Source organism: Electrophorus electricus, chromosome 5 (genome assembly GCF_013358815.1).
Source record: "Electrophorus electricus isolate fEleEle1 chromosome 5, fEleEle1.pri, whole genome shotgun sequence".
Lineage (NCBI taxonomy): Eukaryota > Metazoa > Chordata > Actinopteri > Gymnotiformes > Gymnotidae > Electrophorus > Electrophorus electricus.
Genome location: NC_049539.1, coordinates 10,495,390 through 10,550,711, shown reverse-complemented (window position 1 = coordinate 10,550,711; position 55,322 = coordinate 10,495,390). Strand labels below are relative to the sequence as shown.

Sequence of the window (55,322 nt, the reverse complement as noted above, 5' to 3'; positions counted from 1 at the left end):
ATTACAATGATATTGAGTAATGATATCAAAAATCGTATTCAAGAGCCAAGTAGCAGAAACAAATGACCGAGTGTCTATTCTCCTACACTTTTTACAGGCGTTTTACTGACATCTAGTGGATTTCACGAGTGTTATAAATGCAGGAACACTTCCATGCCTTATAAATGTCAAAGTTTGTTTAGGAAACAAAGGTCGCCTTTTAAATGACTAATACAACAAGGCCCGGGAGATGTTAGTAAATTCTTGAAATGGACTCCTTGGGGAGCTCTTTTATAAAACCAGCAGATACTTATCAGGGATAATACCCAGTGGTTCATCAGGGACTCCATCTCAAATGAAATTAGCTTCCTGCGTGGGACTGAGATAGCTGTTCTAGGGTTCAGCTGTGACAGTAATGATTGCTGTGTTGGTGGCTCTTGCCTGGGTTAGTCCGGCACTACCCCTGCCTCTGAGCTCAGCCTCCACATGAAGTAATTTATTTCATTCCTCTCTCTCTCTCTCTCTCTCTCTCTCTCTCTCTCTCTCTCTCTCTGTATAGTTCTAATATTTCTTTTGCTCCTACTGTAGCTGATGGGGACTGAGATGTGGGGGGGGGGGGTTCAGAGGTGAATGAATTAGGTAAATATGGACATTTTGGTTTGTTTCTCTTTGCGACCCATAGAAATGTGGTAAAAATGTCATGTCTGTTTGGTAGTCCAGTGCTATGGAGCATCAGAGGGACATCGCTACATGGGATGGGCATGGCCATGTATCCAGAGGGGATCAAGCCAGAGGCATCATTTAGGCCTGCACTGTCCATGGGGAAGATATCTTTCCTACCTCCGAAGTACTCCAGACCAATTTACAGTGAGAAATACATTTAGGATCTCAGCTGGTTGGAGTGACCTGGTAGGCATGTGGAGGTGTGTGTGTGTGAGGGTAGGGGTGGAGGTTTGGGTGGGGGGTGGGGGGTAGGGAGGGGGCTCATGAAACTGTGCAATCTATATTGGATTTATTCCTGTTCTATCCCCAGGTGTTTAGTATCCCCAGGGTGAGGAAGCGGTATGAGGGATGGCAGAGAACATGCCAGTCACACACACATGGCCCCCGATGGAGGAGACTGGAGGTCCATCTTCCAGCTCACCTCCGACGTTCTTATTTCTTCTGTCTTGCCGCAGTCTCCCGTTTCCCTTCATGTCACTCCTTCACATTTTCTTTCCATTATGTGTCAATAAAACCATAGGATCACAGCTCTGGATGCATGTGGTGCCTGTAAATAACACAAGATGTTTTGGTATGAGTTCCGAGAGCGAATCACGGATCACCTTTGCATCCCTGCTGCTCCCTAATATTACCTATGAAGAGCGCTCAGCTCTATCACCGCACCACACCATTCCCACTGGAAAGTGCTCAGCTCCATCACCACACCGCTGCAGGGAAGACCTTCTGGCACTTCTGAAAAAGTCCAATGCAGTGGCAGAATTATGATGGATTGTGTTTGTTGTATTATCCTGGACTTAGGAAAGTAACACTGTGTACTCATACACATACTAACACACCCACATGTGTGCATACACTTGCACACACATTCCTACAAATTCCTCTAATGTAACTGATAAATCGTCAGAACAGCCAGCAGCCACAACTGACAGAGATTTCCAACTCAAGTAATTGTGTGTGTGGGTACGTGTGTATGTGTGTGCATTTGTGTTTATGCATGTGTGAATATGTGTGTTTATTCATCGCTTTTACAAAAGACATCTTTATAACCAAACGATTCCAAAGCAATTTTCTCTGTGGGAAAGGAGTGTAATTTTCTATTTTGTGACATTCTGATGTGTAAGAAACTAGGAGCCTGTGATAAGAACCAGCTCTGAAGTGTGTGTGTGTGTGTGTGTGTGTACAGTGCTTTAATGGCCAGAGTGGGCGACAGAGGAGGGCAATGTCAGTGAGGGCGCCTTTAACGACTCCCGAATAATGCCTTCCTCATTAGTACAAGCTCGGAGGATCCGGCAGGGCTTGAACCACTAGAGCACAGAACGCAGCAACAGTCTTTATCTGCGTATTATTGCATTTGCATAACATTATGGCTGCCGCAGGAGAGAATCCACTCTGAAGGCCGTCGGCACTTAATTTTAAAAGGCTATAGTGGATGTCTCCGCAAATCTAATCAGGAGTAAGTGGACGGAGCAGTGGAGCTGGTGAGGTAGGAGGCGAGCGAAGATTGGACCATGGTTTTGCGTGCAGAGGAGGAACGACAAAGAGTTATTAGAGTTATTGTACTATTAGTAACACCTCAAAGGCCGGGGGCTTCATACTGGATTGTGGTCCTTTGTGGTTCTGTCTATCTTAGGTTCAGCCCCAGGAAATCCACTGACCACTGAGCAGTGTCACCTGTGGTACTGACATTTTGAGTGCTATAGCAATGACCAAAGACATTTTGTGGGGACAACCTAAACACAGCCCATTAATTTGATCTGATGGTCTTGGATATTGAGCCCTGAGATGGGAAAGATGGGAAACAACGTATAAGAGAGACTTATTTCAGAGCAAATGAGGACGGGCTGCCAAAGTGTGTTGTATGGTCTGGCTATAAACAGTGCAGTACAGTCTAGAAATATATATATATATATATATATATATATATATATATATATATATATATATATATATATATATATATAAAGAAAAAGGAAAAAAGTCGGTGACGAGATTAAAAATCAGTCATTTTTCCCCCTGAGGAGTAGATCAATTTCCGCAGACTGGGTCGAGATATTTTCCGGCATTAGGCTTTTTCGTCTTGAGCACAGCACCTAAACCGCCTGCCAGCGGGAGTCGCGGCACAGCTGCACGCTTCGTTGGAGAACAGTTACTTCTGCCGCTCCGACTTTATTTGCGCCTCACTAAGAGAATTGCCATCATTTACCCCGCCAACCCAGTGCCTCCTAAAACAACAAGAGAAAAGCGATAGCATGTGGAATAAGAGAGGCAAATTGATTCTACGTGATCTTCTTTCTACTTCTTATTTTTCTCGTGACGCTTAGCAGTTTTCTGGGGGAAAAAAAACAAAAACAAAGGCATAAACAAAGAAGAGCGAAAATGTAAAAGAGGAGGCTTACTTAATCTACACGATAGACACGAAAACAATTACTATTTACAAATACATGTATTTTCATACATGATTTAGACGTTTTTCCAGCGCTGATCCCCGCTTTCAAGCGCTAGTCGATGTTATCATGAGACGTGACTCTAATCAAGCCCCTTCTCTTGCGAGCTTTGAAGTTTGTTTTGGCCATGGCAAGGCCATTTGTTTGCAAACCTCCGGAGTGGCCATCCAACTTCTCCTCCCCTCTCAAACGTAGCTCGAACATTTGGCTACGTCACGAAGTGTGAGCTTAATTAAACCCATATGAAACAAAATGCATAAATTGAGCCGAAGTCTTGTCCTCTCGCTCTCTGACCAGTGTTGGGGAAGAGCAGCCTCTGGCTTAACGAGAGCGTCCGAGTCGAGGTGTGCAAAGCTACATTACAACTTGTCCAAACTCAGGTAGAAACGCAGAATGGCTGGTCTGAAGGTAAGTGAGGCGCATGCATTTCGAATATGTCATTTATTTTATATGACTACAGTATAAATCGTTTTTATTCTGATGCTTTAAATATGACTGGGTATGTAGTCTATATATCTAGGTTTATTATACGTAATATTGCACTTCCAATTGTTCACACCATCCAAGTTGTTATTCTGTCAGCGATTTTATAAAGTTAGACTGGAATATGTTAGAATTAGGAAATATAAACCCAATTTTGAGGTCCTTTAGGATGTTTGATTAGACTGCGCTCCATGAAGGATGTGTGGGGCGTTCCTTTGAGACCAATCAGATTACTGGAAACAGCATCGCCCAAATGTTCCGAGCTCATGCTACTTTCGGAAGCAAAGCACAGCAAGAAACGCTATTAGACTAATTAAAATTTCAACAGTTACTTAAATTATTTACCAGGTTCTCCTGAGTTCACACAACAAATGAAATAAGTTGTTTTCGTATATTCAAATCTATAATGTAAGTAGACTGGTGTAGAAAACTGACGAAGGTAACTTGTCTTGTCTTATCAAGCAGCCTTATATTATTATCCCTCCGTTACTTCGTTCACGCTGTGTTGTCACCTCTCCTGTGCTCTCCACGATATCCACGATGTTCACTGGGAACAGCTTGTTGGAACTGCAGACTCTGGATGACTCAGCGCGAATTCAGACTATAGTGGCCCCCCCCCCCCAAAAAAAAGTTCATAGCTGAGATTGAGCTCAAGTATTTGTTGTTGGTTTTTAGTATCTGAGTGGCTTTGGCAATGAATTTACTTCTGAGGATCCTCGCTGTCCTGGCGCCCTGCCTGAAGGACAGGTAATGCTGACACCTTCATAGTCCTTGCAAGTGCTTACAAGTGCTACCATACATATTTATGTTCACTGTTGTCATGAGACATGCACTCATTGAAGATGATTTTATTTCAGAACAATCCCCAAATATGTCCATATGGACTGTATTCTGAACAACTCTCTGGCTCTGCCTTCACATGCCCAAGGGCAGCCAATAAGAGAAGGTATACCTAATTTATATAAGAGTACAATATATGCAGCACTCAGACACACATAAAATACCAACACAGTGTGTGGTAGAGTGTATTGCATATAGAATCACCTAGAAGTCTGTGATTTAGAATATATAATGTCTGAACCATTTCCTTGAATAGATATGGCATTTTTGTGATTTTAGCTGGCTGTACCGCATACTGCCTTCTGTCCGACACAAACCTTTCACTCCCCTGAGCTGTGGAAACCTTAGTGATAACTGGAATGAAGTAGAGCCTGACCCCAACCAGGTAATCGCCAAGTCTGTGCATCAACACTCTTATAATCAGAAGTTTCAGAGCACCACACAGCAATGTTGTCTGCCTGCACCTTCTCATGGTTTTATCTTTCCACCCAATTTTTAATAATCAATTTATCATTCCTTGACAAGCTTCGATGGAAGCCATTTACCATTACCAAAGCATCGGAGAAGAAGGTGGATTTTGTATCGGTAAGTTCAAGTGAAACACTTCTCTCTTGTGGTCCAGTCCCACAGCTGTCCGTCCTGTTATCTGAATTGCCAGTAGCTCTCAGCAGTCGGCCATCTGTTTGTTGCAGGGTTTGCGCACGCTCTGTGGTGCTGGGGATGCGAAATCCCGCAATGGGATAGCTGTGCACATCTACACCTGCAACGCTTCCATGCTGGATAAGTCTGTGTCCATTGCACCTGTACCATATGTCATCATGCACTGTGCAGCATGCCATAATCCTTAAGATAACACAAAAACCGGACTTGTCTCTTCCTAGGTGCTTCCAGAACTCAGATGGTGATTTTCTTATTGGTCAGTCCCCCAGCACACAGCCATTATTAAAGCTATCATCCTGCCAAAAGTGATGTTTACTTTATTACTGAATGCTGAAGTAGTGGTGGAGAGACACTGCGTGCATGCCGTGAATAAATTTGCCCGTATGTTTCAGTGCCGCAGCAAGGTGAAATCCTGATCACCACAGAGTTCGGAAAGATGATGGTGGAGCCAAATGAGATCTGTGTTCTTCAGGTGAGTGAATCACATATTACCCAGTATGTTATTCATCAGCAGACAACCACATACATCATTTTATTTGTATCGTGTGATGTTTCAGCAAGGTATGCGCTTCAGCGTGGATGTGTTTGGGGAGACCAGGGGTTATATACTGGAGGTGTATGGCACACATTTTGAGCTGCCTGACCTGGGACCCATAGGTAAGCCCAAGACTGCACTGTATTTCTTACTGTACTCTTTAAAAAGAAACACCTGGTTGAACATTTTCGATTTGAAATGTCCATTTTCTGAGAATTATTTCTTACGAATATGCTTCCTGTTTAGGCCCTTTGAAGCCATTATTACATAATTAGTATTTCTTTGCTTATAATAGGGGCTAATGGACTAGCAAATCCCCGGGACTTCCAGGTACCTGTGGCTTGGTTTGAAGACCGCACGGTTGGCACTACCTACACCGTCATCAACAAGTACCAGGGAAAGCTGTTCTCATGTCAACAGGTACATTATGATAACCATGCTTTATTTATTACATGTCCTGTGTGAACCCATGGTGTATTTACCATGTAGGTTTACTAGGTTTATTGGCCCTCCTTGATTAACTAGGTGGGTTTACTAGGTTTATTGGCCCTCCTTGATTAACTAGGTGGGTTTACTAGGTTTATTGGCCCTCCTTGATTAACTAGGTAGGTTTACTAGGTTAGCTGACCCTCTTTTACCATGCTAAGCCAAACCATATGAGAACCAGACCTTGCAGGCTGGCAGCAGAAACGCAGTTTGTCAGACTTGTTTGCTATGTACTGCTACTGTGCCCTTGATTCAGGCACTTCAGTCTCAAATGCTCAAGGGGGTATACACCCTCTCACCCCCATCCTTTTCCCCTCAGGGCATATTTGGAAATTCCCTGCTAAAACCTAGGTTCACTTACCATCTTAATTTCTGCTTGTCGTTCAAGTTTCCTGTTAGTGTCGCCAACAATTAAGCATCACTTGGTTTCACCTGAAGGCTCCCAGATCTTACTGCATAATTATTTTAATTTTGTTAATATACTCTTCATTTTTGCTGCATAAATCATTTAATCAGGTAAATATTTCCTAAGGTAAGCATGAAGTTCAGCATATTACTTTACAAAATTATATTTTTGTTGCATGTGTAATTGGATTTACTTGCAGGGAAAAATTTAGTCACAAGACCATCACATAGGAGCAACACACCATGTGGTGGTGTCATGCTTTATTCCAAGACATTGGTCATATAGGAAACCCTTTTTCCTGGCGGGCATGTCACTCCTTCCTCAGACATAAGAAGTTGACGGACCTCGCTGTCTCGAGTGAGAGAGTGCAGCTTTGTCCTGCTGTTCTGATCTCCAGCTGAGCACTGAAATTGCTCAAATTAACTTATTATTTGCCTGACTGGGCCAGTCTGTTTATATTTTGTTTGTATGGGTGTTTTTTTTTTTCCAATTTTTAATCAAGTCTGGTGGAGTTATCCTGAAAGCAGTAATGTGTGTAAGATTACAAACCTTGGGGTCCAGGAAACCACCCAGGGTGCTCAGAGTACATTTTTGTGTGAATGTATATAACTGTAAAAACATGCTGTTGTCTGGCTGCATTTATTATTTTAAGTTGGGACTGGGATGTGTTTCATGGATTGAGCTTTGTGTATCTGGGGAAACAGCGAGTGTGCGGCAGTGTGTGGCTGCAAGGGTGGGGGGTTTGAAGGTCAGAACTGCAGGCAGTCTCAGCTGTAATGAATTATATTGATTTTACAGCCACCATTCAATGACTGTTCACTGCAACATTATCAACAGAGGGCTATATAAAATTGCTGCATTTTTAACGATCAAGATAAAAAAAAATTCTCCACTTTATAACCACTTTACAATTTTGTTCTTTTCTGACTCTTGGCAGAATAATAGAAAAAGTTTGATAAGTTTTTCTTATTGAGAAATACTAATAAGAAATACTCAAGAATAAATTGATAAAACCAAATTAAAAGCTAAATTCAGATCAGTATAACATTCAACTCAGTATTTCTCTCTGCTGGCCTTTAAACTGGATCATTTTGGGGTGATCTGCAATGTCCTAGAATGCCTTCATCCTTTTCAATACACATCTGTCTTTACAGGAGTTCTCACCATTTAACGTGGTGGCATGGCATGGAAACTACACACCCTACAAATATAACTTGGAGAATTTCATGGTTATTAACTGTGTGGCGTTTGATCATGCAGTAAGTACTGCCTAATTGCATTTTCTGCTAGATATTATATGGCTAGGATGCATTTTTAATCAGTGAACTGTTTGTGTACATGAATCTCCATATCAGGATCCCTCCATTTTTACTGTGCTGACGGCAAAGTCCACACGGCCAGGGGTTGCCATTGCTGACTTTGTTATCTTTCCGCCTCGCTGGGGAGTTGCTGAACATACATTCCGACCCCCTTACTACCACAGTAAGTCGCAAATAATTTACCTGTACACCACGTCGCTTCTCCCGCGGTTGGACTGTTATGTTGGAGCACCCTCTGTCGGTATTTAAGGGAACTGCATGAGCGAGTTCATGGGCTTGATCAAAGGTCAATACGAGGCAAAGGAAGAGGGATTCCAGCCTGGAGGAGGGAGTCTCCACAGCATAATGACCCCACACGGCCCTGACGCTGACTGCTTTGACAAAAACAGCACAGCGAACCTCCAACCAGAGAGAGTTGCTGAAGGAACCATGGTATAAACCCAGACCCAAAGCCTTCATTCCCATTAAACATAATTATCCTGGGGTCAAGCCAGCCAGTATAACACTTTCTTTCTATGGTTGTCTTAGGCATTCATGTTCGAGTCATCCTTCAGCATGGCTGTCACCAAGTGGGGGCTTGAAACCTGCCAGCGTTTGGACAAGAACTACTACAAATGCTGGGAACCTCTCAGGAATCATTTCAATCCAAACTGGGCACCTGACAGAAAGTAGAAGAGGCCATGGCTCATGCCATGAGGAACTGCAGTTGAAAGATTTATAGCTTGTAGAGTACAGCTGAGCTTCAATAAATGAACAGTACACCAGGAATGCAAAACTAAACATGCTGCTGGAACTAGAAATTTACAATAATAAATTTTAAAAGCTTAACCCTTCTCCCCAGCTGCAGTAATACACACTGTTTCAACAATAAAGGATGTTTATTTATACAGGTACTTTTTGAGTTAAAGTGAAACATGACTTTCAGTACTCAGTAGGAGAGCTTGTAAGGACGCTTATAAGTCCCATCCTTTATCTTCTGCTCCTTCGCATCCTGAAAAATATGAGATGAATCTCTAGACAAGCACCAGCCAATTACTCTTGCATGGAAAACTACAAACATTTTAATGTTTTCTGCATAGATTTCATTAATTTGGGGTCGTAAATAGGCATTCCCTTCTGTTCCAAGTATCAATAAAAGAACAATCTGAAATATTCATAATCATATGACTATTTCCAATCGAAATATTCTGAAAAATTCCAATAGAACAGAAAGTTCCCTAAAGTGTCATTATTCTTGCACAAGCTCAGAATTACTGCTTGCAAACCACTGACTACAAATATATTCATATGAGGGGTGCACATATTTGACCAACTGCACATATTTGACCAAAATTGTTTACATATGTTGGATGACAAACGCCATAATTTGTCAAAAATAACTACATATACTGCGCTGAATATCTCAGATTGCACAGAAAGACAATTATGCACGCGATAAAAACGGCTCGTTTGAATATCGCAGCCTTCTGTGATATAACTTGCAAAGTACTGTTGAGTTCAGCATTTCACACTACTACTTAAACTTCGGGTTAAGATAACGCATGCACTCTACACAGACCTCACTTGGATTAAGTTAATGCACGACGTCTGTGTTAACCACACTCGATTCATGCCAAGACATACCCCAATACAATACATTAGTATTTCGCCCGCTTACCCGGTCAGACTTCACTAAAAAATAAATGATGAAGAGTGGTGCAACTCCAAACAAGCTACCAATCAGTGATGTTTTCGCCGTTGGTCTGAAGTTGGGATATACATTGCTCATTCGTGCATATGTCCACCGTGTAATAGCAGGATCCTCCTACAAGTACAACACCACACCCGACGTTAACGCCAGCTGGCTAAAAACAGGAAGTAATAACACCAATTTCCGTAACTATGTCAAATTCCTCAGATCTGTTAGCTAACTAGGTCACCCAATAGAACGTGTTTTAGCCAAGTATGTTAACAAGCCATCTAGTTAGTTACTGAAGTATATTCACTAAGTTAGCTAAATACCACACAGATAACTAGCTAGGTTAGCTCACTCGCTCCGTTATCGGATATTAGAAACCTAAGCATCAAGGTCACTAACAGGATGACTAGTTTATTTTACCATGTCCTTGCCACGAACCTAGTTAGCTACGTTTTACGTCGTGATTAGTAGTGATTCATAAAAGTAACGCTAATGTAGCTACACTAACAATAAAATTATGTTTATTTTATAGCTATGCATTTAAGACACGTAGTTAGCTAGCTAGCTAACCTATATCTTTGGATTAGCTAACTAGCCAGATGATTCATAGGCATTTTACCCCCCGTACTTACAATTATACCCTTTCTATGAGGATTGTTAAACTGCATCTGATACTGCCTTTTAAGTCGACTTCTTAGCGCAGCCCGTTCCTCTTGGGCCCGTCGATAATCAGGTGAAAGATTAAAGTACTCTGCTTGATCTAATGTTTTTGGCCTAGTAGCCAAAGGTGCCTCTTTGTAATCCGCCATGTCTATGGTGAATCACTAAGGAAAGCACGGACTGATTAAATTGTTACACACATTGCGCACATAATAAGAGTCCCGTCTTCTTCTCATTGGCTCTGAAAACGTAAGTTATATGAAGAAGATTCCACGGAGTGACTAAAGTGTACTGTTGTAAAATATGTAGAGGTCGTCAAAATTGCAGAGAAGCACACAAGGTTTCTAGAGAGACAGGACTGTTTAGACAGATGTACTTCATCAGCTGGGCAAGCAAAGTGCTTCTTAAATTCTAGGAGGTGAAATCAGTTTGTAAGAAAAAGTAACTATTTTAAGGAGCAATACGTCATTTTCACCACCAAAAAGTATCAAACAGTATTTAGGAAAGTATTTTTTATTAAACTTTTTTTTTCTATAAAGTGCAGCTCACATGAAATAGAATAAAAGAAAAAAAATGCTTTGTATTCCTCAAATGAACCAGTTTGTGCTCCATAGAGTGGGTCCCCCACATGCTAATGACCATGTTTAAAATATATTTAGTACATAATCTCTGAAATATCCAAGCCACTAAGTTTCAGTAAAATGCCTTTGGAGTCATTGGGAAAACTACGTATTGCTCCTTTAAATCGTAACACTAATTTCATGGAATTTGTAATTCAGACAGTGTAGATAAATTCATTGCTACCACAGCAACATCTGGCAATGCAAACAGATTGACAATGCATTGATGTCCTTTAGCATTATAATTCTTGCTGTTTTAAGAGTATTCTTGTCTTAAGAGTATATTGTTTATATTGCATATACTTCAGACTTCATTGAAACTTCCAAAAAATGTTAACCTTATTCCAGGATGTGCTATGATCCATGTATATTCCAGAACTGGGTGTAACGTGGAAAAAGTAGAAATAAACAGCTGTAACCCTTCAAATGTGCACGTTGTAGTACCAAAAATGTAATCGTCATCGTTGTATCAGAAATACTAAGGTATACCCAAGACGAATCCTGAACAAAATGAATCATAATGTAATCAGCTAAAATAAAAATGCTTGAAATAACAATATTTATAAAAAATATTATTAATAAAAAAATAATAAATAGCATGAAGTAGAAGTTTTACAATATAAGTTACATCTTGAAATAAGTAGGCCAAAAACGTCTCACTTGACGGCAAGCGAAACCTCACGTGTATAAGGAGTCTCATGACGCAATCGCTAGTTACTAGGCAACATTGCGTACACACAAGACGTTAATTATTCGAGGTATGCAAAATAAACATAACCAAGCTTATTAGCTAGCTAGATAGCCTATTTGTATATTTTCTTCAAAACGTAAATGTTAGCTACCTCATTTTGAATAACAAAATACAATTGTTTTTATGCTGAAAAAATTCCTTCCTTTTATAAGTTTGGTAAGTGTTAGACGTTAGATCTGCCTGTCTGTCTAACTTGGCTAGCTAGTTAGCGTTAGCCAGCGTGTGTCGTTAGACAGCTAATCATGACAAGATCTAATGATAATATCTAATATCTAACGGTTTCTATGGAAAAGAGGAGAAACGATAATAAACTTGGCGGTCTCAACAAAACCAGGTTTTTTTTTTTTTTAAGAAAGATGAATTCACGAAACCAATGGCTTAATCAATATGTGGACGGCGGATATCTAGGAAGACAGTTAACTGTTGAAATGGGTATGCTTACTGGGTTCCTTGCTCAGCCTGAGCTGTGAGTTAGCTGTACTGAGTTCACCCAGTGGCTTAAACAGTGTCGTTATTTCGCTTCGTTCGAATTTGTAATTTCATAAAACCTTTGACAAAAGACCAATCCCGACCAATCAATAAATTGACGTATGACTAAATTCTGTTTGCATTTTTATTACATAGATAATTTTACTATACGTATCTTTTCTCAAAGAAATTGCCTTCATAAGTTGTTGTGTATACTCAACTGCTGTCGTAATATAGAGAGTAAATCCGGATTTATATTAAAGGTTTACCCACAGGTTCACCATCCCCATGATCTAGTTTATTAAAGTAAACATAAACATAATAAATAAAGGGCAAAAAAACCAAACAAACAAACAAACCAGCACCCCCCCCCCCCCAAAAAAACCCCCCCAAAACAAACAGAAAAAAGCAACGCCTGAGGAGTTAAAGAAGCACTTTTCATTGCATGGGACGATTTTAAACAGCTTTGTAATTATGTGTTTGCTTGCAATTAAGCTATGTAAGAGTGGTTAGCATCTCTCTGATGTATTAATCTTTGTCCTTTTTATTAGTTGACTTCAAGACAGAAGGCATGCCTCCTCCAAATACAATGTACTGTGCCCAGCAGATCAACATTCCTCCAGAGCTACCCGATATTCTAAAACAATTCACTAAGGCTGCTATTAGAACACAGCCCCATGATGTGTTACAGTGGGCTGCTGCGTAAGTCTTATACACACCCAGGAAATGTGCTCATGCTGTTCCCACATCATCCAGTCTGTGTACATTGACCAACAAACATTTGGAAACTGAAGCTTGTAAAGTTTAGCATTTAAAGTCACAAGGATTTGGAATTCTTAAGGGTGCTTATTATGGAGATTATACCGAATGATTATGTGTTGGTCCACTGATTAATGTAGCTAATTAATGTAATTCATGTATCTAATTAGAACTCTAGTAAACAAGCCAATAAGACTGAAATGTAGGTGATAGTCGTGCTGATTATTGCTATTTGTATTTGATCCATGTGTAGCCATGCTATTTCACATGTATCCATGTTCTTTCAGCTATTTTGCAGCACTGTCAAAGGGTGAAGCTCTTCCTGTCAAACACAGGCTAGAAATTCCAGTAGCAACACAAAAGACAGACACTGGGCTCACTCCAGGCCTGCTTAAAGTCCTTCATAAACAGGTTGGTGTTAGAATAGTTTTGCTGGTTATACATCATGAGTACCATGAACATTGGCATCAGTGTCCCTTTCTTTTTCACTGTAGCTTTCATTTAAAGAAACTGTTATGAAAGGAGAGTTGCAGCAGAAGTGGAAAGGCCTGTGTTTACCAATGGAACAACTAGAAACACTCCTTGCACTTGGTAACTTCGACTTAGAAATGAAGTGGATGCATTTCTTTGCTCTGGGTTGCAGTGCTTTGGGTGGGGTGAGTAGAAATCTAGGGATACATCAATAGACTCATGTGATGTGTTTGAATATTTTAACCCTTCTGTAAATTATGACTTTTAATTATGCATTTAAAATTGCTCCAGCATAGTGGCAGGTGTGTTAGTGTGATCAGAACAGACATGGATTAATCCTTACAAAGGCCTCTTGGTGGCAGTGTTAGACAATAAATGCTATAAAAACCTACTCAATTCATGGAAAACAGATAATGCTTATAGTACAACAACAGCCAGAATATATGGATACACCAAGTTTGGTCAATATTTAAATAAGACATCTTTGTATGGTTTTGTCCATTGCAGTTATTATTACCAACAAGTCTATTACCAACATTTAAGCAGTGTATATCATAAATTATAACATGTACTGTAAAATAAAAGTCAACAGCTGTGAGACATAGCCTGTATTTTGTCACTGTGCCCACAGACAATTATCAGTGCTCTGAAGCATGCGTGTGAAATCCTCACAGAGGATCCAGAAGGTGGGGCAGCTTGTGTACCCTTTGACATATTCGTGAATCTGTACACATACCTGGCCCAGTTGGACGGAGACATCCCTCAGGACCAAATAGATAGCTTCTTGCTTAGTCTCCAGGAGCTTGTGTGAGTAAACAAACACACACACAGTTGCGTGCACACACAGACATGCATACAGATGTGCACACATCTAGATGATGACCTTACTCCAGTGACATAGGATTCATTTCAACTTTGCTCTCACCGCCCAACGAAACACATTATATGAATATTATGAGCAGGAATTACTGGGAGTAATGCATCCCCCTGCCTCCCCCAAAACTACACTGTCTTACACAGTGATTCCCTTTTCAAATCCTCAAGGCTCAATGCTTTGCACGTTATAACCAATTATCCAAATCTGAAACCGATAGTCGGTCATTTATCGCCTATTGGTGTTGACTGGGGATCTTGACACTTGTTTGTTACAAACACGAGGTCCAATAGAATTGACATTCCATAAACAAGACCTGTTTTACTGAAGGCTTGAGTTACAGCTGACATCCTTATGTAAGAAACATCTCGTGGATGCACTAGGATGCATCATCAGTGATGAAACCTGGAGTCATCGGATGTTTTGGGTCTCTCAACATCAGTACCCTCTCCCAGGGGACCCAGTAGGGGTTGATCAAGCCCTAAATTGCATCCCAGCAACTACCCTTGGATCAGCCCTTTTGAGCCAAAGCCATCTTGTGGCTTTCTCTGCGACTTCAGTTGGAGATTGTATAGCCCTCTTCTTATCCATTCCTGAGATGCATAGTCGACTAAGAGCTGTACAGAGGGAGCAACCTGCAAAGCCTCTACAGCCCACTTCTATGGGCTCATAGCTCATCCTCCAGCCTCTGCCTCTGCACATCTCCAACAGTACCTGGTACTTGGCACGCTTCCTATTGTTGGCTTCCTCCATGTGCTCTTCCCAGGACACTGTAAGTTCTAGCATGATCAGTTGTTTCGAAGCGGCAGAGATAATGACCATGTCTGGGTGGAGTGATGTTTCTGTTATATGCTGAGGAAACTTTAGCTTCCTTCCCAGATCAACCTGGAGTTGCCAGTCTGCGGCTGTATGGAGAAGGCCCGTTGTTGTTCTGGGTTGTGCCTGAGGTTTATCTCCCCGTTTAATAAAGGTGGTTACCTTCTTTTGGGCATGATTGTGTTTGCTGGTGCTAATGGCCAAGGCTATGCTCTCAGCAACTGCCTTAAGCACCTGGTCGTAGCGCCACCAATAGTGATCATCCGCAAGTGCCTTTGGGCAGCTGCTGAGGAGATGTTCCAAAGAGCCTCTTCCGGAGCAAAGGACGCAGGTAGGTGTCTTGTTCTTTCCCCAAGCATAGAGGTTTGCTGGACTTGGCAGGACATCGTAAACCGCCTGCACTAGGAACCGGACACGATGGAAGTCTGTCTGCATGAGGTTTAACTAGGACATCCTGCGATGCAGTGTGTTCTCCCACCTAGTCCACGCTCCCTGTTGCCGGAATCCCACCGCCCTGCTGACTTGCTCTTCCTCCACACCTGCTTGGATCTCTTCCTGAAGTAGATAGTGTCTCTCCTTGCCCTGGGCTTTGCTGACCTGGGTCTTTGGGAAGTAACCCAAGCCCGCTCTGCCCGTCGCCAAACTACCAACCAGTACCTTTTGTCTGACGTGAGACTCTGCCACCTCCACTTGCTTTTCAGCCTGCCATTTCCTTCCTGTCCTCACCTCAATACCGGCTGATGACACTTTACAGTCTCTGGAGTCCCTGTGCTGTAGGACTTCTCTTGTGTGTGCAACCTTAAATTGTAAGATGTTACTTGTCCCATACAGTGCTGCACTTTTGGAGGAAACTGCTGATCTTTCTTTCCAGGGACTCAACTGTTGTCGGTGGGACCCCGTAGACCAGCATAGGCCACAAGACTCTTGGTAAGATGGAATGCTGGTAGAGCCAAGCTTTAAACCTACCAGACAGGCCGGACTTGTCGACCTTGGTGAGCCAAGCTCCAAGCTCGTCGTTGGACCTCTGGATGGCAGCTGAATCTTTCAAGCTTGCATCAAATAGCTTCCCTAATCTCTTGACTGGTTGTTTTGAGATGGAAGGAATGACAATTCCAGAGATTAAAAAATGGTACTTGTCAGTCACTTTCCCCCTCTTCAGCACCATGGATTTTGACTTAAAGGGTTTAAAACGCATCCTTGCCCAGGTGATAAGTCTCTCAAGTCCTTGTATGATCCACCTGCTCCCTGGGACAGATGTAGTCGTGATGGTAATGGATGGCTGCTGTACACCAGACTTTGTTAGGGGCCCTCTGCATTCCACCTCAGCTGACTTGACCACCATGTTCATAGCAAGGGCAAAGAGAATAACAGAGACGGTACAGCCTGTTATTATTCCTTTCCCAAAATGATGCCAGTCTGATGCTATTGACTCAGAAGTGACCCTCAACCTGAAATTATTGTAGTAATCTCAGATCAGATTCTTGATTTTACCGGGAACATGGTGGCAGTGAAGTGCAAGCTCGACCAGTTTGTGTGGTATGGAACCATAAGCATTGGCCAGATCTAACCACAACACAACTAGGTCACCTGTGCTCATGGGCCTCTCTGATGAGCTGTGAAACTACCCCCGTGTGCCCCAAACATCCAGGAACTCCAGGAATCCTACCTTTCTGTACTGAGGTGTTGATAAAGTTGTATCTCTCTTCAGGGCTTTCCGTAGGTTGGTGGGGTCCTTTCTCACGAAAGATAAAGGCTGGGGTGCTAACCCGTCCTATCCCCTGTGCCGTCTTTCCATGCCGTCAACTGTCTTTCCAGTAGTCGCCAACCTGTTCTTGGTTGTCACCTAGACTATTTCTAGGAGTCACTGGCTGTGCTAGGCTGTATTATCTAAGAAACATCTCGTGGATGCACTAGGATGCATCATCAGTGATATAACCTGAAAAATAATAATAAATAAACAAAGCAAAAGAAATAAAGGTGATACAAGGTCAAAAGCCATGTGCTCCCAACCAGCCACGCCCTCTGACCCTTCTTCCACCTATTTATAGACCTGTGGCCTACAGAGGGCACATACTCACAAACCACTTACTACAAAACAAAAATAATCTGACAAACGGCTCCTACAGCACATTTAAATATTTTTCCTTAATCTAAAAAAACTCAACTTTTTTTCAACTCTTCCATTAGTTCTTGAACTCCTCACAGGGAAAACTCCAAAAAATGTGCTGAGCGTACCGTATCTCCAGGATGGACATTGGTTACTGCTGGTACAAGTGTTGCATGACAAATATACTGCTGAATATTAATGACCCAGTCAGAATGTTGGATAAGCACTAAAATAAATGTCAATTGATTAACTTTCTTAGTTTTAAAGGTCAAGCCTTGGAACAAAAAATAAGAGATGGAAAATCATGTCCTGGGTTAATAATGGTCATCCTGGTCACCGATGGTGATTTCTCTGCCCTAAGTACACAGTGAGATGTGAAAGATGTAATTTCCAGGCTTCCACTCTTGTTGAAGCTGCTCCACCAGAATTCACAAAAAATGTGAGGATGCATATCTTATTGAACTTAAGACCTAATTGTTTGTCACACTCATTACTGCCTGTGGATTTGGCAGCCCAGTTGAAATCTATTAAGTTCACTTACATGAAGTATTATGAATCTATTAAGTGACTCTATTAAGTTCGCTTGCAGAATTTGGCCTGATGCCTCCTCCTTACCCTGCCATTATTCCGGACTCCTGATTGAGTGATTAAGGGTGCCATTTCTTAACCACCAGATCCTGTAGTGAATGCTTATTTGTATTCCAGATATGTTCACTTGAGTAAATGTATGCTTTTATTTATAGCCCTTTTTTTGTTCACTTCATTTTTGGGTAGTTAATTAATCCTTGCAGTCATACTAGAATAAGAAAAGCTGGTTTCATGTAAGAATTATGCCGCAGTGACAACAGTGATAAAAAGTGTAATACAATGTCTTGTTAACAGTGTTAATCTCTGTCCTTGTTTCGTGTAACCCCCCCCCCCCCCCCCCCCCCCAGGGCAAAACAAAATGGCATGATTCAAGTGACCAATTTCTACAGTCAAAAAAGACTGACTTTGCAGCATTCTTGAAGAGACAGTGAATTGAAATAAAATTTCCTTTTAGGAATGATGGATTTCATGTTTTTTTTTTTTTTTTTGCATTCTCTGTCAGTCGGGGCCAGAGAAAATAATCATCACTGCATAGGAAACGAAATGTTGCAGTTCACTCAGTATTTGTTACAAATGACAGCACGTTATGTGAATGCTTTATTTGTTTATAAGTTAAAAAGTAACATATAAATTAGGTGCCAAAACACTGCTGAAGTCAAAACACTGGGTTTATACTGCAGTCTTCATTGATCCCAACATCAGGAGACCTCCCATCTTATCCTGTCTACTACTGGCTGGGGATGGCTGCTTTATTTGGTGCCATTCTGTACTTATTGAAAACAGAAAGCAGATGCTGATGTTGACATCGTGTCGTTGTTTAAAAGGATGTTGTTATGTAAACTTTGAGAAGCCCTCCAAATGGCCCAATATAGTGCGTCAGGTTTGCGTTTCGATCCAACAACACACGCCTACCACTGGAACTCAAACGCTCATCTCTCAGCATGCAGTTTAGCTAGGATAAATGAGAGAAACCCCACGGAATACATTTACCAGACGTTATGTTTTAAATAAGTTTTTATTTATGAAGATTCTTGTGTGGTTTCATCAAACTACTAGAGCCACTGGAATAAAGCATTGGTAATATTGTTATTAGATTGCTAGATGTTATAAAAGGAGAGCTAGAGGCACACTGTAAATCCTTCATCGATCCCATGATTCTTATCTCATCCACTCCATAATCCTGTGAAACACAGTAAGGCATTTGCACACCAATCTGTTCTTCAAATTTGTTTTAAAAAGCTCATGTTCTTAAGGTAATAAATAACTAGGGTTGTTTGATTGTTCAGGGTCTTCACTGAAGAATTTGTTTTTTCAACCCCATGAAACTCCCCATTTCCAAGAGTAACCAAATAATAGAAATTTTGATTATGGATTTGGTGTTCAGGCCAGTGCGAGTGGTAAATTTATACCAGGTTAACACTGTCAAGATGTCGTCAAAAAAATCTAACAAACAAAACCGGCAACATTAATTTCCAGGCAGTTAGTGCCAGCTCAAACACAAAGTCTTGCTTTATTTGCAGTTGCCTTTCTTCTCTGCATTGCTCTTGTGTATGCATGGCTGGAAGGGCACTTGTAGATGCCTTCCTCTATACACGGCTCTCAAAAAGCCCTTGGGGGGTGGGGGTCTCACTGGCAGAGCCGAGTGAGCTAACACTGCCTCAGGGGAGGTGCCTTAGAGAGCAATGCCAAACTCCAGAGTCTGGCTAAAGGGGCCAGGGCAGTCTGAATTAGGCTGGCGCTGATGCACATATGCAAATTGCACTATGAAAGAGCAAGAGCTGTGACATATAGACATATGGCACACATAAACAGGCAAGTTCACCAGACCTCCAGCTGTGTAAATGTACCAACGCAACCCCAGAGATTGACACATTTTAAGACAGTCAGACTCAAGGCCGCAACACCATGTTCTTTTTGGGCTTGTGTGCTGTGGCCGCACGTAAAAGCTAACTGGTGACAATGCTGTTGTTCTGTTTTCAGGGAGCGCCAAGGAGGTATGGTGCAGCCAGCTAATTTCACCTCAGCAGTATGTGAAGGGGCCAAGTAGATCTAAGGACAGACAGGTCTCAGATGCGCCCTTCTTGTTCGACTTTTTTTTTTGGTTGTTTTTTTGTATTTTGTACAACTGCGCTACAAAATACTGGAAGAATGGCATCATGTTTCCTCTACAAAATGTGGTTTCATTTGATTATATCCAATATTGTAAGAGCTTAATGAATTGAGACTTTTGTTTTATTTAAATAAGGGTTACTGGCATTGGTATTGATCTGTGAGTTATTTGGTGTGTTTATGAGCTGCTGAACGGCTCTCCTGTCTGTTTCTCCTGTTTGTGTTTGTGGTATGTAGCACTGCATCTCTAAACATGCTCACTGGAACTTTAGGTACTTATATGAGCTACTTTTGTTTTCAGGTTTGAGTGTGTGTGTGCTTTCTGAGAAGTTTCTCCTCTATGTGCTGAATCATTCACTCTGATGCTGTTGATGGCAATCATAAGTGATTCATTGTATTAAAATAAGTTTCCCAACACACACACACACACACACACACACACACACACACACTCACACACACACACACACGAACACACACACACACACACACACACAAACCAATAAGTTAACACAGCACTATTCCCATTTTTTAAAATAATGTTTATAGGAATAAAAGCTAACCTCCATTTGAGGCATTGTTTGTTGGATATCTTACAGCTGGAGGTAAACCCTGCCTGCAGCACATAACAGCACAATCAGTTACTAATTCATTAGCTCTTAATTGCAGCTCAGTGAAATGGAGAGCAGCTAGTGACTAATTGTAATCAAATAAGAGGTGCTCTCTATTTTCCTGGGCATGTTAGGAAGGTCATTCATAGTACCTCAAGCAATTACTAATTAACTGATTGACCTACAGTGTTCAATGAATAAGTGAATAATTAATGTTTTTTGTGTTATTATTTTAAAATAAAGAACCCTCTCCATTTTGAAAAGGTTGCTGATGCAATGAGGCCATGCTGCACAAAGTGTATCAAACCAGCAAATGTTCAGATTTCATAATTACTTATGAATTATAAATGAAAAATAAAACACCTCGATAAAAAAATTAATAAAATATCTGCAACAGCAACAACAACAAAATTCTTTATCGGTACTGTATTTTTCTGTGCAGTCCCATCAGAATAATATTTCTATATAGCATCTAGGCCCATTTAATTTGACTCAAGCGCCCCTGCCATCTATTCCTGATTTTCAAAGGTGCTTTATATGCCAAAACAGTGATTCAGTTCTGTAGTGGTGGTTTTGTTTAGACTGTTTATGAACAATACAAAAATAAATGCCTTTTAGGGCTTTTAGTTAGTAGGTTTCTAGGCATTGCTCCTTGCTTTGATATTTCTGGGTGTAAAATTGTTCATAGTTAAGCATTTGTTCTTTTTAGATATCATGTAAGGTGCTATCATGGCCTGTTGGGTCTTTTTCATTTGTGGACGTTGATGTGCTCACTTCTCTGCAAACCAGTAATAAGGGTCCATGATCCTGGAGTATCAGGGATTGTGGGAAGTTTTAGCTGGTTGAAAACAGGCTAGAAAATGAGCTTCATTTAAAAAAAACCCCTCTCCAACCATAACCCTCCCCTCCAAATAAAAAAACCCCCAAAATAGATCAGGTGCTAAGCACTGTGAAGCAGAAACACATTATACAATATCTTTGTGAATGCCCCAGTAAGGATGCACATTATGCAGAAGGATGCAGCATGCAAATGGAAACTATAACAAGTCACAAATTACTTTTTTTGTTGTGTGGTGTAAGCATCCCAATCAAACTTGGACCTTCCAGATGCTCCCACCTCAGGTGTTTTGATGAATTGCAGCATTCACAAGACTCAACAGAAACACTGCACAATATGCTGAAATATAATTGCAATACACTATACACAATAGTGTGTACTGTAATACACTATAACTTGGTTTGGTCCTTAAAGTGCAGCACCAGGAAACTGTGCTAACAAAATGGTTTTCTTCAGTGGAAGAACAATGGAGGAAACCTTATATTAAATATTAAATTCTCCTGAAAGTCTTTATTTTTTCAAAAGACATCTTTAAAGCACACTTAATCAATCTCTAAGAACTTTAAGAACGTACTAAACTAACTTACTAAACCAACAATCACAAAAACAAAGGCCTTTCTCCTCTCATCTTTTCTGTCAGTATACTGAATTCTGTTTACTTTAGCCACTACTTTAGAGGACTCTAGCCTTTGTACTTGGATAGATTTTCCAACAAGACCAGAAAGCACTTCAATAGGTCACTTTGGATAAAGGCCCCTGGCAAATGCTGTAAATTTAATTGTAAGTGGTTAGGACTTTTTGGAGTACTTGGTAGTATTATTAATACTATGATAAAATTTTACATATCACTACATAATTTTTGGAAACCCGTCTCTTGTTATATAGTTCCCATTTTGGGGGGAAATGCCTAGCACTGGATAACTTTATGTCTTACATGGTAAAGCCCAATCCAGATCCTGCATTATGGTCAGTTGTGGATCTGGGATGAACCTTTACTTTGGTTTTGTGGGGTGGGGTGGGGTGGGGTGGGGTGGGGGGGATTTATCAAGCTGCACTGTGCGGTGTGCTGAGTTAATGTAACTGTCTAAGCTGCAGCAGTGGAGGAGAAAAGCCAGTGCAGTGTTTGAGAATCTCTGCTTGGCCCTTCAGTATCATCTCAGCCACATCCCCATTTCCTAATGAAGCTTTCACAGGACTGCAGGACTGCCCACAATAGCCTAAAGTGACCGTACATCCTAGAGAGCCATAAAATGACCCATGTTCCCATGTCAGACCTCATCAAAACGCTTTTATGCTGCCTGAAAAAGGCATTATATGTCATTGTTAGGTGCTTATCGCTGCATTGCCATAATTGTCATTTTAATGAGTGTGATTATTTGATCATATTAATTCAGAATGATAACTGAATAAGCAAAAAAACAAAAACAAAACATATTTTGACAGTGATAATATACCCCTGTAGTATTATTAACTGCAAATCAGTTCTTCATATTATAACAAGAGCTGTTACTGCTGAACAAGTTACGTAATTATGTACATTTGACAGAAAAATTGCTATTTTTAGGTAAATTTTGTAATCTTTATGATTTAGTTAGTGAAAGACACTCACGAAATGACTTAGCACCATGTAGCATGCTGGGGGTGATGAGCTGTAACAGTAGAGGAATATATGTGAACTCCCAGTTCTTCAGAGTAGAATGCCTCCCTAGTTTTGCATCACAATGCCCTCTGAATTGTAAGGAAACTTCAGAATGGAGGTTTAAACAAACAAGCAAACAACGTTTGAATAATTTTCTCCGTGAGTCTATATCGTGTCATTCAACCTATCGTGACTCATCTCTGAGTTGTGATTTGTGCTGTGGTAACTTAATTATTACTAGTTATGCATTTTATATGGTCTTATTACACGTCCTAGGCAACGGTGCGTCCGGTTTGATTTGCAGACCCAGCTGGTTTGTTTACGCAGTACCAGATGGTATTCGTAAAGGTTTCTGATGACTGTAAGCAGAGATTCATAAGGGGGCATTCCCAGCCGTAGGGGGTATGCCCAGACCTGACTGTTCACATGTGAAAACCCCCAGAGTGAAAATGAAACTAAACGGCACTTCACGTGGCGCGTGAACAGCTTGCAGTCCTTGATACTGACAGTTCAACCCATCAACTACACAAATTTCACAGGAATTGCAAAATGTGTTCAATGCTTTCTCGGACACACCTACCGAAAACAGGTCTTATGTGAACACTTCTAATTTGGAATCTACAATTCCACTGAAGCAGAAAAATGTGAGTGAAAGTAGGAGGCAGTATAGAGGATGTCATGTAATCGGATTATGGAGTTACAGTTTAGTACCGTACAGGGCTTTTCCTCTACATAACGGCAACAGTGGATACGCTGCCAGCTTCTGCTTTGAACATTGTTCTTAAATTCAGAAACGCAGGACAAAAAAAAAAAAACAAAAAAAAAACTTCATGTGAGTTTCATTTTGAGCTGATATTCCTGATATTCCTGTAATACTACAACGTTTACATTCGGAGTATAAGTGAATGAATAAGTGTGGCAATAATCTATCCGAAACAAGAAGAAGCAACGGCGGCTCTAAACAAATGAACGGAGCTCTAAACAAACAAACTTTTTAGTACATCCTAAACATTTTAATGTTGGCAAAAACAACACAGCCGTAAGTGGGCCATATGCATCATTCTGGCTACGGGAGCGTTTTAATTTAGAGGCTAAATGGTTTTAATAACGGACGAAAATGATGGCGGAGGCTCCTCTCCAGGCAAAATCAAACGGATTCAGCACTCAAAAATTACTGGTACCACAGCCCAAGTTTATCCTACAATAACGGAGGAGCCGCTTGACATTGCAAACGATCATGATGAGTATCTCGGTTCTTATCTGTCGGTGTGTGACGAGGAGGACTATGAGGAGTATGACCAATTCTCCACTTTGCCGGATAAGAAGAGTGTTATTTCGGACGATTCTTTTTATCCACCGGACAGTGATTTTGCGGACTCCGAGAGGACACCGTCTCCGGCCAGTCCACAGACGTTGTCCTTCTTTCAAGCATGTTGCAACAACAATGCAGATGCTATAAAGATCAAAATACGGCAGGGTGTGACAAAGGAACAGGTTCTAGAAACGGACAAAAATAGCAGGGTAAGTGGATTTAGTAAGAAAGTTAGTATGTGTTAGTATGTGAAAGAAAAAAATGTGGAAGCCTAATGCGAGAGATTTCATTGGAATAGCCTGGAAAAGTGGCTGATTGCAAAGTGGCTGATTGCGGAGACATGACAAAAGGCATCTTAATCACAATGCCTGATGTGGTCATGCAAAGTTTATATTAGATTTTATTAACTGATTAACTTTTGTGAACTCATTGACATAAATTTATTTTTGAATACTATATCAGTCATGGTGCTCAAGAACAATTGTCTCACCTTAAATGGATGTGAGGTATTGAGAATATTTGACAAGCCTCTTTGGAATTGTGTGACCTGTGTTCTTTGGGTCGCCTGGGACCTTTAAACACACAAATTGCACTATATCCATATCCATAACTGATTCACTAAATTTACTAATATTGATTTTATACATCTTACTATTTTACTAACTTTGTGGTCATAACCACTTGTCCTGTAGGGACATTCCTATGTTAAGAGTGACCAAGACCAAGTTTAGTGCAACAAGAGTCCATGATGTTACAATGAGTTTGTGACAGTGATCAACTCAAAGCTGCAATCTGTACATGTTTTCTTCCATTTAAAACCAGTGAAAAGATAATTCTTTCATAGATATGCATACATTTGTTGTCTGGTCTTTGAAGTAAAAGGTTGAAGAAAAAATTGTACTATCAGGTGAGACCAATGCCAAATAGTTTACAGAGGAAACCAAGATCACTGATGTACGTTATTTGCTTATTCAAGTTACTGATTTGACCAAGGACCTGGCAGGACAAAGAATTGCAGCAGTTTAGTTTGATGAAAGACTGCTCTACCTGCAGCCCTTCCCACTCTACTGCCCTCCTGCAGCTCTTCCCACTCTACTGCTCTACCTGCAGCCCTTCCCACTCTACTGCCCTCCTGCAGCTCTTCCCACTCTACTGCTCTACCTGCAGCCCTTCCCACTCTACTGCCCTCCTGCAGCTCTTCCCACTCTACTGCTCTACCTGCAGCCCTTCCCACTCTACTGCCCTCCTGAAGCGCTTCCCACTCTACTGCTCTACTTGCAGCCCTTCCCACTCTACTGCCCTCCTGCAGCCCTTCCCACTCTACTGCTCTACCTGCAGCCCTTCCCACTCTACTGCCCTCCTGAAGCTCTTCCCACTCTACTGCTCTACCTGCAGCCCTTCCCACTCTACTGCCCTCCTGAAGCTCTTCCCACTCTACTGCCCTCCTGAAGCTCTTCCCACTCTACTACCCTCCTGTAGCTCTTCCCACTCTACCACCCTCCTGCAGCTCTTCCCACTCTACTACCCTCCTGCAGCTCTTCCCAGTCTACTACCCTCCTGCAGCTCTTCCCAATCTACTACCCTCCTGCAGCTCTTCCCACTCTACTGCCCTCCTGCAGCTCTTCCCACTCTACTGCCCTTCCCGCTGCTCTTCCCACTCTACTGCCCTTCCCGCTGCTCTTCCCACTCTACTGCCTTTCCTGCTGCTCTTCCCACTCTACTGCCTTTCCCGCTGCTCTTCCCACTCTACTGCTCTTCCCACTGCTCCTCTCACTGCTACTGTGACCTAGGAAACAGAGAGCTAGGTCAGTGTCCTGGTAATAATCTTCCAGGACAGGGAGAGCATTACCAGGGCACTGGCCTTGCTATATGTTGCCTCAGATCCACAGTAGTGTTAATTACAGTACCCCGAAGTCCAGGAACAACTTACCCTTATGTGTGCATTTGAAGCCCAATACAAAATCTCCTATTTATTTTGATGTTGGGCTATCTATATTGCCTCCAAAATGTTTAAAGTTATTTTCCTTATTTTCTAACAGACTCTCAGAAAATGGGAAGTGTTTTGGACAGGAGCACCAGTGCTCTTCTGAGCCAGGAGTGATTCAATCTCATCTATCTGGTTATTTGGTTACTTAGTTGAATGGCAAAGTTACCTTTGTTCTATAAACCTTGATTACAGGTCCTGTGTGTCACAGCACAGCCTCCCCACCCCTTGATGCCTCCCCAGGTCCATGTGACATCGTGTGTATGTGTCTTTACTGCCACGGCCCTCCATTGTTAGGCCATTATGTGTCACACCTGTCTTTTGTTATCATCCTTGTTAGAGCACATGTTTAAGGTCCTGTTTGGTGTTTGTCTTTTGTCAGTGTTTAACTTGGCATATGCTGTACTTCCGCTGTCCTATTGTGTTCCTTTCGTTGGTTTCATTTTGTGTATTGTGCTTAATAAGTATTTGTTTCATCCCGACTCAAATCCCTCATCACACTGTGTAGTCAGTAGATTATGGAGGGGGTGTGAAGTATTATACAGGATAGCCTTGAGTTTGTTAACTGTCTTCCTTTTAACGACATGCTTGTACAATACGTTTTCATGCAGCAATGATCCTGTATTTAAATACCACCTCTAGTTTCAAAATGTCTACAGTTTGATTTCTCCCTTTCAGAGTCTATTACACCATGAGGTCTAAGAACACTAGGTGTTAATTTGTGAAAAACTTACAAGCTGGCCAAATTTAGAGGCTAAAGCATTACAGTGCAGCATTAGCACACGCCTCCTCCTCACCACAAGAAACCCATCAGACAAATGTAAAAGAAGCAGCAAAACCATAAAAAATGAAAAATTAACAGCAACTGCACAGCACAGAGAAAACAAAAGCCACAAGTGCAGCCAGTAGAGGGGCAACTGTGATTGTATGTGTGTGTGTGTCATATATGTCGTGTGTATGTATATATATATATATATATATATATATATATATATATATATCTATATATCTCAGTAACACAATGAGCTTTGCAAATCTGTATGCATGAGTCTATATGAACATCTAAGACTACACCCCACACCATTGGATAAGAGAACATCTTTGTTGGCAGAACATTTACTGGAATCGCTCACTTATATAGCTCATCTAAGAGTTTGCCATAGCTAATGTTTTCCATGTTGTCGCAGTAAACATCCTAAGGGGAAGGAAGAGGTTGCATCATAATTGTGGCAATCATGCAGTGGTATGACAGTAACAATAATGCGGAGTGCTAGTGGACACATGCCCGTGTCTTCCCAGCATGGTGCTGTGTCCCACATTGTCCTGAAGTGCAGCCCACAGTGGTGCCTTACCAATCGGTCCAGTGTACGCTCCACTCATCCGGGATTTACGTTCCCCTCGCTGCATTGTGCAACCTTGTAAATAAGGTCATTAGCACTGCTGCCAAGCCATATTACACCACTTTCCTGTAGAGCAAGGACGAGTCAGGGATTGTAAAACTGCTTGAGGGAAGAGAGAAGAACTATGGTTTGTTTCGAGATCTTTTCAAACATGTTCAGCTTTTGTGAATTTCTGACAGAAACTGCGCGGTATCTGCTGGCTTCATTTTACTGCATGCATTTAACTGTGCGAGGTTCCATGTGCGTTCTGCAGCGTCAGCAGGACGTTTGGAGTGTGTTTGGGCCATATTGTCCATTGCTGCAAGATGTAAGCATGGCCACTTTTCCAATGGCCTGCTTTAAGTGTGCTCTCTACATCAGACACACACTGTTATTGTCCCCCAGGTCAGCTCTGTTGTTTAAGTCGACGGCAAAATGCCTTTGACTTCTGGAGTTCCACACCAGTCAGCCCCCCAAACACAAACACACAGACACATATGACACAGTTAGAAAAACACTGACGACCACTTAATGTGGTCAATATGTTATAAATATGCAGTTGGAGAATCTTTGCCCAGCCAAAAAACGTTAGTTAATAAATCTAGTTCCAATGGCTTATTTCAGTTTTCTTCTTTTGATAGGTGCAAGAAAAAGATGTGCAACCACACCAGACATACATCTTCAGCTCACCAATACATTACAGTTCTAGAGGATGTGTGTGACTAAAGCACACACAGATTAGTACTAGCCGCTGGGTCTGTCTTTGTGTACACCACATGAATTTCAAAGACAAGGACGATTCATGAGAATGATTTCCATTTTTGATTATATGGCGTCAGTTACACGGTTTGACTAAGTCGTGTCCTCTCTTCAGAAAGCCGAGTTACGAAGCAAGAACAACGGCTCAAGCACTTAGCCAGTCATTCCCAAGTCTAATCCCTTCTATTTAAAGACCGTATGCGCCCGAGCTGAGAGAAGAGAGCACCGGGCCCTGGTGCTGAGAGACACTGCCGCCCATGTCCCAGTGACACCAGCTCCTCTAGCTCTTTGAGTGTTAACTACACTCATTTCACTCACTCAAAAAAGCCCTGGACTGTAAGCAGCAGAGGGCCTCCTCTTTAGGGAAGATGCTTAATTTGCTGTGGGAGCTAGCGATGGAACCGTCACATGCTCAATGTTGCTTGTGAACTCTAGAAGTCGTCATTGCAATTTAGACGGACTGATTTGACCAAAAGCTAAAATACTTTCATTAACTGTGCAAACAGTGTGCTTCTGAAAATGTAGACAGTACTCACCTGTAATCTTTTTTGCATTTTTAAAATATGTATATATAATATGTGTGTGGAGAAAGAGAGAGATATCAAAAATTGTAGTGTACACAAGATACACAGAGAAACATGACATTTCAGACTGAGTTCCTTCATCAGCTGTGCAAGCAAAGTACTTGTGAAGCTCTTTGAATCCACATGGTCAACTCATGTTTCAGAACCACTTTGCACAGCTGACTCTGGCTCTCCTGCTAAGACTGTGTTTAGTTGTTTATTTTGGTGATTCTGAATAGAACTACTAATTCATTCTCACTGAATAATATGCAAACCTCTGTCAAATATTTGTTAGTCATTGCTTATTGCCTATAAGCTAATTTATAAGTTTTATAGCAAATTAAAGTGAAAAGCAAAAGCACCTTTTTTTTTCATTCTGTGTTGTGGGTTTGCCATCCAGTGGTGGCCAGAGGAGGACGGTTTTCTCTTCTCATCCTTGGAGCCTTTCAAAGTTTCTTCCTCTTGCTCTCAGGGAGTTTTTCCTTGTGGCTGTCCCCTTGGCTTGCTTATTAGGGAACTACACCGGGATTCTCTGAATAGATGATTGCTGTAAAGCTGCTTTGTGACATGTAAAATTGATATACAAATACATTTTAATTGAATATTTAATTGATAAAAGACCTCTGTCTGAAATGTCTTGTTTCTCTGAAAGTCTTGGGTATTACACCATACTCTCTGTTTCTCTGTGGATCCTTATGTGCTTGCTGCCATATGACCATTGTAAAGGAAGGGTCCCCCTAGAAATATTTCTTCTAAACACATAAGAACCCGCTATAGTGCTTTACAGCATATTTCACTAACATTATGAAAATACTGCAGAAAAAGAGAGAAAACCTCCAGCACTGTGCTGGTGTGTGGGCAAGAGTCCTTTGGCTCTGCATTAAGATAATGATTCTAAAGGGCTTTGCACTGAAGCGTCATTATCCAGAGTTTAAGACTACCAAGACTTAAACCTGGTTGTCTGTCCATTCAAGAAATCTTAATCGATTAAAATTCTTATTGCTAACAAAAAGACCTCCAAAGACCACTATCAATTCCTTGATATTATGCTTCTGTGAAAATGACAAAACCTACCGTGATTCTTGTAACCACCAATGTGTTAACTGAAAATCTGCATTTTGTGCTAAAATGCGTCATCAGAGCGTAACTGGTCATGACACCTGTGTGACACGTGAACCTCAGACACGGGACACCCCGCCAGAAACACAGACGGACAAAAGCGTGCCGGGCGTTTATTTCTAGCTAGCTTCCTGCAGCTGCGAGTCAGTGAGGAGAGTCTTGCTCTTCTGTGGCCCGTTTAAGTAGGATGGATTGCTTGGACAGTTAGACGCACACCTGTGGTCTCAGCAGTTGCACAGTTTAGGGAGCGGAGTTTGATAAGGGCTTACCACGTACATGCTCATGCACCCACTTCCTTGGTTCTTCTTCTGTGGGAGCACCCCCTGGCTCTTCTTCTGCACCCCAACCCCCCCAGTGCTTGAGTCAAAATGGGAAATTCACCATGCAAGGTTCATGGGGAGATAAAACGTAATATGGGTATGTATTATTTACCCTTGTCTTAATCTTGTCATGTAGAACTTAAACTACACGTTATGGCTTTATAAATGGTTAAGTGAAGCTTATTATCTTACCATAGATTAGCTGGGACTTAAGAGTAAAAACTTCAAATGTTTTGATTTATTTATTTTTTGACTGGTAAATGTTCACCATGCCTAAAGCAAGCTCAAGAATCAGTAAACAGCAATACAGATGGACTCAAAAAAAGGTTTTCTAAAGGACAGGATACTGGGCTCATGATCTCCAGCAGTGGTGGAGGAGTAACCAATAGTGAAAAGGCATTCAGTCAAAAACCTCTTACAAAACCCATTTAAAGTCAAAGTCAAATTTATTTGTATAGTGCTTTTTTCAACAGTTGTCACAAAGCAGCTTTACAAATGTCTGAGTCCAAGCCCCCAGTGAGTCAGGGGTGACATTGGCAAGGAAAAACACCCTAGAGCATGAGGAGGAAACCATGAGAGGTACCAAGACTCATCATCCTCTGGCCGACAATGGACACTATATAATGGACACAATGTAACGGACAACAATATAAACAATAATGAGCAGTATAAGTAGCGAGAAATAAATAAATAAATAATAAAAATAAATAAATAAGCAAACAATATCTAGTCCGGTTTTCTAGAAGTCCTAGTATGGTCTTGATGGCATGTGCATGCACGAAACCCATCCCGCACAAGAACGTCCATCAAGGGCAAAGGAGAAGTAGTTGGCTGGGGTGGAGGTGTGGTGGGCTACAGCAGGGGGCATCAGGGGGTGGTGGGAGTACCCATGGCAGCTGAGACGGGTTGAGGCTCAGTAACTTCATGACATTAGGGGTAGGTGAACCTTTGGAGAAAGAGAGACTAGATTATAAGGCATGTCCAGGTACGAGGGTGTGTAAATTAGGGAAACTATAATGTGCAAAGATGGACTCCGGCTGATCTAGCTAGAAACACAGACATGAGCACCCTGGAACATCAGCACTCCGCCATTCTCAGGCAACAAACCTGAGTGACAAAAGAGAGGTGAAGTGACAGCATCATAAGATCCCAGTTTACCAGAACTCTCAATGCGTGTGTACTCCCAGAGCTACACCTTTACCTAAGATGGGAGATAGTTCATAAAATGCTAGATAGGTTTTCAGCCTGGCCTTAAATATTGAGACTGGGTCTGAGTCTACACATTTAAAATTCTACAGAAATGCTTCACCTGGGCACACTCCCGCTGCTGCTCCAGCGGCCTGGCTCATCTCGCCCCTGGCTGGCACACCTCCACCTGCAGTCTGTGAGAGACACTTTTAACCTGCAAGATGGTGTGTTCTTTGCTCGAGGGGCGAAAGGGGGAGACGTGTTGCTCTATCAGACAGGCAGACCAAGGCTGGGGAGGTTCTGACACGTGGTCGTTTGATTTTATTCATGGTAACGAGCACTAGTGCCCATATCTTCGTCCACGATAACATATTGACCAGCATTTTCAACTCTGAACTCTTACTGTCTGCTCTGGGAGAATGAGGGCTTCAGAGGGTTTCTGTCGTTAGCTTTCGCCCGTTAAAAGCTTTCAATGTGTGTTTATTGATTCTGCAGACTGGGCTGATGGTGGCCTGTTACCATGGCTACATGGATGTGGTCATTGCACTTTCCCAGTGTCCTCATCTGGATGTGAACTGGCAGGACACAGAAGGCAACACAGCCCTCATCACGGCTGCTCAGGCAGGTAGGCGCCACCATGTCCAGTCTCCCTCAGGGGGTCAGGCCCAGGCTGTGCTGGGACTTGGCCAATTTATGCAACAGCCCATGTGTTATGCCCACAGCTGTACTGTGCAAAAAGCTGTCCCGTCACTCTCTGTAGAGCACCGGCGGGCAGTTATGTTTCACAAGATGTGCTGCAATGCTAGAAACTTTGGCATATTTTGCTTTGCTGCATTTCAACATTGTAGGTTGTGTAGTTGATGAAGATTTGTGAAAATTTTGTTTTTTGTAAGCTTCAGGTTTAATGGTGCTTTTAAAAAAGAATGCTTATGTGATGTAACAAGAATTTAAAAAAAAATGTTGAAAGTGTATCTTAAGTGTATCTTAAATGGCTGGATACTAAAAGCAAACAAACCCCCCCCCCTCAAAAAGTCAAAACACACAACGAAACTAGAAACTAGAAATTTATTTTACGTGCAGAACCTGAAAATAATATAGAAAAAAACTGCATTAAAGAAAAAACAGTCCTTGCTGTGTTCTGGGTCATTATCTTTCTGCATAGTGACAAACAGTCCTGTGAGTCTTTAAGCATTTTCCCCCAAATAATCACCCAAGATGCTTCAGAACTTCCAGAACCATTGTGCTGCAGTCATATCTTGCATCTCAGTCCTTGTTCAACACCTAACAATTTCAAAAGCAGATATCAAGGACATGAGCAATGGTTCAAAACCAAGAATACATTTAAAACATTTACACAGTCAGTGCACCTCAAAGCATTTTATCAGTCCCGAGACTGTTCATCCAGCTGTCCCAATAATTATGCTCACCTAGAATGCTCTCATATGACAACTAAAAACCATACATGCATAGAAACCACACATGCCTAGAAATAGCCCAAAAATGACTTCATCCTTCACTTGTGCTTCTTTTGACCTTAATCCAGGCTTCACCAGAAATGTTTACTGTTTTAAGACTTCCAGTAAGTAGGTCACTAAATAAATATTTGCTCTTCAGCAGATTAACACTGCTGACACAGACATTTTTAAGATGCCGTTTAAAGGTTTGGTGATTTCATTTTGAAAACCGTTCCCTCACCAGACGGTGACACGTTTTCTCGCTTTCTAAATTGTGCCTCTTGCATCAAACTGCCAACAATGCCTCTTTACTGTTGCTCTGTGCATGTCTCATTTCAATGGTTGCAGGGCATGCCACAATCACTAACTACCTGCTCAACTACTTTTCGGGCCTGGACATTGAGAAGAGCAACTGCCATGGTTTCACGGCACTGATGAAAGCCGCCATGCAGGGGCGAGTGGACTGTGTCCGTGCTCTGATCATGGCAGGTAATCCCGCATCCTGCATGGCCTGCACTTGCCCACGCTTGTTCTGACATGCAGTCGGTGTGTCATTCTCTTCCAGCATCGCAAGAAGCACAGTCTCTCTCATTCTGCTTCTCTTAAGAAGAATCCATGTTATGAGCATCTGGAGACTGTATACAGCACTTACATTGGACACTCATAATCGTCTATCTTCTGTTTCTGATGTAAAATGGACGGTTCTAATGTTGGAAAAAGTTTACATAAGCTTTATCGAACATAAGCTACACTGCTAGAGACTCGTAAAACAATCTGATGGGTGTTCATTCTGTGTGTATGTCAGGAGCTGATCTACAAGCCAGAGATGATGGGCGTAGCCTCACCCCCCGCGAATGGGCCTTGTTCACCGGCCGCTATGAGACGGCCTTCGTCATGCAGCAGCTGAACCAGCAGCCCTGCCCGGAGCAGTGCCGCGAGTCCTACCGGCCCGAGTGGCCCCTGCTACCGGCCCTGGTGGACAATGCGCAGCGGCCCAAAGGCTGCATCCAGAAGATCTCCGAGGTGCTGCGCAATGTCTTCAACGTCGGCAACGTCACGGAAGCCAGGAAGGACGGCGTCCTGGACCACATGGTGCACGTGACCACGGCGCTCGGCAGCCCCTTTGTCGCTGTGGCGTGCCGGACGGTGTGCCCCGGGAGCCCGCCGTGCGTGGGCAAGCGCCGCTACTCAGTCCAGGAGATCCTGAAGCAGGAGCGGCTGCAGAGCATGAAAGACTTCGGGCCGGCAAACCCGGACAACCCCTGCGTCCTGCTGGGGCCTAAAAGCCCGGACTGGTGCACCGGCCTGCAGCTCTGCACCACCTGCGACCCAGACAAGGCTTGTCCCCCGGCACCCCGCAGGTCTCCACTCCACCGGGTGCGCAGGAGCAGCGTGCAGCCGGGCCTGATGCTGCCCAAACTCAGGATCTCCAGGGCCCCGACCCCCACGTATAAGCCTGAACCAGAGCGGAAGAAGAACGGAGGCAGGAGTGGGCAGTTCCTGCAGGTCCCCAAATGGAGGTACAAGGAACTGAAGGAGGAAAGGAAGAAAGCAGAGGAGGCGGAGAGGAAAAGGTTGGAGGTGGTCACCAGGAGACACCTGCACTCGGGCAAACGGAAGTAACGACAATTCTGCCACCGCTGTGCACACACTAACCTTCTGAGCATCTGCCAGGGCATGAAGGCCTTTCCATACTTGAAATGTTTGAAAGTAATTATTTTCATATTTATTGTTCATAACCTTTGATTCAGAGGGTCAGTCTCAAAATAATTACATTCCATTGTATTGGGTCCATGGCTAAAATATGTACACTACCAGCATAAATATCTAACTGAAGGTCACAGCCTTCCTATAAAGTATGTTCATACTTTTGCTTGTATTTCTGAACATAGAAGACAAATTCTTATCTTTATCAATAGTGTTATAAAAATGTAATAAATATCAGCAATGTTATACTTTTTGCAGTAGTTATTTACTCCAGCTGGCATTCCCTTATATCGTAACAGTCTCAGGTTTTAAAAAAAAGTTATACAGTATGCAAATTCATTTTTCAATATGCAAATTTGATTGGAATATTCAGGCTTCCTCATTATCCATGTGGCAGAACCACTGTGCCTCTTTATCCATGTCTTGATATTCTTCCTCCCTCCCTCACACACACACACACAACCAGCTTGACCCTACAGTCTGATGACCAGTTGTCGAGCAAGATTATTGTGTTTACAGCATCTAAAATGTATGTCCAGGAATGCTCAGTAAAATGTATCTCAGCGAATGTGAAATAAAAGTCTGCAGTACTGAAGAATGGAGAGAGATGCTTTTCTTTGTATTATACATAATTAAATAAATCATGGATAGGGAAGGAAAAGGTTTCCAGCGTAGGCAGACAAAGCTGTTGCAGGCTCAGCATTTCTGCAGCTGAGGAATGGGAAGCGTGCACACAAACACACGTGTACGCTCGCATGCACACAGCACCCTCTACTGGACACTCGGAGCACTGACCTGGGAATTGTAAACGATGTTGTTTCCAAGGCAAACAAAGAGCGAGGGGCTTCGGGTCAGGTAGTCCTGAGGCATTGCTGAGCCTGGCCCCACTTCAAAGTCAGCACTGGTAAACACCAGATAAAACTCTGGAACAGTACGACCTTGACCTGAATAAAGGGCCCTTTTGTGAGAGTTTTCGCAAGTTGGATTTTACTTGGTCTGAGAATGAACGATGGTTGGACCTGGTGGAAGTAAATGGGGGTGGAGGTGGAGAAAGCCTACAGCAGCTGGGGAAAGCACCTGGAGGGGGGAGGGGTTGAAGGGCTGGTGGGTGGGACTGAGCCGCTGGGCCTTTGGTTGAGGGAAAAGAAGGTCAGGCACTTCTCCTCATCCTCCTGAGAACCAACTGATGGCCATTTGGTGTGCTGCATTTGTACTTAAATGGTTCAACACATGCTCCAATCACAGACGCCTTCACTGAAACAGATGTGGACTATAGGCTTTGATAGAGCTGGCTCAGTGGGTAGAAGAGTATAAACAAACGGACTGAGATAAATATGAAAGACCTGAAGATTAGAAAAAACAAAAAATGGATGATGATTTTATAATAACTTTATTCAGGCAACCACACCTAGTGCCTAATGCTTAATATGCATCATTCACTGATGTCACAAAAAAGATTTATACAATTTACATAATTCCAGAAGCTTCTGGTTTAAAACAGAAAAAAATCAAGGTCAACTGATTAATTAAATTAACAGAATCACAGAATAAACTGTTCTGTGTTTGGCAATGGAGCCCTCAAATCTAGTGTTGTAATGATGTACAGGGGAGGCAGAGCCGAGCGCAGGATGGAGAGCGATCTCCTGGGTTTAGTCAAGGGCGGTACAAGTCGCAGGCACAGGCAGGAGGGGTCGTGCGGAATGTTTGAAACCAGGAGTCTCCTGGTAATCTGAGCGCTTGGTCGGGCCGGTGGTGCTTGGGTGCGGAGGCGGGGCTGGTCGGTGTGGTCCCGGCCGCGCCCGACGCGCTGGTTCCAGGGACGGGCGGAGGCTCACTTGCGTGGCTGGTGGATGTGCTGGTTGATGTGGTGGGATGGGGGCAGCTTCTGCACGGAGGGGACAGGTTTCGTGTGGGCCACTTGTGCTGCAGCAGGGGTGAAGTCCTTATCGCCCTGGGGAGCACAGGCCCGCATGGGGCGCCAAGGTTACAGATAAGAAGAGACACACACGCGCACGCACACACACACACACACGCACCCGCGCTGTCATGCATGCACTCCCTCCACACTCCTGTTGCTTGGTAACCTAAACCCCCTGCAAGGGAAGCTCATCTTCATTGCTGGTTATGTGGTTCCAGCCTCAGCTTACACTGGTGTGTTATTTGCACGGCTTCTAGCCCGGTGTGTTCCACCGTGGTCCAGGTGCTCTGTTTGAACTGGTCACTCTGTAACTGTATGTGAACTGGGGATGACAACTGGTAACTGGACCTTACCCTACAGAACGAGTTTCTGAAACTGACCCGTTTTAAAAGCATCATTACCACAGAAGCTAAATCCGTTCAGGGCAGAGTCTTGCGGCAGAAACGTGAGGAAGCCGTTCGGAAGATGCAGCTTCGGACGCTAATCATAAACTTGGGCTGTGCCGCTTCCGTCTGCTGCGCTGGTGGGGCATCAGGAAGACGGCCTGAGCAAAGAAACGCAGCAGAGTGTCCGGGCTAAGAACGCTGCATCAGTAGAGCGAGGCCATTGCGCAAGAGGCTCTGAGAGACGGCGGCCAGTGGAACTCTGCAAACAGATTCAGATCACAACGGTGCGTGTGTGGATTAGAGCACCGGAATTCAGGTTTGATCAAAAACGAGTTCAGGCCGACCTCTCTGCCCTGGCCGAGGTGGAGTAAGACAAGTGCGCGTGCAAACACAGACTGGCGGAGCACGATTAGCCCCGGCCTAATTAATACCAGAGCTCGGCGCGGTCACAGGTCCCTGGATAAATAAAACATGAATCCCAGCGAAATGCACAGGAAACGCCCAACTTCAGTGGAGCGCTCCCCTAACTGGGGCAGCATTATAGAAGGATCACCGTACAACCCAGACAGCTTTGTTTTGCATATATGAGCTCGCAAGTGCATGTGCGCGTACGTTTGTGTGAGAGAGAAGGAGTTTGATAAAGCTTCTAAGGTTTCTTTAGTCTGGCAGTATCATCACTGCACCAAAGATTACTTATTGCAACCGTTGATTCGTTCAATTACAATAGGAATAATCAGGGCCATCGTGAAACTTGACAAACGCAATATTACACAAGTCAAACATGTCCAACCTTGTTTGGAAAGTACCTGCCTTTATCAGCAGGGTTGGCAGGATTTTTCACGAAACAGGTCGTGTACAATGGGAAGCACACAGTTGGATCTTCCCTGGTGTAATCCCCCCCCTGCTCAAACCACAACTCCACGCAGCTGCTGGGGGTTATGTCACTGCCCTGTGAGATGGGACAGAGACAGGCCAATCCCGTGAGGGGGCGGAGATCACCATGGGCCATCGCCATAGAGTAGAGGGATTCCTCCTTTAGTGGAGTCTTTGTTCTACAGGCTTAATGACATTTTTTTCCCCTCCCATAGCAACTGCGTGCTGTTGGTCACCCACTCAATTACCACAAGTCCTTTAAAAAAAACTATTTTGAAAAGACTTCCTAAAAATTCATCACTCACTACCCCGTTAATTAGAAGCAATTTTGCTTTATTAGAGCCATCTTGCAGGTGTACAGGTAGAGACTATAACATCTGTTCCCATCAGCTACTGTGTTTAGACACCCTCCTGGTCAGTTTCTCTTGGCATATGTATGTTTTTGCATGGCAAGGCACTCTCGACCCACTAGTGATGCGCGCACACACGTGTACGAGCTCCTACAGAACTGCTGCTGCCCGACGTCTACCAGCCCGATACACAAACATATCATTACCATGTCAGTGTTAATGCCATGTTGAGAATGGTGCGCCACCCAAATCATATCAGCAATTTGCCCTGTGCATGCCAACAGATGGACTACAGTCTGTAACTGCAGACCTGTAAAAACGCACATCTATGAGCTATATATCTAATTAAGACCCCAGACAGGCATGTTTAATATAGCGCACGGTTAAGTGGACATTATACGGAGGGTAAGGGGTGTCCGTCGAAGCTAGGGTTTAGTCACCATGAGTCGGGGTTAGGTGGGCGAGCGGCAGGGTTTAGTTGCTGCAGACAGCCAGCACGTCGGACCTCCCCGGCTAGCTGGGCGGACTTGGCTGTGTGCTCTCTGTCATGCCACCTCCGTTTACGTGTGGATCTGAGGCTGCTTGACAACTAACCCTTCCTCCTCTTTCACTCACTCCTCTTTTTTTTTTTGTCCAAAAAACCCCCCAAACAAACAAAAAACCCCATAAACTCTCTGTAGAGGAGGGCATCGAAAACGCCAAAAACCAGTTCTCTTCTGAAACGCTCATGAGTAAGAAGTCGTAATCAGTGGCCTTGCGGACTCCTGAAAATGAAGCAGTTGCCGTTGCTGCGCTTGTCCATGGGAAATATCGCTGCTCTCAGACACGGGGAGCCACACCTCAGCCACCATTTCCCCCGTAAGGCAACGCGAGTTTGTTGAATGTTCAATAGAGAACTCCTAGTGCTGCAAGTCAGAGCAGTGTGTGTGTGTGTGTGTGTGTGTGTGTGTGTGTGTGTGTGTGTGTTTTTCTGGAATCTTCCATGGGCTTTGTTTGATCCTTCAAGAGCAGCACAGCCTCCCTTTCTGCTCTTTCATGTGAGCATCTGGACTCTCCAGAGAGGGAGGGAGGTAGAGAGAGAAACAGACTGCCTTACCTGCACACAGATTTCTACACACTCACTCACACACCCACACAGAGCCAAGACAGTTACACGGAGTGGCAGGGACCCAGAGGGCAACGGTACGCAGCATCTGAATTATACATTGCGTGTGTTTTTGTGCGTGCACGTCTGAAGACATTCTGAAGTACATGCAGCACTGCAAAGCCAGACCACCTGAATACGTCAGATCAGGCTTAGGCTGTGGTGGTCTGGAGATCTGTCCTTGTGAATGGGTAATGACTACCCTACCTTTGTCACCACGCCGGACACCACAACTACTGGCTTCGGTGGGCTGGAAAGTGGAAAAGTATTGCATGAGTATCAGTATGTCAACACAATCAAACCAAACATCTAAAACAAATTAACAAGGTCATGCATATTATACAGTAAAATAAATACATGAAAATAAAAAGCATAAAAAGATAATAAAAAGTGCATTAGTTACCATCAATTCTCAAACACATTCGCACAAAAACAAGGTCCTTAATGTCGCATAGAATGAAAAACTAAAATGGCCACATAGCCACTAGGTTCATTACTCCTGCCCACACGTTGCTGGTGGCGGTGATGAGGCTATTCACAACACCGACGTGCCGCCTGATTGCATGATGGTCATCAGGTGGGGGTGGCCCTCCACCCAGCTCCAACCTCATGAGCAGGGGTGGCCAGATAGCATACAGATACACACACGGTAAGCAAGCGGGGATTGGGGATGGGGTTACGGATGCCGAGGCGAGCCCGGCCCTGGGTTCTCCGTCACGCGCTCTGGGTAATGTCAGGTGCGGCAGCACGTTAGTTCCACCACAGGGGGACAGCTGAATTACCACGGGGCTAACGGCTTCTGATGTGAGAAAACGGCCCAAACTCCCAGCGCTCGTGGGGAAGGCAAGACATTGGTCAGCATTGGGGTGGTGTGGGGAGTGTGAGTGTGTGTGTGTGTGTGTGTGTGTGTGTGTGTGTGTGTGTGTGTGTGTGTGTGTGTGTGTGTGTGAGATGTTACATCAGATGTGTTAGGCTGCAGCCAAGAAACAAAATGACCTATAAAAGATTCCTGCGGGATGAAGAGAAGCTTGCCTCCATGTGAGCTACTTAAATTACTCTCATTTGTTTTCCCACGGAAAGCAGTCTGCTCTGAGCCACGGCTACGGGTGAAGGTCACAAGTGATAATCGACCTTGATGTGAAAAATGATACCCTCATTATGACCAAAAATTAAAGTATGTCTGTCAAGGAGTGTGAGGGGAGGGATCCGAAACCTCACACTCCTGGAGGTAAACGGTGAGTGATACAGCTGTCTCACATGATACAGCTGTATCACATCTCAAAAAAGAAAATCACATGTAAGAAAAATTCACATGTAAGAGATTATATATATATATATATATTTATATTTATTAATTCCCCACCCCCACAATCTGTAATTGTGAGATTTTTTTAATGTGAAAACAAGAGGGGTGGTGTAGAGAGAGAGAGAGAGAGAGAGAGAGAGAGAGAGAGAGAGAGAGGATAAGACGCACAAGAAGGTGGTTCAGCTGTCACAACTTGGCTCTGTGTCGGTTTTTTTTTTCTGGGAAATCTTTACAAGGCCCCGATAATTTTCATCCCAACACTTAAATGTACCTATTCCTCCGCCCCCGAATCATATTACACCAATATCATGTTCAGAAATTAAGTGACAGCTCATTTTCCATACTGTGTGTTGAGCTGCTTGCAAACCAGTATCCTGGTGAACTTAATGCCATGTTCACTTATGGGGAGACAGAAGTCTGAGGTAAGGATGGCAATATAATATATGACTCTTGTAATCTCCTACTATGCATCTCCAGTCCTGATTTGAATCTGTGTTTTTTATTATCTGGTCTTAGCCACCAATCGATATTTCCATCTAAAATGTTACACCTAGTGGCATACACACTCAACAATGACTGAACCACCGATACTTATATATGCAATGTCATTTCATGCCTGTGGGGGGCAGCAGTGTGCTAGCCAACAACTGTGGTCTAACTCTTTGCACTACATCTGGCGACCTTAGTCGCAAAGAAACACAAAGAAAGTTGTAGGCATGGAACAGCATTTGGCACTGTGAGCGACAGAGATGGAACTGAACGGTTAGGAAGGGCAGAGCGTCTGTGCAAAAAGCTAATTAATACAATTCCACCACAGAGATGACACATTTACATATTTTTGCTCTTTCTCCAAGGATGAAAAGGGCAAACACAGTGGGAGGGAGCTAAAACAGAGATGAAAAAAAAGTAGGAAAGAATGAGAGAGACACGCACACAGATATGCGGAGGGAGGTTGGGGGGCTAGAAGACTAGAACGCCTCTGGGTTCAGCTTTAGGCAACCAGATCATTAGCAATTAACAAGCCCGTGTTAACCCTAGCAACCTGGCAGCACCATAGCAACCGTGGGCTCTGCTGGTGTGAAACGACAACACGCCGCCTAAGGGAACCGTGGGAGGGAGCGGCGCTAGAAGTTAGATCGCACTGAACCCCGAGATCCGTGCCCATCTCTTGCTGCTAGTGCCAGGGAAAATGGGGCTCGCCTTCCCCTCTGTGCAGACAACGAGTCTCGCCTCAATGCGAAGCGGTACCGGGGTGGGACGTACCGGGATCGCTTCAACTTTGCGGCTCTGAACCGCTTATTTAACTCAGCCACACATCCCGTTTAATTGACAGGTAGCGAACGCCGCGGCGGCGCTAATAAGAAAAGTCCCCCCCCCCGCGCGAACGGGCGCAGATTAGCAAAGCGCCGCACAATTACGCCCGTGAACACACTTCAGCACACAAATCAGCAAGGAGGAGAGGAGCGTGGAAATAATGGTCGTCGCACTGTCAGTTAACGCTTCGCCATCTCATCACGCCCCCCTCCTGCGGAAGGGAATGCGTTCGGAGTTTAAAGGAATACTCCTTTCAAAGTAATATCTGTCGGGTAAAGTTCGTCGATTAACAGACAAACTGGATGACTCGAAGCATAATCGAAACCTCAGGGCAGTTGCTGAAAAAGATCAACTACTCTGTCTTTAATTATAATTGTGTATATATATTTTTTAGGTTGACAGGGAAATATGTTAACCTTTTTGTCCGTGACCATATATTACAAACGGACAAGATGGAGGTTGGAAAACGCTGGAGTATTCCTTTAATTTACAAACTGAACAGAGCATAGCTGCAAGAGCATTCAAATCAGCGGCTTAAATGGATTATATTTACCATTAAAAGCATCACGATTAAGCATTTACTAGTTAGGCTTTTAGTTCTGACAAGTTCATAATAGTTCTGGTTAAGTCAGTTAAATCATCTGTGCTGCACACTAAAGTCTGTGCTAAGAACTTGTATCCACAGTGAATAATTCCATACATTATATCGCTCAAAATAATGTTATTAATCTTTTTAGAGAATCGAGCGGTGAAGCTCCCTCAGAAGATCAGTCCCAGTGGAGACTGTGGACTACACTCAGGTAGCTTCAGCCTTTGATGAAGTTAGTCGAACGGAACTGGAGAACTGACTGCAGTGTGTGTTAACAGGCTGCCCTGGAGTGGAACAGCCACACAGTCCTGCTGCAGGGTTCAGCTAATGACTTCATTCTGACCGCCACTCACTGTGCACACAGCGGGGGCTATACAAACCTGCATGCGTGCGCGCACGCACATGCACACGATCTCAGATGTGTACCTACTCAAATATTTTGTCTTTTTCTTTCACCATTTCACTGCGTGTTATACTGTGTATGACTATGTATGTGACGAATAAACCGAACTTCTGATAGCATTAATATGGTGACAACATAGCATATTAGAATATTGGAGAAACACTTTTCCTGCACTGCAGTTTTTTAAAAATTATTTCAAAGGCATTTTTTTGGGGTTTAGAAGCAGAACGTCTAGCCTACCCTAAAAGAACCTCAAGCTGCACTGTGCCAGTTAGATAATGTGAAAATCCATTTTCCTGCCACAGCGAATAGCAGCCTAAACTTGGGAAATGGCAGAGGCAGAAATATCAATAGCCTAGACTGCACTCACCAGAAGCTCTCGCAGCTCCTGCCCCATTAAGGGCTGAAAGAGAGGCTCACACATAGCCAGGATGGTCCACTATGCTGGGGAACCCTACTGGCATCAGACACCAGGCCTCTACTGAGATAGGAGCAACCCCAGAGCCTGATTAAATGCCTAGCTGCCCCTGGACAGCATGAGAACTCCCTCGTCAGGAGGAAGGGCAGGGCAGGGTAGGAGGAGCCTCCTGCTCGGTGAGGGGTGCTCCCGGGCTGCGAGGTGCTGGGGCCCCTGCCTGATGGGCTGTCCCACTGGCATCGCTCTGTGTACATCTTCGGGGCCCAAAGTGAACCTGGCAGGCCGTCCCCAGACAATCCTGCTTGACGTACCGCAACAAACCTGCAATTTTTCCACCAGAAGCCACCTGCTGACTAAACCCACTGCGGGCAAGCATTGCTTGAGAAGGCGTGTGTGTGTGTGCGTGTGTGTGTGTGTGTGGGGGGGGGGGGGGGGTAGTGTAGTGTAGCATATGAAGCATTCACTACAGCCCACGCCATGTTACCCAGGGGTAAAACAACAACTGATCCCAACGACCGGACTCCTGTGCATTCGACTACATCAGTTTGCAAACTCAGGACATGTGTGGACAGTCTGGCCATCCCCTGAGGACAGGGCTCAGAAACATTACCCCTAGAGCGCTGCACTGCTGTTTTTTTCACACTTAGTTTGCAATTGATACAATGGTCGAAAACAACTTCTGAAATGACAGAGTTTCCATGGTAATAGTGAGCTGCTATATTTAGCATAGGCCTGCAGAACAGTTGAAAAGGAACCAGCTGAAATGAGATTCGAATTGCTAAAGAAAGTATACTTGGATCCCAAAGCAGCCATAGCCACACTTCCTGGTGCTCAGCACTTTTGCAGAAATGACATTGGCTTAGCCAGCCAAGCACAAAGCGTCTGCACAGGAAGTCCCCACCCTGCTTGCAGAAGCCAATAATAGAGTGCCATGCCCCAACAGCAGAGGAGCCTTTTTGGCCATTTCAAATCTTTTCCTCATACATCTGCTCCTCAGATGTGTCTGTGTCTATGACAGGGCTCTGGACAGCACCCAACGCTGCCTTAGTGCCATTCTGGTGCGGCAGTGTAGGCAGGGCTTTTTGGCAACCTGAAAGGGGCAGCTAGCCCTGGGCACTGATAAGGCCACATCTGCAAGCTCCTCTCAACAGGAGACAGGTAGCAGTAATCAGGCAATGGGCCGAGGGGACTGGGCCCCGTGGGGTGAACTGATGCACACTGTACCACACGGGAAGACTAATCCTGACCTGCAGACTGCCCACTTGAATGGCGACACACTGATTCAATTCAGTGTTGCATGGGGGGCTAAGTGCTAAAAATATTTTTAAATGTTAAAAATAGCACAGGCTAATCGATAACAAATACATCTGACACAAAAAAAACAAAAACAAACAAAACATGTGGCTTTGAATCACCATAATAAAAAAAAAAAAGAGAAGGAAGATGTGGTCATATCTGGCAGCCATGTCACAGGAAGAGGGACACACCCGATGCCATTTCCTTAAGAAGAAGAATAAATCCTTCCTTTAACATCACACTACTACAGATAGTAAAGCAAACAGAAAATAAGACCCCATTTCATGGTCATGAGAGTGGCTGAAACATTGGAGCCTCTGGGGTGAGAGGCAGCTGCGCAGTGGGAGGGCTGCTGCCACAGAGGGGGCCTCTCAGGCCACTCTGCTGTGGAAGTGTGGAAAACTCATCTACTGCTCAGCGCAGAATGCAAAATGAGCGCGCGCACCAGATGGGGTTCCTCCTCTCCTGGAGCTCGGCTCTGAAGTCAGCCACCGTGTGTCGTGCACAAAAAACACACACACTCCTACACTTCAGCAGTCCGGTGAGAACAGTTCACCTGTTACTAAGGAAATACCCAATGGTCAAGCAGGAGTTATTCTAGAGTTTACACAACCAATATCTATTTAAACAACATTTCTCATGCAAACCTCCTTCCCCCAAAAAAACCTAGTATGTACCCGAGGCCACTCAAAAGGTGAAAAAGGACAGTACACGCATCTAGTGGTTAACAAACACACTTAGCATTTTTAACAGCTTTGAACTTTAGCAAATCTGTGCAAATCTTCAGAAATTTGTGTTACTAATTACACAAATGCAAAACTGAACCAGAGTGTCAGAGGAAAACGTGAGCAGGCGGGTGGGCGTGGAGAACGGGGAAATAAGGCGGGGCATGGGCGGGGCTAAGAGGGGCGTGGGGCGGGGCTAAGAGGGGAGCGATAGAGTGAGATAGCGGTAACGCTAAAGAGTTCATGCACACTGCAGAGGGCGAAGTGCTTCAGGTACTGCTGCGTGGGGCGAGCAAAGGACAAAGTCAACTTTCTTACCTGCAGCTCTCGAACTCTTTACTGTCCTTGTCTTCCTTCCTGTCTGATGCTGGCTCGCCAGGCTGGTGTTTCTGGACTATCCTCATCCCGCCTGCTTTGACTGTTCCAATACGAGATATTGTCACAACTGGAACTGAGCGCTTACATCGTAATAAACGTACAGAGACTCTTACCATCTTGGGTGTCATTTGCAAGCCTGCGTATTCATTAGCTAGCTAGCTACAAAGCTACGGTACACGGCATTCGGACACAGCTAGCTATAAAGCTAGACAGTTTGCTTTCTTGTGTCTGAACATTGTTTTCATATTCAGCCAGTGTGCATCTGTCAGAATACCCAAGCAATCTCAAAAGGAATACATTTTGAGTATATAAATTTGAAAATAACGAACGAGTGGCTATAGATGTTTAGATGCCTAAACTACTGGCTTCTCTGCCCTTGTAGCGTTGGCCTAATGCACTGAGATGGTCACGAATGCGCTAGCTCGCTAGCTCCTTCGACTCCTTCACAGACTAGTTTTTACACAAGAAAAACAACATTGTGTTAATACCAGCGGGGGGATGTCCAGCTCTGGTTTCGATTTTCTCTTTCGGCGGCGATGACATGACTAATCTGTCGTGTTTAAGACTAATCTGTCCAAGTCCCGAAAAGCAGGTACACTTCAGCAAAGTTCGTCAACGTGGCTTTTTCCTGCCCATTGTTTGGCAACGGTACGTAACGACAGTCGTATACAACTCCAGCCAATAAGAGTGTCCCGTGAAGTATGACGTTTCCGGTCTTTCGTATGGGACGTCGCACTAAGCGTGTAGGAGCGTAACGGCTTTCTAATGGCGCCTCAGCATATCCGGCCGATTATCAGTGTTGCATTTACACGCCCGACAACTTTGCAGTGAGGGAATGAGTAGTTTTATTTTATTTTTAATTTTTTGCATTTTGTTTATTCTCTCACATCTACTTTTGGAGAGAGATGAGAACACAGAGAAAAGCAATTTCGTAATTCCTTAATTAATAGTGGTAAATATTGTCTTTGCTTTATTGTCCGTTTATGATGATTCAGTTTAAGTGTGTGGTATTTAAATATAAGCTTCTGCTCTGCTACATTGCATTTTCAGTAAATAATCCAATTTAAAAAATAAATCGGAAATGTTCATGTTCAAGACTGAAAAAAGAAACTATAAAAATACAATCCCTAATGCATTTACAAAGAGATAACTTGTTTGGTTACAGCTGATGTAAGATACTTCAAGCAAACCTTGTCTAAAATGCCTTCATCATGACACCAATAATGTGAGGTATGGAGTGGGAGAGCAACGTGGAGACAGAGTCTGTTTAATTGTGTATTTGTGCTGAATACTGGCGGGTTCTTGTGGGTGGCCAACCATGTTGCTAGGTAAACGCAAAGAATTTGAGCATGTGTTTTGAAAAATGGACAGCGTTTCTAACCAATAATGTAATGGGTCAGGCACAAAGTCACAACTAATGGAAAGCAGTAAGGAGGGAGGTAGTGCTTTGTCCCTTACCAGTGCATCTGTTCTATTGCCTGCGTACTCTCAGCGATTTGCACCAAGGTTGTTTCTTACCGGTGTTCCTGCCTTCACATGCTTTACTTGCCCCATGTGCCCTGACTCCTCTCACTGACCCTTCCCGTTTTGCCTATCTGCTTCCTTTCCTGCTCTTAGACCCTGGCTGCTGTCATCTCGCCCTTGGCAGACCATGATGCTCTCTTCCATTCCCGTCCCTAATCCTCACACCCCTCCCACTTTTTCCTGGTCTTCCATACCCCCATGCTGGCTGTCAGCAGAACAGTAGGTCCTGTAGCAACATTGACCCAGTAGCACAGAGGAACCCTAACCCACTTCACTGTCACTCTGCTCACCTCTCTCCCTCATTTGGCCACCCATCTTCCCTTGTATTTACCTATCATACCAGGGCTGAAGCAAGACTTTCAAACCTCAGGCCAGCCACATATGTATGGCTCATCCACACATATCATCAGGAAGTTGCCAACATGCCCACATTTATTGATTTTTTTTTTCCTTGACTTTTCTACATTTGTATATGTGATTATTAGTTACAACAGAGTGCAACATGATACACAATTAATATGGAAACTGTTTTAGCAAATTACGCTGCATCAAGTTGCATTTTCTAATAATTTCTTTTATTGGACCTGGCAGCCCAATCGACCAGCAGCCCACTTCCCAGTGTTCTCCATTACCCACTACATCAGACAATGGGTAGTGAATCATTAGGGATTGTGGGTGGTGCAAAAATAAACTTAATAAAAACTCCACTCACAACACTAAAAGCAGAGTTGTTCAGGTGCAAAGTAGCCTGATGAGCCACTGCAACAGCACTGGGAAAAAGGTCTATTTTGATCCATTGAATGCATGCTTTGGTCTCCTCATGCATCGTATCCTGATGATTTGCTATGTCACGTCTAGCTGGAAGCACTGTTTTCTCAGTTGGTGCTTGCACTGGCTCTCGTCATCCACCTTGTTTGGCTCTTTTTGTCCACTAGTTGAATGCTCGTTTGCCGCCACCTTTGTGTTTGTCTTGTGTTTTTCCTGCTTCTGCGAACAGCACTTCACTTCTTTTAACATTTTCTTTGCTGCCATTAGAAAAACTTGTGTCTCTTAAAAAAACAACAACTTTGTAGTTGCAAAAACAACAGTCTGACTGTAACATCAGCCAGTAATCCTACAAAAGTTATTCCAAGAAATTTGACAATTTCTACTGAGTGCATTGTGGTAACATTTTCAAACAGTATTTAAAAAATGAAAATAATGAGTTGAGCTTTGCTAATGACAATGACTTTATGTTACCTGACCTCCTGATAGTGTGTCATTGTGTGCTATATCTCCTGTAAATTTACTATATCTTCTGTAAATCTCATTTGCTAGTGACTGGTTAAAGTACTTTATTTATGCTTGTAAGATGTGGTCCGATATTTCTGACCCTAGTTGCCCAGCTTTTTAAAAGTTCAATAAAAACGATATAGATATAATCAGAGTTAAGGGATTGTTTACCTTTAGGGCTAGTGCTAGGATAAGGGTAAACCTGTGGTTTAGGAACTCAAAAAATTGGTAGAAAAGTCTGCTTCAGCTCATAGGCATTCTAGAGTAAATGCACTGATAATTTGTGCCTGTATGTGGTGTCCTCCATATACCTACTGTGATTATCTGTATTTTTACTTTGGAATTGGTTCTCTGATGAATACAATTGATGGCTAGTATGTAGTTCTTTATGAAAACCTTATATTTGCTAAGGTAACCTGGAAGTGCAATTCACATTAGCACACTGAAAACACCACGGTGAATCAGCAAATGCAACAGCAACACCAAAAACAAAAGAGCAAAGCCAAAAATACAACAGTTAATGTGAAGACACAACAAATTCCAACATGTAACATCAAAATCTGAACCACCACAACAAATATCAAACCACTGCAGCAATAACTGAACCACTATGACAAAACACAACAGCAAAAGCAAAAAGACATCAACTCAAAATAGGAATGTTCAATATGGTAGCTTTATAGTGAATATTACATGCTCATTGCTAATTGGAGAAGACAAGGTAAAATAAAAAGCCTTTTTTCAGTGTGCCGTACGGACATGCTAAAAGGGAAAGGTGAAAACTGGAATGTTCCCAGTCACAGTTACCACTTCACTTTAATTGTGGGGCTGTTGTGTTTGGCTCTGATGAACATGAAGGATTTTTAGACACAGCTACTTGAGTAGGATTTTAGTAAGTAAGTGCTGCTTTTGAAGTTGGACTTTTTGACAGACAACCAACAGGCTCCTCCAATAAAATTCAGAGACACAGGCTTTAAGTTCAAATCCATAAAATATTAATAAATAGAGCTGTTAGCTTAAGATAAGATTTGCCCAGTATCTTTGAGATCTACTTCCTGCCAGCCAGGATACTGTCTGTAGTGCATCTGTTCAGTCTGTGGACAACTTAACCTGCTCTCTGGCATCCTCACCAACCTCTACAGATGCACCACAGAGAGCATCCTGACTGGCTCTGTAACTGTATAGTATTACAGAGAGCATCCTGTCTGGCTGTGTAACTGTATGCTACCACACAGAGCATCCTGACTGGCTGCATCACTATCTAGTGTGCTGCAGTGAACTGTAGTATGAGATGTAGAGATATTCAAAATTGTAGTGAATTTCTAGAGTGTGTCGAAACGTGTGTCGAAACGTTTGACTGGCACTGAGCATGCATTCAAAAGTTTGAGCACACCTACTCTTTGTTCAGTTGATTGATACTTTGAAGGAACTATCTTTTAATTTGATAACAACTTTGCACATGCTTTTGGTGTTCTCTTAACCAGCGTCATGAGGCAGCCACCTATGATGCTTTTCCATCAGTCTTAAAGACATTCTTACATATGCACTTGTTGGGTGAGGAAAGTTTTGAAAAAAGAAAACGTGCATGTTTCACCAATGTTTGCAACAATGTTTATGTAGCTGGTATGTGTCAAAAATAACATCCACATGCATGCAAGCACCCAAGGTTTCCAAGCAGAACATTGCCCAGAACATCACACTGCCTCCACCAGCTTGCCTTCTTCCCATAGTTCATCTTGGTGCAATCTCTTCCTCAGGTAAGTGACACATATACACACAGCTGTCCACATGACGACAAGAAAATGTGATTTATCAGACCAGGCCACCTTCTTCCATTGCTCCATGGTCCAGTTCAGATACTCATGTGCTCATTGTGGGTGTTATCGGCGGTGCACAGGGGTCAGCCTTGGCACTCCAGGAGCTACAGTAAGAACATAGGTATTCAGGCTGGAGAAGTGTGGTCAGCTGATAGTAAAAAGTGGAAAAATGACCCGGACAGACAGAATTGAACTTCCACAGGGCCATATAACAGACTTAGAAGATGGCTACAATTCGATTTTCCAATCTTGGGTACTACACTTTGCACAGTCTGCATATTGGGTCTTGTCTGGTATGATACTCTCCTGCTTTGATGGAGTATTGTCTTATGTTAGCCACCTCTGCTATCTGTTGGTGGTCCATTCCTTAAAGGGGCTTATCCTGCCATGTCACCTCCTATGCTTCCTTGGTGACCATGTTCTTCCTTGGGGGCCACAGGAATATGTGATTGATTATGCATTAGTTAGTGGTTATCTGAAGAGGTCTTCATGCTAGTAGCATGATCAGACTCTACGGTCTCATATCATTCTGCCTGATTGGCTACAAACTACATCATTTGACCAGAATATAGAATACAAAATTTGTTTTCTTGTGGGTGTCTGAGGGAATGAAACAATCTATGCAGGAGATGTATCCTTTTTTCCAAAGACAGATATATGTACTTCATGTGCTATTCCTTCGGGATCCCAACAGCTTTCTTAGGCTACAAAGATTCTTTATGTTCAGATATGATAGTAACCTAATACTATGGAGCCTTTGGAGAGCCCCAAGGAACCTAATAGGTGGGTGCACCTTCCTCCAGTCCAGCAGGGCCTAGCGTACCAGAAGCCCAGGATCTAAACATTGTGTCTACATGGTGTCAGCTTGTACATAGTGCCCCTTTTTATTAAGAAACTGACAGGCCAGTACAGGCCAGTGCTTATCACTTCACTCTGACATGATACCGATAGGAAAGTGATGCATAATGCTTTGTTTACCAGAGCCTGGTTCTCTAGGTGCTCCTGTGGCCTTGTCTTTTCAACATGTCCCCTGGACAATGTGAGCATGTGTGTTTGTGGCATTATGCCACCAATGAATCCATTTGCAAGGAGCTTTGTGTGTGAGTAAGTATGTGTGAGTTTTAGGCCTTATTTTCCTTATTTTCCTTATTTGTGACCCTCAATTCATGTCTACACAGTCATGTTCAATAAAGAACTACCCTTTCAATTTTGAAATCATGTTGGCATGTTTCTGCTTTTAATGTTGTTTTTCACATTTGCTGTTGTGTTTTTGATGCTGTGTTGTTTTTTTTATTTTATAAATTGTCCTTACAAGCCACAGTAATTTCCTTGTATAATTGTAACCATAGTAAAACTTGTAAGCACAAACGTTCAGCAGTTTAAAAAGCAGCAGGGATTGACAGCAATGCTTAAACATAAACACCCACTTCAGAAACTTCCTGTAGGCAGATAAGAGCAGGACTCAGTTAGACAGTGTTAGATGGAGCTTTATCCTTTTCTTAGGGTTAGACATCTGGAGCTTAGATGAACTACCACTTAAATAGATGAGATCATAGGCAGTTTTTATGTGACAGCAAGCTTTCAGTCAAGGGAACCATCTTGAATAAACCAAACTGAATAATGTCAAATAAAAAGGAATAAACCGCTAAGACAAAAAATAAAATAAAATAAAATAAAAAAATCAGAAATAAAAAAGGTCAGTGCTGGTATAATACGAGATTACGTGGTGCACTTTGGGACAGTTTTCCAGATCCAGATTAAGCCTAGTCCTAGACTAATAAGAATTTCCAATGGTGACTCACTATTGGCACTGCAGTTTAGCCAGAAAATTTTCACATTACACTACCTTCATGTACCTTGAATTGTGGCTAAAAGAAATGGCAGTGAAAAAGTACCAGGAAACCAAGATGTCTCTGAGTTCAAATCATCTTTGTCCTTTACCTGTCAAAACCAAGATACCTGGGGGAAGGACCATCTATCAGATAAGGCAATCGCCACTCACGTCAGATGGTGAATCTGGGCCTCATTAAACAAATATGCTCTTGATCAAATGTGCATATGCTATGATTGAACTGTAAACAGGACAATTTTTCCAGATGATTTTCAGATTTAGTACTATACAATTCAAACTTAACATGGTAGTTCAAAAAGTTTGTGTATGTTTTTATTTCTGGAGGTGAAAAGGAAAACACCATTCGTTAATTAAAGTGTTTATGTGATGATTTCTTTTGAAGTAATTCACAAAAGCTTAAAATGCATGCTGCAAACAAACACAAACAATTATGCAAGCAAATAGCTAAATGAAATGACGGAAATGACAGGCTGATGATCAATATTCTACACTCTGTGTATTTGTTGCTGGTTATGTTGTTTGAATGCAATTGTTCTGACCATCTGAATTAGATAATGCAATAGATGCTACAAATGATAAGTCACTTAAGATTATTTGTATATCTTTAGAAATGGAGGAGTATGCAACCATTACAGAAAAACATGTAATCATGGAAAACAAACCTCACAGAGTAAATGTAAAACCAGTGTTGTGCACTCAAAGCCTAAACTTCAAACTGTACAGGAAAGGTCAGCTTTGACATGTCTAATGAATTTAAAAGGTGACAAAAAAAAAATACAATCTAGCACCTGTAATATGCATTTTTAATCTTGTTTGCATTTTGCATTTTAACAGAAATTGTGATATAGGGTCATTTATTATTATGCACTTGCATGTAAAACATTTATATTTGATCAGTGGCTAAAAAAATAGCAACTTAATTGAATGATCTAAATGATGTGGTTTTTAATGCTCAAATATATGCTCATGTGCTATCAGATTTTAAAAAATGGTCAGTTACTCTACTGCAATGACAAATTGTTTACTTGCTTTGTGGCTCCTAGAACAAGCACCATATGCCTGATATGAAAGAGTCTTAAAGAAAAGAAGAAAAAAAGCTAGCACATTAAAGAAGCAACTACTAAGGCTCCATGAGGGAGAATGAAGTCAGTTTGAGATGAGCTGTCCTCCTGTGTTTAAGACTGAGGATCCTCACAAATCTACTGTGAATGAAATCCCATTCAGAAGGAAACTGAAGCCAGTGTTTCAGATTCATACCACAGAACGACTGGTTGTTTGGCTCAAGGCAAATTACAAAGTGTCTCCCAAGGTTTAACCCTCTTCAAACCCTAAAATGACTCTCCTGACTCCTCGGACAGAAAGAGCCAATGTACCCCAGAGTTCAGACAGATGCCCTATATAAACAACAAGAAGATATGAGTGAGTCTGAGCTCAGCTACATAACATTAGTGACTGGTAACATACTGCATGAAGTTAGAGTAGAAGTGATTCAAAAGTTTACAATGAAGTCACCTAAACCTTTTCACCAACTACTGTAGGTGAAACTGCTACAGAAAAAACTCGACAATGTCTTTCAAGATATGCTTTAAACAAATGGATTTAATAGATGGCAGTAGTAGATAAAATTGATAATATTGTCAATATTGATAATATTGATAAGAAATCCTCCACAAACAGTGCTGATCTTTACCATCAAGTTTACCATGCAAATGTGTGTGGCCCCCTAACATGCTAGCTAGCTAATCAGGACTCTTGAACCCAACCATTAAATGTATCGTATCCCAGCGGTGCTCACAAAAGAAAATTAAGGAAAAGAAACCAGGATGGTTCAATTCTGACTCCAGTAAGAAGATAAAGATCGTACAAGGTGGGTAAATATTGTGTTTTGATGTAACAAATAAAAATGTCTTTGATTAGGGCCCCAAGACATAACTTTGCTTGGGCCCCAAGAAATACCAGATCCGCCTCTGTCCACAAAAGAAGCCCGCAAGATGCATTTGATGGTGCTGCTGATAATATTTTCAATTCTGTGTATGACAGCATGTTTTGCACTACTGACTCAGCTGAAAACCAGCACCTCTCCCAGGGGCTATCCTGGCACCAATGGGGAGAGTTGGCAAAATGCCTGGACCTCAGTCTGTCCTCACACCACTTTCCAACAGCACAGATCAAAAAGCTGCGGTGCACATTGTGAAACTACAGGCCCTTCATTCAACGTCTTTGCTCATTTTTTATGCTGCATTCAGAGCGTCTCCATCTGTACGTCTACTGGATGCTCTGAGAAGAAACATGGCTGACAAAACACGACGGTCTGGGCACCTGAAGCCGTTGTTGAAACCGAGGACAATCGGCTTCATGAACCTGCAGCTCATTTGAAAGCAACCCCCTCTGACAAAAAAACTGAAGGGGAGCGTAATCTAAATATTATTCTCTGCTACCTGCATATTTAATCCAGGCAAGCCCCTGGTAAGACAGCTAGCCCATCTGCTGACAGTACCAAGTGTGAGGAAGGAGAGGACAAACTAGTAGCCACGTTAAATGCAGTGCTTGAGAATCACCTGTCCTCTCCTCAGCATCGTAGTGCCCAGGAGAGAGGAGTACATATTCAGCTGACTGCACATTTGACCAAAGCCTGTAGATGTAGTGCTTCTGTCGGCAGCGTCAAACTTTAAGGATGAATATCTTGCAGTGGTGTCAAACACGAACCTTGGAGAAGGCCCGGCCACTTCTGAGAATACTACAGTCCGTACTGCCCATGATATTCAGCTACCTGCAGATTTCTTGTACTCAGAACAAGAACTGTTATAACCCTGTCTCTGCCATGGTCTCTAGTAACCAGGCAGGAAAGCCAGGTCATATATTATGTAGCAGAACATCAAACATGTATTAAGTTATAATTTAGGATGAGCCATTTATTACTTATTGAAAATGTTTTGTGTTTGTCTCATACTGTGTTGAATCTAAAATAAAATACTAAAGATCACATGTACGTTAGGCACACACAGAAACTCAGCTTGAGGTTTTTTCAGAGGTCTTAGAACTTAGGATGCTATTGATCCCAGTTTGGTTATTAGTATTCTTGGGAAGTTATGTGCTAGGGAGCACACA

General features: G+C 42.9%; 5 protein-coding genes across 6 annotated transcripts; 3 read left to right on the top strand and 2 right to left on the bottom strand.

The window, feature by feature from the left end:
* Positions 1-3,380: 3,380 nt before the first annotated feature.
* hgd (homogentisate 1,2-dioxygenase) lies at positions 3,381-8,762 on the top strand. Its single transcript, XM_027004393.2, has 14 exons — positions 3,381-3,554; positions 4,305-4,376; positions 4,487-4,575; positions 4,749-4,854; positions 4,995-5,054; positions 5,162-5,253; positions 5,351-5,385; positions 5,522-5,601; positions 5,687-5,786; positions 5,960-6,084; positions 7,711-7,815; positions 7,912-8,038; positions 8,126-8,307; positions 8,404-8,762. The coding sequence occupies exons 1-14, from the start codon at positions 3,540-3,542 to the stop codon at positions 8,545-8,547; spliced, it is 1,332 nt and encodes a 443-aa protein (XP_026860194.2). The 5' UTR covers positions 3,381-3,539; the 3' UTR covers positions 8,548-8,762.
* ndufb4 (NADH:ubiquinone oxidoreductase subunit B4) lies at positions 8,735-10,399 on the bottom strand. The gene is made up of 3 exons (XM_027004394.2): positions 10,186-10,399; positions 9,533-9,679; positions 8,735-8,866 (listed from the first exon to the last, which is right to left on the bottom strand). Exons 1-3 carry the CDS (start codon positions 10,360-10,362, stop codon positions 8,804-8,806), a joined length of 387 nt encoding a protein of 128 aa, XP_026860195.1. The 5' UTR covers positions 10,363-10,399; the 3' UTR covers positions 8,735-8,803.
* A 1,159-nt stretch (positions 10,400-11,558) lies between these two features.
* Positions 11,559-20,771, top strand: ropn1l (rhophilin associated tail protein 1-like). 2 transcript variants are annotated; one of them, XM_027004453.2, is made up of 6 exons: positions 11,559-11,591; positions 12,604-12,754; positions 13,099-13,222; positions 13,306-13,467; positions 13,914-14,089; positions 19,648-20,771. In XM_027004453.2, exons 2-6 carry the CDS (start codon positions 12,624-12,626, stop codon positions 19,712-19,714), a joined length of 660 nt encoding a protein of 219 aa, XP_026860254.2. In that variant the 5' UTR covers positions 11,559-11,591; positions 12,604-12,623; the 3' UTR covers positions 19,715-20,771. The 2 variants fall into 2 exon arrangements, with proteins under 2 accessions (XP_026860254.2, XP_026860253.2); XM_027004452.2 differs by lacking the exon at positions 11,559-11,591 and adding an exon at positions 11,606-11,740.
* Positions 20,772-23,378: 2,607 nt separating this feature from the next.
* On the top strand, positions 23,379-35,376 carry ankrd33ba (ankyrin repeat domain 33ba). Its single transcript, XM_027004445.2, has 4 exons — positions 23,379-24,385; positions 31,984-32,113; positions 33,291-33,431; positions 33,748-35,376. The coding sequence occupies exons 1-4, from the start codon at positions 23,960-23,962 to the stop codon at positions 34,563-34,565; spliced, it is 1,515 nt and encodes a 504-aa protein (XP_026860246.2). The 5' UTR covers positions 23,379-23,959; the 3' UTR covers positions 34,566-35,376.
* Positions 35,377-36,020: 644 nt separating this feature from the next.
* dap (death-associated protein) lies at positions 36,021-46,414 on the bottom strand. Its single transcript, XM_027004416.2, has 4 exons — positions 46,238-46,414; positions 45,690-45,789; positions 39,528-39,570; positions 36,021-36,600 (listed from the first exon to the last, which is right to left on the bottom strand). Exons 1-4 carry the CDS (start codon positions 46,290-46,292, stop codon positions 36,481-36,483), a joined length of 318 nt encoding a protein of 105 aa, XP_026860217.1. The 5' UTR covers positions 46,293-46,414; the 3' UTR covers positions 36,021-36,480.
* Between the last annotated feature and the right edge of the window lie 8,908 nt (positions 46,415-55,322).

Bases quoted from the DNA above. Each gene is read 5' to 3' on its own strand.
- hgd (XM_027004393.2), top strand. The intron at 4,377-4,486 runs GTAATGCTGACA...ATTTTATTTCAG, and splicing joins GCGCCCTGCCTGAAGGACAG to AACAATCCCCAAATATGTCC. The intron at 6,085-7,710 runs GTACATTATGAT...CTGTCTTTACAG, and splicing joins AGCTGTTCTCATGTCAACAG to GAGTTCTCACCATTTAACGT.
- ndufb4 (XM_027004394.2), bottom strand. From the start codon at position 10,362: ATGGCGGATTACAAAGAGGCACCTTTGGCTACTAGGCCAAAAACATTA. The intron at 9,680-10,185 runs GTAAGTACGGGG...TTGTACTTGTAG, and splicing joins CTCATAGAAAGGGTATAATT to GAGGATCCTGCTATTACACG. The intron at 8,867-9,532 runs GTAAGCGGGCGA...CATATTTTTCAG, and splicing joins TTTTAGTGAAGTCTGACCGG to GATGCGAAGGAGCAGAAGAT.
- dap (XM_027004416.2), bottom strand. From the start codon at position 46,292: ATGTCATCGCCGCCGAAAGAGAAAATCGAAACCAGAGCTGGACATCCC. The intron at 45,790-46,237 runs GTATTAACACAA...GTATTGGAACAG, and splicing joins AGCTGGACATCCCCCCGCTG to TCAAAGCAGGCGGGATGAGG. The intron at 36,601-39,527 runs GTAGGGTAGTCA...TGTGCTCCCCAG, and splicing joins TGTCCGGCGTGGTGACAAAG to GGCGATAAGGACTTCACCCC.
- ropn1l (XM_027004453.2), top strand. From the start codon at position 12,624: ATGCCTCCTCCAAATACAATGTACTGTGCCCAGCAGATCAACATTCCT. The intron at 12,755-13,098 runs GTAAGTCTTATA...ATGTTCTTTCAG, and splicing joins GTGTTACAGTGGGCTGCTGC to CTATTTTGCAGCACTGTCAA. The intron at 14,090-19,647 runs GTGAGTAAACAA...TTCTGTTTTCAG, and splicing joins CTTAGTCTCCAGGAGCTTGT to GGAGCGCCAAGGAGGTATGG.
- ankrd33ba (XM_027004445.2), top strand. From the start codon at position 23,960: ATGGTTTTAATAACGGACGAAAATGATGGCGGAGGCTCCTCTCCAGGC. The intron at 32,114-33,290 runs GTAGGCGCCACC...CAATGGTTGCAG, and splicing joins CATCACGGCTGCTCAGGCAG to GGCATGCCACAATCACTAAC. The intron at 33,432-33,747 runs GTAATCCCGCAT...TGTGTATGTCAG, and splicing joins CCGTGCTCTGATCATGGCAG to GAGCTGATCTACAAGCCAGA.